Source organism: Pongo abelii, chromosome 22 (genome assembly GCF_028885655.2).
Source record: "Pongo abelii isolate AG06213 chromosome 22, NHGRI_mPonAbe1-v2.0_pri, whole genome shotgun sequence".
NCBI lineage: Eukaryota > Metazoa > Chordata > Mammalia > Primates > Hominidae > Pongo > Pongo abelii.
The window spans coordinates 29681529-29753617 of NC_072007.2; the positions used below are offsets into that span (position 1 = coordinate 29681529).

The window sequence follows — 72089 nt, forward strand, 5'->3', positions numbered from 1 at the left end:
ATCTGGTTAGCAGAACTGGCAGCCTGGCCCCCAGGCTTCAGGCTGTCCCCGGCTTAAAGGTGAGGCTTCACAGTGAACCTACCCCTTTCTGCCCAGGAGCCTATCTGCCTCCTGCTGCCATCAACCTGCCATCCATGGCACCCACGGTGTCCAGACTGTTTGTGCCTAGGGGCACCTGCAGGCCTATGCTCAGCTGCCCTCAGTCATCCCTTTGCCTCCCTCCCTTGCTCATTGGTGCCCAAAGTCTGGAAGGGGCTGAGGCAGCAGGGGACTGGCATGTCATTGCTGCCCCAAGCACATGCAAACCCAGTCAGGTCACAACAGTGCCTGGGCTCAGCCTCAACTTTGCACCAAAATTGGAGCATGCATTGGAAGCATGAGCTGCATCCAGGATGGAGGGACCCCCACTCCTTTAACTCAGAAGTGGTCATTGCTCCCATGTATTCCTAGCTTCCATTGAGTCTTGTGGAATGTGCAGTCCTGGCCATGCCTCTCCCACTGCAGCCAGCATCTTTGCAGCAGCCACTCCAGATGGTCTCCTATTACTATGAGATTAACACAGTTTAGTGTGTATTTGTATTTTAGTTTGATACCGTGGTTCTAAGTTTTATTATAGAAAGAGCAATAAGAAGTTTTACATTATGGTTTGAATGTCTGTGTGTCTTCCAAAATTCATGTTGACATTTAATTCCCGATGATGCAATGGTATTAAGAGGTGGGGCATTTAGGAGGTGATTATGTCATGAAGACTCCACCCTCATAAATGGATTAACGCCTTATATGAAGTCTCAAGGGGATGTATTTGCCACTTCTTTTCTTTCTACCATGTGAGGACATAGTGCCAGTCCCCTTTGGAGGATGCAATGTTAAAGGTGCCATCCTGGAAACAGAGAAAGCAGCTTTCACCAAACACTGAACCTGCTGGTGACTTGACTTTGGACTTCCCAGTCTTCACAACTTTGAAAAATAAGTTCCTGTTGTTTATAAATTACTTAATCTCAGATATTTTATTATTGTAGCACAATGAATTAAGATAGTTTACAATAACTTTATGAGTCCTGAGACAATAGGAAGAATGCAATGGCAGCAAAAAATAACTCTGAAAGCGTTAAGGCTTTAATTGTTTACTGCAATGGTATGAGAATGAATCTAAACCAGAAAAAGCACCAACTCCCCCTGTTACATATCCCTCCATAGAGACTCAGAGTCACTTTAATCAGTGTGGATGGGGGTGGGAGGATTATTTCACTATAGAGGGAATTCAGAACAAATGCTATGGCAGTTTTATGATGCTGTGCTTGGGGAAACGATGGGAAAGGGTTAGGATTAGAAAAGCACTGAGTACTGAATCAGTAAAGAAATGTGTGCTCAGCTGGGCATGGTGGCTCACGCCTGTAATCCCAGCACTTTGGGAGGCCGAGGCAGGTGGATCACCTGAGGCCAAGAGTTCGAGACCAGCCTGACCAACATGGTGAAACCCCATCTCTACTAAAAATACAAAAATTAGCCAGGTGAGGTGGTGCGCACCTGTAATCCCAGCTACTGGGGAGGCTAAGGCAGGAAAATTGCTTGAACCCTGGAGGTGGAGGTTGCAGTGAGCTGAGACTGTGCCACTGCACTCCAGCCTGGGTGACAGAATGAGTCTCCATCTCAAAAAAAAAAAAAAAAAAGAAATGTGTGTTCAAGGTTTTCCCTCATCTTCTCTGTCCCCACTTCACCCTCCATAAGGAGTTCTTAGCAGAAGCACTTGAAGAGGGCCATACAAATGGCCTCATATGAAGATACCTAGAAATAGAGACACCTAGGCTAGGAATGTTGATGCTTACAAGGGCATGGCTTACCAGGGGGCCTGAGTTTTTTATTGCCACACTCTCTGGAGACTGCAATGTAGTGGCTGTGCACTAGCTAGTTTGGAGAGGTCGTTTTTCTCCTGAGGCTTGTCAGGTAAGGCCTTTGTGATTGCTTATGGTTAGGCCTGGAAAAATCACACAGTTTCTTAACTAGGAGCCAGGACTCTTCAAGAGTAGACATGACTAAAAGAGCAGCAAATACATGTCCTTGGTTCAAGAAGCTATTAGGTAAAAAAAAAAAAAAACAAAACAGAAATTATAACACCTCTTAACAGTATTTTTGCATGGCACTCATCTGGATGAGAGAGAATTAAGATACATCAGTCACCTTATAAATCTTTTCTCACTTAAATCTTACAGTAGTCAGTGAGACTGATGTCATTAGACACACTTTATAGAAAAATAGCGTTCTGAGAAATTTTTTAAAATGCATGAATTTCACAGTGCTTTTACTGGACAAAGAAAAAGTAGAAGATATATTCCATGTAATTGTTACTAAATATTCAAAAGACTCAGTGTGTTACCTGACTTCCATTTCCCTTAATTTGTTTTTAATACATGTAAATCAGTTTTATATAACTAATTTTGAAAACTGGATTGAGTTTCAAATTTTCATGTGATCACATTTATCACTTTTTGTGCAAATTTTTTTTTTGTGAATTGTCTAAGACATTATTTCCAACTACAAACAGATAAATTAGTTGCATTGTTTAATTTTTTACTATTACTTTATATTTTAAATAATCTTAAAGATTTGTTTTCAAAAATATGATTATAATAAAGTTTAAATTAATAAATGTTATACGGTAGTTATCTACTAACCAACAACAATACTAATATTATCCAAATATGATTTAATGTGCAGTTCATTTCTTACTTTATGCTGGCTGTAAGATTATTTCGGCCTACTAAAATCTATTTTGTAGTATCTACTATATCATATATTATGTTTCTACTTGTGCATGGGTCTATTTCTAATCATTTTATAATTAAATATAAAGATAAGGAATGAATACCTGTATGCAAAATTATTGATACAAATTGTTTCCACGTTTTCAAAAAAGAATGTAATAGCTTGAGAAATTTAAGTAAAATGGGTATGTTTTATATGTAAAGATTGCTTTGCTAATATTTGAGAGAAAATATAGAAAATTTATGAGTAGATACAGAATGGTGGTTTCACAGTTATTTGAAACATTATTCTCCAGACTTTTCTGGGTTTTTTTCAATATAAAGGACTTTTTAATAAAATCTTAGTATTCACTTTCCCTTAGTGTCATAATGGAAAATTATTTGGCTATTTACTAATAAAGAGGTTTTAGACAAAAATAATTGCATTACTGGATTGAACTGAAGAGTGATTTGTATTAAATACATCCCTAGAATTGTCTTTCAACTGCCTGCAACTGCTTCTGTTAACTTCTGTTCCCAGCTTCATTTTATTATTGGGAATGACCTTAATAAGTAGGCAGGACCCAGAAACCATCTATAAGGTACTATTTTATGGGCACCAGGAAGGCCAACTACCCAAAATTTATACCCTGCAACTTGTTACGGTCTCTGAACTCAATTATTAAAGATTTATTTCTTTGTTGCTCAAACCCTTTTCAGTCTTCTGAAACACTGTCAGAGTGCAAATAGTCCTCAGATTGTGAAGTCTGAAACCATAGCATTTACTAAAAAACAAAGGCGAATATAAAAACACAAGTGGATTTAATCCACATCCACACAACACTTATTTGAATTATAAGAACTGAATGTAAATAACATAACCAATTTGTGATCAAGTCTGAAATCAAACCCAGGACTCATGACTCTCAGTCTAAAGCTGTTGTTTTATAATGAATCTATTTTTACTAGATAAATATAAAATAAAGACCAATTTGTTTTAAATTCATTTTGCCTTCTGCCAAATGCTATTGTAATAGGAAGGAAAAAGTCTGTCTCAAACATCAATTTGACTTCTCCACTATCTTCTCTTTACTCATAAAATACACACACGTGTGCACACACACACACACACAAAAGCAACAAAATAACCCTTTATCTACATTAATTAAAAGATCAAATTAAACCAATGGAGCAATTATTTGCTATATGTTATTTATCATTCACTTACTAAGTGACAGCAAATACATTTATTATTAACATTTGGTTCACATTTCAGTTCCTCCACTATTCAGTCCTAATTTTCTATATTTACATTTATTTAGTAATTTTATATAACAAAAATAAATTCTAGCTTATATAACAAAAATTCTTATATATGCTTAGTTGCCTATAAGTAAACTTCAAAGTGAAATAAAATTCTTTCAATTTCCAGAGCCATTTCTCTTTTCTTACTTTAGGCTGGCTGTAAGATTATTTCAGCCTCTGAGTATGGCTGTCTACCATAATTCATGATGATATACCTCTCCCCACTCTCATTCAAAGAAGTCTGTCCCATGTCTATTGCTTACATGATATTAACCACTGATATTTAATCTTTCTTCTGTATTAATTATATAAATATTGTCAAATATATGCTATTAAATAAAAATATATATTTTAGAATCTGGTATTTAAGAATTTTTTACAGCTTTTTTTTCCTACAACTAACTTAAATATCCTGTGTGATGGCTGACACAGTAAGCCTTTATTTATTATGGCAGATAGAGGCCTTCAATTACATTCCTCATGCTACTCACTCTAAAGGTGACAAAGAGGTTATATCTTTCAGGCCAAATTCATTTGAATAAAGATTTGGTTCAAGGACACGGGTTCTGAGGCAACAAGCTGGACACTAGAGAAAGAAGTGACGGCACAAAGGTTGTGTTATTGCTGAAGCATGTTTGAATCCTGCTCCATGCCTTCCTTTTTACTTGTTCCATCAGTTCTAGCTGCTGACTCAATTCTCTCCTCCATGATGTACTTTGTGTTTATCGGTAATTCAAAATGTATCACATTGTATCATAATTTATGGCTTATCTATTCTGTTAAAAACTTAATCCATTAAGTAAAGAGTTTTATTGATTCATCTATTTTCAGTGCCCAGGAAGATGCTTAGCATATAGCATAGGCCCAATACATATATTGAACGAAAGAATTTTAAAAATGAAATTATGTTGTTAATTTTTGTATAATGAGAAATGATTAGATTGAATAAAAGACCTACGTGGAAAACACATCTAAGGATTAGCAAATGTGAGCGTGTCAAATTATTCCTAGAACATGAAGGTATATGTGGAAATTGCCTAATTATCTATTAAAAATACAAGTCAAATAAAAATTAAAAAGCTCTTTCATTGCCTTTTTAAAAGTAGAAATGTTTAGGTGAAATTCTATGCCAAAAGTCAATAGTAATAAAGATAGATGGCCAAATTAACATATAAACATTTAACATTTATATATGTGTACATATATGTGTGTGTGTGTGTGTGTGTGTCAGCTGTATAAAGGAAAATAAGCTTTAGTAGATTACCCCAGTTTGCAGTTTTTAGTGACTTCTTCATGCTAACTGAATGTAACAGTACATTTGAATGTGTCGTATTATTAACGGTCCTAGAAAAAAACATAATGGCTTTAAAAAGTTAATAGTGTGAAGAAAGTAGTACCAATCACACACATAATATATCAGATAATGTTTTTTGAAAATGAGGTTTTTAAATTAAAGTCAAGAATATGAATTAAAAATATAAATAAATCCAAAATGGAATAAATAGGCCTTTCAAGGACATAATTCTATATGTTTAAATATGATTTTAAAAATTTTTATTCATGTGCCGTTTCTTCATTTTTTTTTTGCTCACTCAGCTTTCTAGTTTGATTGTTGTTAATATTTTGATAAGAAACAGTGAACTGAGGATAATCTTTCTTAAAAGTAAATATGATTCTACTTCTGCTCCAATAAGAATGCTCAAGTATGAAAAGCACATCTAAATCCTTTAGGGGAACTCATTCAATGTGAAATTGAATAGATGTTCTGATAACCAACAAAACACATCCTCTCAGAAACTAAATTCACTATATACAAACTTGAACCTCTTCTCCAAATCTTATCTCTGTCAATGGCAACAGCATTTATCTGATATCATATAGACACTATTCTGGAGAATTTTTTCTTCCTTCCTTTCTTCTTTGTACTCTTGCATATGTGAGCCTCAGTTTCCATATGTGAAAAAAATAAGATATTGGAAATAAGGCACCACACAAAACCAACTACCACACTGATGTGGTTGATGATAACAAAGGTTAGTCCTCAAAATCAATCATGTTCACTATCACCAACACTACATCTATTTGCAACTTTATGTTCCACACATGTCTATTGCACAATCCCACATTTGCCAAGGTTATTTTAATTTCCTCTCTGGATTTTAATAACTATTTTTAAAATAAACTTTTGTATCTGCCTTTTTCACTTTCATTTTATGTCAACTTTAAAAAATAGTATGTTCCCTGAAAAATTTATACATGTCAGAAGCCTAGCTGGCAAAATCTAAATTTATGGTCTTGACATTAAAAACCTTACATTAATTCACTCTACCATATCTATATTACTGAATCTTTCTTTATTCACAAATTTATTTATGCCTTTTTTTTTTTTTTTTTTTTTTTTTGGAGACGGAGTCTCACTCTGTGACCAGGCTGGAGTGCAGTGGCGTGATCTTGGCTCACTGCAACCTCCGACTCCTGGGTTCAAGCGATTATCCTGCCTTGGCCTCCCAAGTAGCTGGGACTACAGGTGGGCCACCATGCCCAGAAAATTTTTCTGTATTTTTAGTAGAGACGGGGTTTCACCATGTTGGCCAGGATGGTTTCGATCTCTTGACCTCGTGATCCACCCACCTCGGCCTCCCAAAGTGCTGGGATTACAGGCATGAGCCACCGCACCCGGCCTATTTATGCCATATTTTAACTAGAACTTAAATTAGCCTGAGATTCTCAAAGCACAATATAATTTACATCGAAGGTATAAAAGTAAATATTACAACTACTTCGGAAAGAAATTTACCAATAATTAGTCAAATTGAAGATTTGAATAGCTACATTTTACCTAAAAAACTCTTAGGAGTACACTTACTGGAAATTTTGGCTTCTGTGTACAATGATCAGGGTACCTGGCTATCCATTGGAGCATTGTGTGTGATAGAGAAAACATTAAATGCATGCATACATACTATTACAAGTAGGAGTATGCATCACTGTTGTAATAAATATAATGCAATATTATTTTTGAGAAATGCTTTGGAGCTGCAGGAAAAATGGTGTAGAAAGAGTCATCCACTCTATGAGTCTAGATTTAGGGTTGTTGCAATGATCAGAAAAACCGACACAGTTTGACAGAATGGATAAGAGGAAGCAGAAACCGGATGGTCCTGATGGTAGTATGAGGGTTGAAGAGTCCATTACAGTGAACCACAAGTAAATTTTCTGAGCACTAAGGAAAGCACTAGTCATGCAGATGTACCAAGAGTAGTTAGGGTACCTTGAATCACATGAAAAAAGTATAATAAATTGCCAATTTTTAGACACCCAAGGATTTTCTTTTCTAACCCTACAACCTGTCATGGCAATACTATTACTTCTACCCAATACCCCTGAATTTGAAGGGAGAGATTTCATTGCAAAAGAGTTCCACCTATCCAGCTTAAGAAAATAAACCTGAGAATGCCTGATTTCTAATAGGCATCATGTCTAAAATATTTTCCATGATATTATCATGGAAAATATCTGTTGATCTATAGTGATATGTTATATGTAGTTAATATCATATGAATGACAACATAATATATGCTATGATGATATTTTATGCAATGATAATCACCAAATTTACATATAGTAATAATATCACAAATTGTTAACATTTATTAGGGGCTTATTTTGTGCCAGACACTGTTCTGTTCTCATTTGTTATAATCAATACACTTAATTATCAAAACAACCATAACATAAGGGTATTCTGAAAATTACCATTTTACAGAGGAGGTAAGAGAGGTCAGAGAAGTTGAACAATTTTTCTAGGGTCATACAACAGGTAGGTGGTAGAGTTAACTAGTATTATCAAGTCTGTCTGCCTCTAGACCACAGATTTTAAATATAATTTAAATTAATTTCTATATAATTGTATTCTTAGAAATTATATCTCAGAAGCATATTTTTATGTAATATGTGTTTTATGTCACTTAAGTCTAAAATAATGATATTGGAGTGTGTTTTGAAAACAGAGAATGAAGAGGCAGAGATTAGAAGGAACAGCAAATTAATGGAGAAGACAGGAAGGAATGTCATCAAAAGAGTTTAATCCCATCAATATCCCCAAAGAAGAATTGGATGCCAGTACTCTTTTTGCTTCTAGCTTTCTACTCACATCAAGTTTTTTCCCTGAGTTAATGAGATATACGTTTGGCCCTTGAACAACATGAGTTTGAACTGTACAGATCCACTTATATATGGATTTTCTTATGCCTGTTGCTCCCCTAAGATAGCAAGACCTACCATTCTTCTTTCTACTCCTCCTCAGCCTACTAAATATGAAGATGACAAAGATGAAGACTCTCATTATGATCCACTTCCACTTAATGAATACTAAAAATATTTCCTCATTCTTATGATTTTAATAACTTTTCTTTAGCTTACTTTCTTGTAAGGATACAGTATATAATACATATAATATGCAAAATAAATGTTAATCAATTGTTTATATTTATTAGTAAGGATTTTCATCAATAGTAAGCTATTAGAAGTTAGGCTTTTGAGGAGTCAAAAGTTATACATGCATTTTCGATAGTGTTAAGGGGCTCCCTTAACTCTTGCATTGTTCAAGGGTCAACTGTACTTCAATTTTACAGAATATTTGAGACAGAAGAGAAGACCAGTGTTTGATGTAGTTCTTGAATTCGAGATATTTGATTTTCCAAAGTCTTATATATAATTTAATTATTTTCAAAAGCCTTATGATATTGATCATTTATGATTTTGTTTTACTGTTAGCTTAAACATGAATGAATTGTTTATTCTACCTAGAAAAAGTATACTTTCAAGCCCATTCTGTCACTCCATGTATTAAACATATAGTTTATATGTGGCTGTGGAAATGAGCATTTTTTATCTCATGTCAAAATCCTACCTATATATTGTTCCTAGGTAGTTCAGATGTACCAAAAAGCCTTAGCCAGTTCTCACCTTTCATTGGTAAATGTTTTCTTTGGTTTTGTTCTTGTTTATTTACTTCCTACTCTGAGCATGTAAACCTAGCAATATAATCTATTTGCTTGTGTTTGTTCATCCCATTAAACTGCCTTTTAAGGGCAAGGAGCAAATAAAACCTGTAAATCTCAAACTACTTACTGCAATGTCAGGAACCTGCGAATGCATGGTAAACATGAGTGGATGACAAATAGTGGTGTCAGGAGCCATGAATAAAGACAAGGAGAGTGGGAACCTAGTACCACACAACTCCCAAGCAACTTGCCTTACCCTGAAAGGCAAGTTAAAGCCAGGAAATCAAGTTTTCTGTTGATTTGCTCTATAGCATTGTCATTTGTACAATGTAGAGGGCATACTGCTTAGTATCGATTTTACTCTGATGATTGGTTAACAAGCATAGTTATGCCTAAATGACTGATGAGACAAGTGACCAACCAAGGTGGCAGTAAGACAAAGAAATGTACTACTGTAAAGATGAAATAATTAGAATGAAATATACTGCCCAGGCTTTGCCAGTATTAACTTGCTGAGTCAACTTTAAATACGTCTTTTCTTAATAGAGGGAAAAAATGAATTGCATAGGGATATCAACATACCTTTCCAGAATATCTAATTTGTTCTCGAATTTGGTTTCAAAATAATTCTGCTAATTATTCCTATATGCTAAAATTGATATGGTTTGTCTTATATTGATTGCATGGCCATCATTGTATTATTGAAAGTTCTGCTTTATCTGAAAAATAAAAGTTTAGGGACAAAATAGTTTCTGCTATTAACAGCAGAACACTTATGCTTTTGTCCCAAAGTGATATTTGAGTCTTTAAGACATTTTTATACCATACAAGTGTCACTCACTCTGGTGACAGCACGCAAGTGTTAGAGTTTCCAATCCCAATAACAAATAATTTTCAATCATCTAGGGGTCTGCATACCAATCTGTCCTTGATTACATCCCCATATAACTGGAAACACATGTAAAAGTTTTGTGAAATACCACATTCTTTTGACTGGCAATTTTAATTTGATCTTGTGCCATAATTAAACATTACTTCCTATATGGGCCCAACCTAAACTCGACAAAGAAAAAAGCCCAGATGTAGCATAATTGGTTGACTAAATACGTTAAATGGATAGAAAACAATGATTAAAGAAATGAATGTCCCAAGAAATAGGTTATCAGTAATATTTAGGCCAAAATGGAAGTTTCATATTAGTAGTAGTCTCCACATTTTCTGAATTTCATTTTCAAACCCACTCAAAATTCAAGTTAATGTTGTTTATCATTTCACTCTACTATGCCTCTAGTCATTTATTAATTTTAACCTGAAGTCTTTTATTTAGCTTATGACACAACTACTGAAATGATTTCTAGGGGAGTTCAATGATTATTTTGAAAAGGGCATAAGACGAGTTCAAATAAGGCTAAGGCTGAAATTTTTCACACATTTTTATTGTCCGGAGTTAAAAAATTAATTGGATTTAACAAAGGCCCTTGACTTTGAAGAAAAGCTAAAGAGTGGAGGCACTAATGTTTGCTAAATGTAGTGTCCATTGCTCAGAAAATCAGATGATGTGCCTTGCTAGAAAGTGCAACTAGCTACACACTAAAAAGAATGTGAAAATCAGAAGATATATTTTACAAATTATAACAATATACTGGATGTGAACGGGAGAGACAGTTACTGAACACACATATAACAACGCGGATCCTGTAACACATGGTGTGTATCCAAAAAAAGCCAAAAAACCTGTACAACGTATTGTAAAACTTACGTACACAAAACCAAAGATTTTCTTTTTTACCTACTTCAAATGCCGTCCCAGCCTTAGAGTCCTGCTCTTTATAAAAATAAAATAAAGAAAAAGAAAAAAATTATAATAATAACTGGTCTCTTTTCACTAGGTGTTCAGGGAATGGGCAAACATGAGTGTCCAGTAATTCATTTGACAAATGAATATTTTTAATTATTGTGTACCTAGCAATGTGCAGAAGACACGAAACAGAATCATGGTGAGGAGAAAGAAACAAGTAGGATAAGGCATACAAAGTGTGAGAAAAGCTAAATGTTACAGTAAATTTTAATTTTACTAAATCCATGCATGCTGGACTATCTTTTGGGGTGAGTACTGACGTGTGTGCCTCTTTTTGTCAAAGAGGGAGTAATGATAAAAGAATAGAGATGTGTTCAGTCATATTAATAATTCTTGTTTTCCCAACTTATTAATTTACCTTCATTATTCCTGCTTATTATTTGGGAGTGGTTGGAAGACATTTTAATTTTCAGAATGAGATAGGATAAACATTAACACAAATCAATATGGTATAATTATTGTGTGTGTCAGGCAATCCAATATTTCTGAAATACGTTCAAACTCAGAGGGCAATGGGAAAATGCAACAGCAAGGAGAATAAGTCAAGAATATTGACTTGTGTCACCTCTCTTTATTGACAGCTCATTGATTTGCTATTCATGTGTATGTGCGTGTGTGTGTGTGTGCGTGTGTGTGTAATATATTAGGAAACCAGCTAGAAATATTAGTAAAAGCTATGGAAAAGTACAAACTTTTCACTTCTTTTCAACAAAAACAATGACATATTTTGGTTTTATCTCATTATATGCATCCACTGATTTTAACCATAATATTATGGGACAGTTGTGGATCAGTAGAGAAGAAGAGAGGATCTATTGTTAACATGTTGGAAAGGCTGAAAGCCCATCTCCTCTATTCAGGAGTCACTAATATGATGAAAACCAAATATAAAAGTGTGTCTCAAATGAGAACATTATCTATTGAGTATTTTTCAAAACATTTGAGGGTATTTATATAAGGGAAACAAATTTAGAAAGCACTAGCCTATAGACACACACACACACAAGGACACACACATGCATGTGAGCCCACGTGCGTGCACACACACACACACACACACACAAACCTATAAAAATTTATGAAAAGTTAACAACAAAATATTTTAAGTATGATAAAATTCTGTTTTGCATTTTTATCCTTGTAAAATAGATAGTATTGCCAGTTACTTGCTACTTTCCCACTGCTTGGAGGTTTTGAATCAGGGCATTTAAGTATGTTTGGGATTTAGGAACATAAATATATATTCACAATCATGAAAGCATAGTAAAATATAACCTTATAAGATAACATATGTGGGAAACTGAAGAAGCTGGTGATGTTTGAGTTATGTACATTTTATATTTCTACATAGTTTGATTCAGCTGAGTGTAGTTTTCTGTGTTCACCTAGTCTTTCTTGCAAATTAAATCATACATAAGCAAGCAAAGAATTCCCATTACATTCAGTGTTTTCTGTAATATAACAGTCATGTAGGAACAAATTTGCAGTTTCAAAAAAAGTATTTTAGCAGAACTGATTGTATTTGTCTATCTTGACTCTTTCCATGTGGCCTCAAGGCTGTGCTGTTTCTAAAGTAATTCTCATAGTACATTTGTTGCTTGCTGTTGAAATTATCTTATTTATATCCCTTTTATGAGAGATACAGATTATTGGTAATAGAAACAGAATGAGAGAGGGATATGGATTGGGAATAATTGCTACAAACATTTCATTATTTGTTTATGGAGCACCAGTGCAAGCAGTGTTAAGTCTTCCCTACCACTACAATACAATTTAGAACACTAGATTATAATAATAAGTGGTAAATGCATATTCCACTTTTTGGAAATATGCAATTAATCTGGAATTCAGATACACACAAACTTACTCTCTGTCTCTCTCTCTCTCTCTCTCTCTCACACACACACACACACACACACACACACACCATAAATCAATATCTTTCCTAAAAGTGATCTCTATCAGGTAAGTCCCTGGGTAGTCCAAGAAGTCTCCTTGGGCTTGACATCCACAATGATGAATCTCCAGTTTCATGTCAGTTGTAGCAATGTTCATGAAAAGGTTTAGGAAGTTTGCTGTCAGGCAGTGGGATCACTTCCAGCCTGTGCAAGACTTCAATGCTAAACCAAGTTAAAAACAAACAAAAAATAAACAGGTAAGAAAATAAGAATGAATAAAGTAAGAAAAAATAGCAAAGCTAGAATTTGTATTGCTGTAAGTCAGATATCTCAAACAGTAGTCTAGGGACTTCTAGGATTCACCAAGTTCAAAACTATTTGCATAATAATACTAAGCCATTATTTACTTTTGCATTCTCATTCTCTCAAAAGAGAAAAGTAGAATTTCTGGAGGCTACATGAATTTTGACATCAAAAAAGATTAAAATACAGTAAATTTGATAATCCAGTTGTTTTTTATTGTCAGACTTTTGAAAAAAGGAAAATGACTCTACACTTTTACTAACATTTATATTTAAATATACTTATTTTCATATATTTTATTTATATTAACATGTAATGGGTACATTATTGTTAAATTAACATAGAAATATTTTACAAAATTATTTTAATTTTCAATATGGTAAACATTGATGCATATAGCCACTTAAAATGTATTTGGAGTCTCAATAATGTTGAATAATTTAAAGTTATCTTGATCAAGAAGTTTAAGAAGTGTCACAGTTAATTTAAAAAAATATTATAGCAAATAAAGTAGTTGAAAAAAACTGCGAAATTAAATGTCTAAAACTGATTTGCATTATGTCTGTATTAATGTCATGAGATAGCAATAATCTGCAGAATACTGTAGGAATTTTTTATTTAAAATTTTTCCCATTTGTTTATTCACACTTAAAATGCATGATAAGTGAATCCATAATAAATGATAAAATCAAGTAGAAATATTGCTGTTGCAAATATGTTAAGCTCAATTGTTTGTAGGTTTATAAACAATTTGAACTATCAAATTAAGAAACATCATCCATTTAAATGAACCTTCATGAAAGTAAGACATATATAAATCCAAAAGTAATAATATGGAGAGAACCCATTCTGAAAAATAAAACACGTAAGTTAAGAAAATATTGGTTGTTTAATAACAAAAATGGCCTCTACCCTGAAGTACAGACTAACAACCAACCATTTGATTACTCCCTTTGATGTTTACTTTGCAATTTTAACTGGACTTGAGCAACATTAAACTTTTTACCTTGGAACAAACCTATATGTCCTAAAGTTACACTGATTTAAATTTTATGGAGAGAAAAAATATAGAAACTGACTGAGAAGACCTAGACATGGGAGTTACTAGACAAAGACTTTAAATTAGTTATTAAATATGTTCAAAGAACTAAAGGCTAAAAAATAGAAACATGAGAATAATCTCCCACCAAATAAAGAACAGCAACAGAGAGAAATTATTTTACAAAAATAAATTTCAATACTGGGGTTTTAAAAAAAATTAAAATTTATAAAAACTATGCTAGAATTTCTTAATAACTAATTTGAGTTGGTGAAAATAAGATTCAGCAAACTTGAAGACAAATTAAAATTAGCCTTCTGGGGAGCAGAAATACATCTGAATGAAGAAAATTAAACATAGAAACAGTGACATGAGGAATATCACAAAGCATCAAGCACTTCATCAAGAAAGTAATGGAATAAAAGAGGGACAAAAATGTCATAAGATATATAGCAAAAGAGAAAAGTAGCATGCATAAATCCTATCTTATTAAAAATTGAATTAACTGAATGATTTTCAAATTTCAATTAAAAGTCATGGTTTGTAATATTGAGCTTTACAAAGTGATCCAATTATATGCTCTCTATAACAAATGCACTTTAGATTCAAGCATAAATAGGTTGAAAGTAAAAGTATGGAAAATATATACTATGAAAATCAAAACCAAAAGAGAATTGAGGTGGCTATAACAATATCAGACTAAATAGACTTTAGAAGAAAAAGTTACTAGAGATAACATGTAGAGGAATATATTATAATAATAACATAAAGAGGAATATATTATAATAATAAAAGTGTCAATCCCTCAGGAAGATATAAGAAAATTATACACATATAAGCATCTAAGAACAAAACCTCAAAATAAGTAAAACAGAAATGAATAAAATTGAGTGGAGAAATAGACAATTCAACAACAATAACTGGAAACTTTAATATCCCACTTTCAATAATGAATAGAACAAATAGCCGAATGTCAAGAAAAAGAGGACTTATAAGGACATTATAAGCCTACTAGTCATTATACACATCTGTAGAGAACTTCACCCAAAAACAGGAGAATACACATTCATCTCTAATACACATTCCTCTCACTTTCAATAATGAATAGAACAAATAGCAGAATGTCAAGAAAGAGAGGGCTTAAACAACACCATAAGCCTACTAGTTATAATACACATCTGTAGCGACCTCCACCCAACAACAGGAGAATACACATTCCTCCCTAATGCATACGGAATAAACAGGCAATAAAACATACTCAGCAAATCTAAAAAGATTTAAATCATACAAAGTATGTTGTCCAGCCAGAAAAGACTAAAATTAAATATCAATAACAGAGGAAACTTGGGAAAGTCACACATAGGTGAAAATTAAACAGGAAACTACTAAGTAACCAACTGATCAAAAATAAATTACAAGGGCATTTAGAAAATATTTTGACAGGAAGGAAAATGAAAACACAACATGAAAAACTCATAAGATGTATGGAAATTAGCGCTAAAAGGGAAGTGTATAGCTATAAATGCACACATTAAAAAACAGGAATTATTTTAAATTAATGAGACCTCCAATTTAAGAAACTATTAAAAGAAGAACAAACTGAATCCAGAAGAAAGAAAAGGAGGTACATGTTAACAATTAGCTCTATTTTAGTCCATAAAATAGAGAATAGAAATACAATTTAAAAATGAATGAATAGCCAGGAGTGCTGGCACACACCTGAAATCCAAGCTAATCAGGAGGCTGAGGAAGAAGAATTGCTTGAACTCGGGAGGTGGAGGTTACCGTGAGCCGAGATTGTGCCACTGCACTCCACCCTGGGTGACACAGTGAGACTCCACCTCAAAAAAATAAAATAAATTAAAATAAGATAAATCAATAAATACTTAAAAATCAATGAAACAATATTTATTCTTCAGAAAGATTTTAAAAATTGACAATCTTTTAGAAAGATTTGAATAAGAAAAAAATAGACTCAAATTACTGACGTCAAGAAATAAAAGGGTGACGCTACTACTTACCTGAAAAAAAAACAAAAAAGGATTGTAAGAGAATACTATGAGCACATCCATGCCAACAAATTAGATAACCTAGATGAAATAGGCAAACTCCTAGAAAGGCACAAACCATCAGGACTGACTTAAGAAGAAATAGAAAAATCTAAATAAACCTATAACAAGTCTATATCCACAAATAAAAACTTAGCAATGCTGAATTCTATTAAATGTTTAAAGAATAATTATAATGGCCAGGCACGGTGGCCCACGCCTGTAATTGCAGCACTTTGGGAGGCTGAGGCGGGCAGATCACGAGGTCAGGAGATTGAGACCATCCCAGCTAATGTGGTGAAACCCTGTCTCTACTAAAAATACAAAAAAATTAGTTGGGCGTGGTGGCGGGCACCTGTTGTCCCATCTACTCGGGAGACTGAGGCAGGAGAATGGCGTGAACCTGGGAGGCGGAACTGGCAGTGAGCCGAGACTGCCCCACTGCACTCCAGCCTGGGTGACACAGCAAGAGTCCTTCTCAAAAAAAAAAAAAAAGAATATTTATAATCCTTTACTAATTTTACCAAAAATGGAATAAGACAGAACATGTCCTAACTTTATCTATGAGGCTGGTCTTACCCTAATACTGAAAATAGACAAAAGCATTACAAAAAAAGAACACCAGTATCCTTTATAACTAAACACACAAAGATTCTGAGAAAAATGCAAGGTAACTGAAACCAACAGCACATAAAAAAGATCATATACCATGGCCAAGTGTGTTTTATCCTAAAAAACAAGATTGGTTCAACATACAAAAACAAAACAAAATAAAACAAAAATGAACAAAAAACAGTGTTGTAGGGTATGTTACTAGAATAAAAAGAAAAATACCCATAGCCATTTCAATGACCAAATCCAACAACCTTTTATAATTTAAAAAACAGTCAGAAGACTAGGACTAGAGAGGAACATCCTCATTCTAAAATTGGCATTTGTTAAAACCCCACAGTTATTATCATACTTTATCATAAAATATTAAAAATCTTCCACCAAAGATCAGGAAATGGATAAGGATCTTCATTGTTGCCACTACTATTCAAATTTTACTGGAAGTTCTGGCCAGGCTGATTAGGCAATAAATAAATAAATAAATCTAGGTAAGAGAGGATGTAGCAAAATTATCTCCATTGAGGGAGACATGATATTCTCTGTAAAAAACCATGAGGAACACAGAATAAAAATACTATTAGAGCTGATAAGGAGTTCAGTAATGTTGCAGGATAAAAGATCAACATACAGAAATCAATTGCATTTTTATATGCTAGTAATTAACAATCCAAAAATGAACTTAAGAGAACAATATCATTTATAATACTATCAAAACAATTAAAATATATAAGAATATTTAAATAGATAAGTGCAAGAATTGCACACTGAAAGTTACAAAGATGGTAGTATTTCCTCAATTGATATACAGATTAAACACTACCCCTATATAAATCCAAGTGGCTTCTTTTCAAAACTTGAAAAGCTGATGCTAAAATTTATATGGAAATGCATAAGAGTAAGAATAGCAAACACGATTTTGAAAAAGCAGAATATAATTAAAGAATCCATACTTTCTAATTTCACAACTTGTTACAAAAATACAGTAAACAAAATTTTGTGATAGCAGCATAAAGATAGACAAGTTGAGCAGTGTAACAGAAAGGAAAATCAAGAAATAAACCTACTTTTTATGAGCAATTGTTTTTGACAAAGGTATAAAGAGATTACAGTGAGGAAAAACCTTTTTTAAAAGATGGTGCTGGGACAACTGTATATCCACATGTAAAGCACTGAAGTTGGACATCATACTCCACATTATATGCAAAAAAGAATAACTCAAAATGTATTAAAGACCCAAATATAAGAGCTTAAACTATAAAACTCTTAGTAAGGCTGAGTGTGGTGGCTCAGACCTGTAATCCCAGCACTTTGGGAGGCTGAGATGGGAGAATCATGAGGTCAAGAGATCAAGACCATACTGGCCAACATGGTGAAACCCCATTTCTACTAAAAATACAAAAGATTAATTGGGCATGGTGGCACGCACCTGTTTTCCCAGCTACTTGGGAGGCTGAGGCAGGAGAATCACTTGAACCTGGGAGGTGGAGGTTGCAGTGAGCTGAGATCATGCCACTGCACTCCAGCCTGGTGACAGAGCAAGACTCCGTCTGAAAAAACAAACAAACAAACAAACAAAACTCTTAGTAAATAATATGGACACAACTCTTTGTAATCTTGAATTATGCAGCAGCAATTTCTTAGATATGACATGGAACATAGAAGCAACAAAAGAGAAAATAGATAAAGTGGACTCCATCAAATTTTAAAACTTTGTACTCTGAGGAATCTATCAAGAAAATGCAAAAACAACCAACAACATTGGAAAAAAATTGGTAAATAATATACAAGATAAAGGTCTAATATTTTGAATATGCAAAGAACTCTTACAAGTCAATTAAAAGACAACCCAATAAAATTATGCAAAGGATTTGAATAGACATTTGTTCAAAAAATATATACAAATGCTTAATAAGCAAATGAAATGATGCTCAAAATTATTAGCCATTAAAGAAATACAAATCAAAATCTCTACGTGATACCACTTCACCTCATTAGTGTGACTATTATTTTAAAAAAAGGCAGATATATCAAATCCTGGCAAGGTTGTAGAGAATTTGGAACTATCGTACCTTGTTGGTGTGAAATGTAAAATAGTGTCGTCTCTTTGGAATATATTTTCCCAATTCTGCACAATTATACATTATTACAGTATGATTCAGTCTTTCCAATTCTAAATATATAGCCAATTGAAAACATATATTCACACAAAAGTCTTTATATTAGTTTGTTCTCACACTGCTATAAAGAAATACCCAAGGCTGGGTAATTTATAAAGGAAAGAAGCTGAATTGACTCACAGTTCTGCATGGCTGGGGAGGCCTCAGGAAACTTACAATCATGTGCAAGACAGAGGAGAAGCAGCCACCTTCTTCATAGGGCCCCTTATAAAACCATCGGATCTCCTGAGAACTCACTATCAAGAGAACAGCATGAGGGAAACCACCCCCATGATTCAATTATCTCCACCTGTTCCACAATCAACACGTGGGGATTATGGGGTTTACAAGTCAAGATGAGATTTTGGTGGGGACACAGAGCCAAACTATATCAGTCTTATATTTGGATATTCATAGCGGCATAATTTATAATAGCTAAAATGTATAAACAAACAAATGTCCATCCACTGATAAATGAATGAATGAAATACAACATTTCCACACAATGGAATATTTTCATCTAGCAAACGTAATAAAGAACTGATTCATGCTAAAATATGAAGGCAAGTTGAAAACATTATACTGAGTAAAAGAGACCAGCACAAAAGGTTAAATATTGTGTGATTCTATTTATATGAAGGTATCAAAACAGTCAAATCCACCAATTCAGAAAATAGGTTGCCAGGTTTGTGGGTAAACAGGGAGTTACTGCTGATGGGTACACGTTGTCTCTTTGGGGTCATGGAAATATTCTGAAATAAAGTATTGTTGGTATTTGCACGATTTTATTAGTACATAAAAACCACTGAATTGCACACTTTAAAAGGATAAAATTTATGTCATGTGACATATCTCAATTAAAAGCATCATACGTGGAAAGCTGGATTTGGCCCAAAGGCAGTAGTTTGTTAACTCTTTCATCTCCTTATGTGAACCATAAAAAAGGATCTAAATTACTAACCTATTGTAACTAGGTAAATTCCACAAGCGCAATGACAAAGATACTAGAAATGTCCTCGTTTCCAAGGTCTTTATTTTGAATCATCACTTGTTTAGATAGAATCAGTCAGTTCTTCCTTCTACTTGGTTTGAGTTGTCACATGTGGATTCGCTTTTTGTTATATTAGAGTCACTCAAGGAAGCGTTATTGCCAGGGTTTATTAAATTTTGAGAAAATTTTTCAAATTTTATTAATATATGAACTGTTAAGTCAAAAATGACTTGGCATCTTAAAAGCTTCACAATTAAGCCGATACTGAAGATATTTTACCACATCGATTCTCTCAATGTTTCCAAATTTTGGGGTTAGACTTTTTATAAGTGAACTTGATTTTATCCATTGGCTCTTTGAAAAATCAAAAGCCTTGGTTTAGTTGATTGAAGATTTTTTCCTCCAAAATTTTGTTTGGAAGATTTATTGCCAATACGTGAATGCATTATCTTCTTGCTACCCCTGTGATCTGCCCACACCCAAAATTCGACTGATTGTTTCATCAGTGTTTCTAACTGGAAACTATTTGGCTCTTCTTTAATGGTAGATGATCACAATTTGTCTCATCGTCTACTCTAATCTCCTTAGGAGACCTAGATTTAGTCCTCTGATAAGATGCTATGAAATAAAAGAAAGAAAACTCTAATCTACAGACCTTACCTTAGTCTGCTCTGATATTGAATGTTACTTTAGAGAAATCTGAAAGTAGCACTTTTTATTCATGAGAAATTTATTTCTTAATATTACTGATTCACATCAATTTCCTTGAGAGCATATAGGAAACAGAAATGATCAGTAACATTTATTGAATGCACAAACTATTTTTTGAAACTAAGTAAAATATTTTAGTATTGTTAGACAATTTCTGATTTCAAAAATATTAAAAAACATATCTTGGATTTAATAAAAAGCAGTTTAATATACTAGCTATTATATGCAAGCTATTCATTATGCCACTCGATCAATAATACTACTCTGAAATAATGATCTCGGGTATACCAATAAGGAAACTGGAGATCGTATGGAGAAAGACAAATGAGAAAAATTACAATAAAGATATGAAACATGAGCCGCTAAAAGCCAAAACAGATGATGACAGACCTTCCTAGAGAGAGAGAAAGTAACTTTCCCTCTCTGGGTGGTCTGCCCAAAAGTGAATACAATCATGGGCTAAAGGAAGTAAATGATTGATCATAGATGGCACAAACAAATGGAAAAGTATTTCATGTGCATGGATTAGAAGAGTCAATAATGTTAAAATGGCCATATTGCCCAAAGCAATCTAGAGATTTAATGCTATTCCTATCAAACTACCAATGACATTTTTTGCAAAGTTAGAAAAAAAAACTATTCTAAATTCTTATGGAGTCAAAAAATAGCCCTAATAGCCAAAGCAATCCTAAGCCAAAAGAACAAAGCCAGAGGCATCACATTACCTGATTTGAAACTATACTATCAGTCTATAGTAATAAAAACAATATGGTACTGGTACAAAAATAGACACATATACCAATGAAGCAGAATAGAGAACTCAGAAATAAAGCTGCACACCTACAGCCATGTGATCTTCAATAAACTTGATAAAAATAAGCAATGGGAAAAGGACACCCTATTCAATAAACAGTGCTGGGATAACTAGCTAGTCATGTTTAGAAGAATGAAACTGGACACAGGATGGTTTGAAGATTTCAAAGTAAGACTTTAAATTATAAGAAACCTAGAAGAAAACCTAGGAAACAGAATTCTGGACATCAGCCTTGAGAAAGAATGTATTACTAAGTACTCAAAAGTAATTGCAAGAAAAACAAAAATTGAAGAATGGGTCCTAATTAAACTAAAGAGCTTCTGCACAACAAAAGAAGTTATCAACAATGTAAACAGGCAACCTACAGAATGAGAGAAAATTTTTGCAAGCTATGCATGTGACAAGGGTCTAATATCCAGAATCTATCAGGAACTTAAACGAATCAACTAATAACCCTACTAAAAAAATTGGCAAAAGGCATGAACACACACTTCACAAAAGAAGACATACACAGGGCTAACAAACATGAAAAAATGCTATCATCACTAATCAGAGAAACGCAAATCAAAACCACAATGAGATACTATCTCACACCAGTCAGAATGGCTGTTACTAAAAAGCCAAAAAGCAACAGATGTTGGTGAGGCTGAAGAGAAATGGGAATGCTCATACACCGTTTGTGGGAATGTAAATGAGTTCAGACACTTTGGAAAGAAGTTTGGACATTTCTCAAAGAACTGAAAACAGCTATCATCAAACCAGCAATCCCATTACTTGGTATATATCCAAAAGAAAATATCCTATCAGAAAAACACATGCCCTTTTATGGTCATTGCAGCACTCTTCACAATAGCAAAGACATGGAAACAACCTACGTGCCCATCAATTGTGGATTGGATAAGGAAAATGTGGTACCTATACAGCATGGAATACTATGCAGCCATAAAAAAGAACAAATTCATGTTTCTTGCAGCAACATGGATGTAGCTGCAGGACATATTCTAAGTGAATTAATGCAGGTACAGAAAACCATGTACCACATGTTTTCACTTACATGTGGGAGCTGAACACTGGGTACTCATGCACATAAAGATGGCAATAATAGACACTGGAGACTACTGGGAAGGAAAGAGGGAAGGAAGCAAGGGTTGAAAAACTATTAGATATTATGCTCACTACCTGAATGCTAGCAACTGTGAAGACTAGAAGAAATATTGAGAAGTTATCCTGGACGCTGATACCATCTCAGAAGAAAATATATTTCTGGATAATTGATGTCCCTTGAGACTCAGGAAAGGAAAGTTTATGGATATATTTATGTAAAAGAAAAACTAAATTTAGGTAATTTTAGTGACATTAGTCCTAGTAATAATGAGAGTAGTTTCCTGCAAATGAATTCACTTTCAATGATGTAATATGATTCTGAATTGTTCAGAGAATGAACAAAAGGTTCTAAACTCACTTTTAGATAAATATTACTTCCAGCCAAGAGGACACTTACAGTTTTATTTCTTGTTATTTATGCAAAACTAGGTATGATATATGCGCTGTTTCAAACTGTATATCTTTGATCTGATATTATACCCTTTTGTCTTCCATCTGTCAGAGACATATACCACAAGGTTTGATTTGCTGTAAAAATGCTGTTTGTTTTACTTAGTTTGACTTTACACCAATTTGGAGTATTAATAAGTTTGTTTTAGTTCAAAAGATCCTGCATTAAGTGTTGATAAGGCAAAGGAAAACATTGATCTATCAACAGGACCAGTAAAATCTGAAAGAAAAGTCTAGCTTCGCAAATATAAAAACATATATAGCAAGAAATAAATGTAAGGAGATTGTTGAATTAGTGAATCCAGCATAATCAGTTTTAAGTATTCTGTGAAGTACTCAAAATCGAAGTGACAAGGAATAAAATTACGGCCTTTGTTATCATTAAGCCATTTAAAGTCTCAGGAAATTACAAGGTGACAGTTTAGCAGAAAGTGACAGAGCATGGACTTCGAAAGCAGGTAAGACCAGATATGGACACTGCAATTCATGTCTGGAAATACCTTTGGTAAGTAGCTTGGCTTTTAAAATCATCAATTTAATTTATTTAACCGCTACAGCAAAGGCGATAATATTATACATCATTTAAAGATTTTTGTAAAAATTAAATGAGACAACAATGTAAAGTGTGTAGGCTGTCACACAGCTTTTAGTATATATTAGCTATTCTATTATTTGCACAGGTTTCTATTATTTGTATTTTAATTTTGTATGACAGGTCATATTACCAACATCAAAAATATGTTAAGGTTTTCCTTTTTTTTTTTCAGTCAAGGGCAAGTTCTTTTTATTTTTATTTATTTATTTATTTGAGACGGAGTCTTGCTCTGTCCCCCAGGCTGGAGTGCAGTGGCGCGATCCAGGCTCACTGCAAGCTCCGCCTCCCGGGTTCACGCCATTCTCCTGCCTCAGCCTCCCGAGTACCTGGGACTACAGGCGCCCACCACCACGCCCGGCTAATTTTTTTGTATTTTTAGTAGAGACGGGGTTTCACTGTGTTAGCCGGGATGGTCTTGATCTCCTGACCTCGTCATCCGCCCGCCTCGGCCTCCCAAAGTGCTGGGACTACAGGAGTGAGCCACCGCACCCAGCCAGTCAAGGGCAAGTTCTATGACAAAATAAAGAACAATCATTGCATTATTTTTTAAAAAACAATTTGAGTTCTGAAATTTTTAATGCCCGTTTTAGGATATTTCTTCACTGCAATAGCATCATCCAGTTCTCTGTACTGCAGAGAGTATGTATTGCAACTTTCTACGCAAATTGCATCCACATTTACATATCGAATGCACAGATTTGATCATGCAACTTCACTCCTCAAAAAAGGGAAAAAGGAACCCTAGTTTCTTAATGTATAAAACTTGAAGTTTAATGCCTTTAGAATCAAATTTAATTATCTTCCCAACTTGGCCCCAATCTAACTTGCCTTCGATTTTCTTATATCACTCCCGCCCCCATTCCTGTAACATATGGATAGTCGAATTTTAGTGGGACGATTTGGAAAGATTTAATTGCTTTAATATAAAGATTGCAGGCAAAATACTCAAAAGTACAGCCCAACAATACATATCTCTGTAATATGTGTATCATATTTTGAAAGCTACAGAAATAGCAATTTAATGTTACAAAAAGATGTTTTTATCCTTTTACTTCACAGCTATTATCTTTTAAAATTGTAAAAAATCAATACCCTAAGTCATAATTACATGGTTCTTACTACAACTTGTGATTCTTCTAAATTTATAAATTAAGACTAAATTGTGACTTAAACATAATGGATTTAATGTTTGTAAAATATACAAATTTTTAAAAATATACATTAATATTTAAACCTATTAAAGTTAATACTAAACATTAACTTTATTATCTAAAATAAAATCAATTCTATTATATTTATCTTTTAAAAAGTGGGTAATTCATTAATTTTGTTCACTAAAGAGAGCAAATTAATGGCATCCTCTACTTTAAAATGGCAATCTTAGTTTGATATTGATGTAACAACCTCTCACTGCAGTATCTCCTATAAATTATTAAAATCACTAGTGACTTTAATACTATTTACCTATTTATTTAAATTATTAGAGGCCTGGACACAATGCACACTCCTGAAATTCTGAAAAATATTAACATATGTGACACAATTATATTTATTCATACAAAAGCTCCTATAAGTAAGACAGCATTATAAAAAGGAATATCCAAATTTTGGTTCAATTAATGTTAAAATAAAACAAAAACAACGAAACTTAACTTGCTGGAAAAAAAAGAAAACTAAAATTAAATATCAGAATTTCGATAAAACTCCAGCTTTTATGCAGAAATAGACTGAAATGAGCGATGTGTAAAAGATTAAGGGATGGGAGCAAGTAGGGATTTGGTGCTAACCTCCAGGATTTGCATAAACAGATGGGTTTCATACTATGGGAACATGCTGTGGACCCTTCAGGGCACCCCTAGAGTAGACTGTGTGCTGAACAGAATGGGAGTGCTCTAGACAGGGTTCCTAGAGATGACAGTTATGCAAGGTAGAGAGAAGAACCTCTTCTTGTGAATAATTTTTGCTAGCACAATACGTTAGGAAGGAAACTTGTGAGTGCAGAGGTGAGATATATCACAGCTATGCCTTTGAGATTTATAAATATAAATTATGTACATATGTATACTTCGACTAAGTGGATAGAATAATGACTATGTCAAGTAATTTTAACATAAATATATTTACTTTAATAATAAATGCCCATCCTTTGCATTAATTAAAGATCTCTAACTCATCTGTATCAAAAGTAAGATGCTAATATTTGAATTAGGCCTCATTCTAATAACTTAAAATTTCATTTGTATGTGCATATATGCAAGTATATAAATATATTCCTAAGTGCATACTAAATATCTAATTGTTTCAATCACACATAGCTTTTCTCTTTTTCCAATATCAAAATGTTGATATGTGTTTGCTTTGCAAAAGAAAATACCCAGAGGTATATAGTATTGTAAAAAATCAGTGAAAAAATATTGAGATAAGCTTTATGAATAATCTATTTTATAGAAGTTATTTCTTCCAGAAGTAAGACATTTTTTAATCACAGAAAACCTCCGAGTTAAGTATGTAAGCACTAGAGTAAGTTATGAATAAATAAAGTGGCACTATCTATAAACAGATATTTCATTCTTAAGGAGGAAATTTCTGAAATCTCAAAAACACATTGTTTGTATCCTTATGAAATAGGCTTAGAAGTAAAAGATAGCCTAACAATTTTTTTTTATTATTTTTAAAGCTATGAATGCATTTTTCTTCCTTACATTGTATATTCATAGTTTAGTATTTGCTCGAAGTACTTCATCAAAGATTGGAATTGGCAGGGTAAGGGAAAAGAATGCCCCCTATGATACCCCATCAGAGGTAGAAGAAAGAGAGTGGTTAGGTTAAAAAAAAATTTTTTTCTTGGTAGATACCAACACAACCATCCTGTTATTATTATCTGTTGAATTGATGACAATTTTCAAGTGGCACTTAACACAGACACAAAAGTCATCTATAGCCTTCTCTGGTGTTTACAGGTACTGTGGAGTCACCAGGGACTTCATAACTGTGCTTGAGGCTATTACTCCTTTCATTAGGCTTTCCTTTTTTTTATTATGTTTGGGCTTTGACTGAGTTTTCACGGAAGGTCAAAGTATAACTTTCATGCCGGAAAGCCTGCTTTTTTGAGTACAAAGAAAGTGTCAGCTAAAATAAAACATCTTCCACTAACAAACCCATTTCTACCTTCAAGTTTAGCAAGACTTTTACAATGAAACTAGAGATAGATAAATTCCCTAGCTGGGAGAAGAAATATGCAGGAACGAGTTAGTTGTTACTCTATTTACAATAATATAATAATAGAATAATTGGTGAAAATATTTTAAGCACACTGTCATTCATATAAATCACAATGTGAAGAATTTTTCACTCTGTTCTCACCATAATTTTGGTTATTTTCCTTTTAAAAATAGTAAACTTTATTGCAACATATTGTTCATTCCCCAATTGGGTCAAGCCTGGCACTTTCCAAGCAAGGCTGGTGCAGTTTAGCCAATGAAGCAAGAGCACCATCTTTACTCTTCAAATTGAGGAAACAGTACAAAACTAAGTCCACAAGAAGCAAAGGAAAGAAAAAAGTTAAAATGACCAACACAATTCCTGTGAATTTCCATATGTCCTTAACTTTTAAACTTCCCACAGTCCTCATAGGTGGGTGGTTTCCCCTACTCTTTTTTTTTATGTTATGCTGCCTCCAAATTTAAATATGCTTTCAGCTAGGACCAAGATGGGCCTTGACACATGCAGTGTGAAAAAAACCCTCAATGTCCATACTTCCAAGGGTGTTAGGTCCTAGTTCTAAATGAGACTGGTCATTAAAGTTGTTTGTAAATGAGAAAATGTGGAAACAAAGTATAGCCTGATAAAATGGGCCAGAAACACTTTTAAATTGACTCAGATCACCAAAGCTCACCAAAGCTAAGGTTTAGGGATAGGTTGCTATCCTCGTGGAGAATTACCATGTGAAATTCTGATGGTGAAATTACCATGTGAAATAGGAAGGACTAGGGCAGAGACACCATTGAGCCAAGTGAAGACCATCAGTTTCAGTTAGATAGAGAAGTTCAACCCTGATCATCACAGAAACTTCTCAGGTGGCTAAATGTCTCTCAAAGACATATGAGCAATAGTGTGGGGGATGGTAACAACAACGAAAACAACTGCAACAACAGTAGGAACAACCATAAACAGTTCACATTACTCAAACTTCTGGAGATACAGAGAAAACACAAAATTGAAATAAAAAAGACCTAAGCTGAAGTCTTGCTCCATCTATTACTAGCAAGGCAATATGGATCAAAAGTTTGTAAGTTATAATAATTACACATTATTGTGGCCCATGAGCTAGAATTTGCTGACCTGTGTTCTATAAATTAGTAAACAAATGAAAAACTCTTATTAGGAGAAGTTGTAAAGGCAAAATGGAATCTTCCTCAAATAGTTCCAATGCCCCTGTATCTTACTGCCTTCTTCACATTTCTATTTGTATATACAATAGACATATCAATCATAATATTCCCAAATTAGAGCTCCAGAGCTCCCCACCTTCCAACCCACTTCTTTGATAGTCTTTGTCAACTCAATTTCTGGTAACTCCACATTTCTAGTTACTTAGGCAAGAATTCGGAAGTCTACTATGCCTTCAAAAAGTATGTCTTTAAAATTATTTAAGTTAATAGCAGATAGTTTTCACTTGAAAATGAAAAATTGCAAGGTGTCCTAAGAACTAGGATGAGAATTGGCTGTCAGATCTGCCTCATTTTAATGGCCCAAGCAAATCACAAGCTGCACACTAAGAAATGATGAGGAGAAAATACACCTTCCTCTTTTCATAGGAGGGTCTACATAGTCTCATGACAAAAGGAGTGGATACAGGAAAAGTTGAATAGGTAAGGATGAAAATGAAATTTACCAAAGGATAATTTAACCTCCCCCTCTCATGCTTATATTTATTCATGAAACAAAAAATACTGTCTACTCTGTGCTAGATTTGTGTATAGGTAGTGGCAAAATATTTTTTGTTCCTTTTTAATGACATTTTTAAGTGGAAGAGTTAAATAATTGAACAATTTAGAAATCATGTAAGAAATATATAGTTTGTGATACGTACTATGAGTAGATAAGCAGCATGCTCTGATTTTTTTAGAAAATTTTATTTTGCTTAGCCAGGTAGGTGATTAAGTTGAGATATGAAGGATGAAGGGAGAACACATAAGAAAAACTCAAGCAAAAATCATTTAAAGAAGATCAGTGCAAGTACATGTATACATGTATATTGTAGGGGTGTGTGTGTGTGTGTGCGCGCGCGTGTGTGTCTGTGTGTCTTGCATATGTGTGAGATGGGAAAAACATGAACCATGGCACCAGAAGTACTAAATTTAAATCCTGCTCTTTGTTTAAGTTCTTGGTGCTGCGATTACAAGTACTTCATACAATTACAACAAAAGCAAACACTGACAAACGGGATCTAATCAAACTAAAGAGCTTCTGCATAGCAAAACAAACTATCAACAGACTAAACAGGCAAGCTACAGAATGTTAGGAAATTTTTGCAAACTATGCATCTGACAAATGTCTAATATCCAGCATCTATAAGGAGCTTAAACAAATTTACAAGAAAAAAAAACCCATAAAAAAGTGGCCAAAGGGCATGAACAAACACTTTTAAAAAGAAGACATACATGTGGCCAACAAACATGAAAAATAACTCAATATCACTGTCATCAAAAAAATGCAAATCAAAGCCACAATAAGTTAGCATTTCATGCCACTCAGAATTATTATTATTACTATTATTTTGAGATGGAGTCTCGGTCTGTCGCCCAGGCTGGAGTGCAGTGCCCCAATCTCGGCTCACTGCAAGCTCCACCTCCCGAATTCACACCATTCTCCTACCTCAGCCTCCCGAGTAGCTGGGACTACAGGCGTTTGCCACCACGCCCAGCTAATTTTTTGTATTTTTAGTAGACATGGGGTTTCACCGTGTTAGCTAGGATGGTCTCGATCTCCTGACCTCATGATCCGCCCGCCTCGGCCTCCCAAAGTGCTGGGATTACAGGCATGAGCCACTGTGCCCAGCCAGGAATGGTTATTATAAAAAAAATAAAATAAAAGGGTGCTGGTGAGGTTGCAGAGAAAAAGGAATACTTGCACACTATTGCTGGAAGTGTAAATTCATTCAACCATTGTGGAAGACAGTGTGATGATTCCTCAAAGACCTAAAGACAGAAATACCATTAGACCCAGCAATCCCATTACTGAGTATATACCCAAAGGAATATGAACCCTTCTATTATAAAGACACATGGACACATATGTTAATTGCAGCACTATTCACAATAACAAAGATATGGAATAAATTTAAATGATAGACTGGATAAAGAAAATGTGGTACATATACAACATGGAATACTATGCAGCTATGAAAAAGAATGATATAATGTCTGTGCAGGAATATGGATGGAGCTGGAGGCCATTATCCTTAGCAAACTAACGCAGTATTTGGTTAGGAAACCAAATACTGCATCTTCTTACTTATAAGAGGGAGCTAAATGATGAGAACACATGGACACATAGAGAGGAGCAACAGATGCTGGGGCCTACTGAAGGTTGGAATGAGGGAGAGAATCAGGAAAAATAAATAATGGGTACTAGGCTTAATACCTAGGTGATGAAATAATCTGTACAACAAAACTTCGTGACACGAGTTTACCTGTATAACACACCTGCACATGTACCCCTGAACCTAAAATAAAAGTTTTTTAAAAGGAATATAATAATACTGAGTATAGAGTCCTACTTGGATATTGAAGGATAATACTGAAGGATCACTTTTGAATGATCATAGACATAAACATTCAGAATACTACTCTATACATTATAAAAATTATTTAGATCAACTGCTTGAGATCAATGTGCTCATCATCTCTGTTTTATATTTCAGAAAATAAAGATTTGTAAAAGCTAACCATTCGACCACAGAAACAAGACTAAGATAGCTGAAACTGGAATTTGTTCCTGGGCTGTATGCTTAGCTACTGTAGTCTGTATCATTGTATATTACTTTAGAACATTTAAAAACCAGTTTGTATTTGTGTTATGTCACACAAATAAAAGACAAATTTAAAAAGAGACACATTATTTTTCTACGTTTTTTTCCCTCACATTTGAAATATCTTCCGTGGACAACCTCCAATTTCATATCTCTAGTCAAAGAACTATGTGGCGCTATGAAATTTACATAGCAGTTCAGGGTACCACACTCTTTTATTTTACTCTAAATTTAATCTAAAAAAGTTTCTCCAAGAATTCCACCCTCAGTTTTTTTTTTTTGCTCTAATTGTTTTTCCCTGGCAATTCCATCTATTCTAACATTAAATTAATTAAATGCTATTCTGATCCCTTCTACAACTGTACTTCTAGTATCAGTTTATTCACTGCATTGATAGTTCCATCTTGAAGGTCTAAAGTCATTTCAACAAGACCAACAGAGTGATAATTACTCTTTTCACTACCAAAACTTGTTCTTAATTCCCAACTTTGTATCCAGTTAAAAATATTAGTGCTGATCTGGCCGGGCGTGATGGCTTATGCCTATAATCCCAGCACTGGGAGGGGGAGGCCAGTGGATCACGAGGTCAGGAGTTCAAGACCAGCCTGGCCATGATGATGAAACAGCGTCTCTATTAAACACTACAAAAAAATTAGCCAGGTGCGGTGGCAGGTGCCTGTAATCCCAGCTACTTGGGAGGCTGAGGCAGGAGAATCACTTGAACCCGGGCGGCAAAGGTTGCAGTGAGCTGAGATCACGCCACTGCACCACTCCAGCCTGGGCGACAGAGTGAGACTCTGTCTCAAAAAAAAAAAAAAAAAAAAATTTAGTGCTGATCGAATCCAATTTCAGAGTTATCATCAACTTGCAATTTTCCTTTCAATATATATTGCCATTTTTGGACTAATAATTTCTTATTGATGCCAATAGAAATATTGATTTTGTATTTATTTTCTTGAAAATTTATTAAAATTGCCATATAAGGTTTTTCTTTATTTTTCCCCCACTCTCATTTTTTCCACCAATGGCCCCTCACCACCTAAAACACAGAAGTGATTTTATTTCTATGTTTAATGATTGTGTCAGACGAAATAAGTCCCCACAAAATTCAAATGCTGAAATGCGAACCCTCAATGTGATGGTCGTAGGAGAAAGGGTCTTTAGGAGATGATTAGATAATGAAGATGGAGCCTTCATGAACATGATTATTGCCCATACAAAAGGGACCCCAGAGTTCTCTAGACCTCTTTCTTCTACGTGAGGATACAACAATTATATAGCTAGATATGAACCAAAAAGTGAGCCCTCACCAGAATCAAGCCATGCTGACATTTAAAATATCCAGTTTTCAGAATTGTGAAAAATAAATTTATGTTATTTATAAGCCACCCCGTCTATGATATTTTGTTATAGCGATAGGACTAAGATGATGTTTTTCAATGATATTCACTTTTTAATGCTCACTGATTAACAAACAAATAAGCAAAGAAAACAAGCTTAACATATGATATATGATTCTCTATATTTTTCTGAAGTTTCACACAATGTTTCTTCTAGTATGGTAAGATTAAAACCATTTGCTATTAATGGTTCCAGTGAATTTCCTTAGACTCATCAAATTCCTTTAAAGTAATCACTTATACATGATGTTATAAAATCAACTTTTCAAACAGTGAGTGTGTATTTGTATACTTAATTTTATTTACTGGCCATCACAATTCTTATATTTATAATATATCTTTTATAAATTTTTTTTCCTAATAATCATGTTTAAATCCTTCAGTACAGTCCACAAAACACCTACCTGTTTACATTTCAAGGCATGTTTTGTTGTTTGTTTGTTTGTTTTTGATTTGTATGAATATTTTCTCAATTTTAAATTTATTTAAATTTAGTGTTACGGCATTAACTAAATAATATTTTATTGAAACTCTGAATGGATATAGTAATATTGACACATGTAGAATGATATATTTAGTTATCACTGTGCAGATATAAATATTCCTGTGTGTGTGTATTAGTCTGTCACAGTGAACCACTTTGTTTTATGTACAAGACAGTAGTCTAATGGCAAATGTTTGTTCTGGTACAAGTCCTTTGCTGGACAATTTTACTTCAACTTTAATATATCAGTATGACTATTCATAATATGCAGCAATTTTACAAATGTGCTTGAGTAGGCAGCAATAATTGCTGCAATATGTTGAGAATTAAATTAACTGAAGATAACAAAAGTAGCAGGAAGTAATTAAGAAACTGGAACAAGAATGAATGGAGATGTTTTTAAAGTACCTTATAAAATGTTTAGTAGCCAGTTCATTTCTGAGAGAAAAACATATTATAATTAAGAGATTATTCTGTTCCAGATATATTGAATATTTGTTGCCTTTACTAATTATTTTGGTGTTAACAAACATATAAAAATAATTAGTTGGAACAAATATATCTCTGGTATGCCTGCGAAATTCTGGTTCTAGGGAGGAATAATTAATAATTAACAAATTCAATAAATATTTTTATTTTTTATCTACTACATGTAAATAAATAGACTAAATTATTTGAGGAATTAAAGACTGGCAATACTTGACCTAAGGAATAATGCTATTTACTAGGGAAGATAAAAGGCACTTAAGCTCGATGAAAATGACAAAGTAGGATGTTAAATGATACCAAGATATCAAGAGAAGATTAAAGAAGGGTATTTCACGGAAAGAAAATAGGAACATGGCATTATGATTAAAAAAAAAAAAAAAAGCAATGTGTTCACAGATACCACATTCTTTTTCTTCCTTGGTACCCAACACAAGTAAAATATACTCCAGCCTCCGTGGCAGTTGGATGTGTCCATATTACCGAGTTTTAGCCTGGGGACCTTTCCAGCCCCTTGCATAAAACTTCCCTTCTACTCCTCTCCATGGTCTTTCTGGAATCGAAAGATTCTGAAGCCACAGAAAATAGTGGAACTCTATTATGGAAGGATCTTGATTGCATGATGCCTCTGTTTAGTAAACATGGTGTGATACATACCCAGTATAGTTATATGAGTCAGAAATAAACTGTGTTAAAACACTAATATTGGAAAGGTAATTTGTTACAGTATCAGCTGATTTCTAACAAAGGAAATGTATTCAATTTCACACAAATTCATACAGATCATCGGTAAGATGAAGGAGTAAGTGAGAAGTAAAAATGGAAAAATGGGAAAGTAAAAATGGGAAAGCAGACTGAAAGCTGATATAAAGAGAACCATATTCAGGAAAAAAGAATTTTAAAATTTATTTTCCAGACAATAAGATAATGTCAGACAAGTTAGGATGAAACATGATGAATAGATCTTGTGTAACCAAGAATACTCTGGCAGCAAAATAAAGGATGGAGGATATAGAGAAGATAACAGGAACAAGAAATAAGCAAGTAGTCCATGTTTAGAAGAACTAAATTACTTTAATTCCACAAAATAGAAGTGTAGGTTTAAGATAGGGTTAGAGATAAAGTTAACAGGCTTTTTAAAAGGTATTTGATAAGTCAGACAAAGCCTGAGCACCCAAGAGTTGGTCAATGATTCAAGGAGGAGCTTAGAAAAAGATAATGAGAAAGCTTAACAGAATAAACCCCCAGCAGGGTTGAATCTGGTTTTGCTCAGGGAAGGCCTGACAAAGATATTGACCTTTGATTCTCCCAGGCTCACAGTAAATTTTCAGTACTGTGTCAGGATTATTTTATTTATGCCAGTTACTTATGTGTGATGAGTAGGTAACATGGCCAGAATCTCAAGTGTGCAGTGACTGAGAGACTGGCCAAAGTGAGATCATCATGCATGGTGCAAGCCTCATAGTAAAAAATTGCATTTTCTTGTGGGAAACTGGAATCTGGATAGTTCCAAGAAACTGAATTCTTATTATCTTGAGTCTAGTGTGAGTGAAAATCTTTGAATATCGGTATCACTTGTCATTAAAAATATATCATGTAACTGGTGCCTTTTATAAATCTTTTTATCATATCTTGGGAAATCTACATAGCAAAAAGAATAAACAACAAATCTGTAGAAAGATGATGTTTGTAGAGAATAATGGAGAGTTTACATTGTCTTTTTATTTATTTATTATTTTCTTTTAACTTTTAAGTTCAGGGGTACATGTGCAGGTTTGTCATATAGGTAAACTTGAATCATAGGGGTTTGTTGTACAGATTATTTCATCACACAGTGATATGGTTTGGCTCTGTGTCCCCACCCAAATTTCATCTTGAATTGTAATTCCCATGTGTTAAGGGAGGGACCTGTAATCCCCATATCTTGAGGGAGAGAGGTGATTGGATCATAGGAGTGTTTTCCCCCATGCTGTTCTTGTGACAATGAGTGAGTTCTCATGAGAAATGATGGTTTTATAAACATCTGTCATTTCCCCTGCTTACACTTCTCTCTCCTGCCACCACGTGAAGAAGGTTCTTGCTTGCTCTTCACCTTCCACTGTGATTGTAAGTTTCCTGAGGCCTCCCCAGCCATGTGGAACTGTGAGTCAATTAAACATCTTTCTTTTATAAATTATCCAGTCTTGGGTATTTCTTTATATTAAATATCAGTGTGAAAACAGACTGTTACACCCAGGTATTAAGCCTAGTACCCATTGGTTATTTTTCCTTATCCTTTCCCTCCTCCCGTCCTTTGCCCTCCACCCTCCAATAGACACCAGTGTGTTTTTTGTTTGTTCGTTTGTTTGTTTTTGAGACGGAGTCTCCCTCTACTGCCTAGGCTGGAGTGCAGTAGTGAAATCTCAGCTCACTGCAACTTTTGCCTACTGGGTTCAAGCGATTCTCCTGCCTTAGCCTCCCAAGTAGCTAGGACTACAGGTGCATGTCACCACGCCTGGCTAGTTTTTTGTATTTTTAGTAAAGACAGGGTTTCACCATATTGGCCAGGCTGGTCCCAATCTCCTGACCTCGTGATCCACTCGCCTTGGCCTCCCAAAGTGCTGGGATTACAGGCGCAGTCTCAGCTCAGAAACTGTGGCCTTTAAAAATATGTAACTTTTTTTTTCTGTGAAGTTTCCTCCGAAACAAGAAATTTCTTGTCCCTCTTTATATATACACCTGAAACATTTATCTTCTCATTTGTAGCAGGTCCTTTCTCCACATATGAATCTATATTTGCCTTTAATTGCACTCTGCCTATGGACACTTTGGTCTAAGCATAGGAATTATGCAAGAGTATCACTTTTCAAAATACATAAAAACAAATAAGCTATCCTCCCCTTGGTCTGGCACCTTTTCTACCTCCCTGCTAATCCTCTCATGTGCACTTCTAGAAAGACTGTTTTATGCTTGCCTCCTTTACCTCCGCAGATACAGTAACTTTTCAATGCATTGTTCTTGGCCTTTTTATTCTCTGTAAACTGGTCTTGCAAATATATCTGATATGGTTTGGCTCTGTGTCCCCATCCAAATCTCATGTTGAATTGTATCTCCCAATGTTGGTGGAGGGATCTGGTGGGAAGTAATTGCATTATGAGGGCAGATTTCGCCATGCTGTTCTCACTATAGTGATTTCAGTCTCATGAGATCTGATGGTTTAAAACCGTGTGGAACTCCCCCCTCGTTCTCTCTCTCTGCTGCCACCATGTGAAGAACATGCTTGCTGCGGGGAGCGGTGGCTCACGCCTGTAATCCCAGCACTTTGGGAGGCCGAGGCGGGCGGATCACGAGGTCAGGAGATCGAGACCATCCTGGCTAACACGGTGAAACTCCGTCTCTACTAAAAATACAAAAAATTAGCCAGGCGTGGTGGCGGGCGCCTATAGTCCCAGCTACTCAGGAGGCTAAGGCAGGAGAATGGCGTGAACCCGGGAGGCAGAGCTTGCAGTGAGCCGAGATGGCGCCACTGCACTCCAGCCTGGGCGACAGAGCGAGACTCCGTCTCAAAAAAATAATAATAATAAAAAAAAGAATGTGCTTGCTTCCCCTCCGCCTTCCACCATGATTGTAAGTTTCCTGAGGCCTCTCAGTCATGCTTCCTGTTAAGCCTGTGGAACTGTGAGTCAATTAAACTTCTTTCTTCATAAATTACTCAGTTTCAGATAGTTCTTTATAGCAGTGTGAAAACAGACTAATACAAGATCCGATATCATACAAATTTCAAAAACGGAAATTTTCCTGTCATACAATTGTACTTTGCTGATAATATTTAACACTATAAGTTGTTTTTTAAACTTTGTTTAAATCTCTATCTTTTTTTCCAGGTTTCCTACCCTTTCCCCTTCACTTACCATGTGTGTGTTTTTAAATTGAAGTTAAAAGTAGAAAAGATAAATTTTGCCTTTTAATTGAAATATTTTGTTTGTTGACATATGTTGTTTTCTTTCTTATATTTGAGTTTATGTAGACCACTTTTCTTTACTGTTTGTGTCAACTCTTTTGTTTTTTCTTTACTATATTACCTCCTTTGGGATTAACCAAGTTTTTTTAATTCCAATTTTTCCTATGTTACTATCAATATACATTTTTTAACTACTCTATTATCCCAGCAACATGAATCTTTGACATATTATACCCACATATAAACAAGAAAATTTACAACTTGTCAGATAATATTATGACCTTAAAACAGTTTACTCCTCTCACCATTTATGTGATTTTAAAAATTAATTTTATTTCTCTATATATTTAACACTTACGGGTGCTCACCTGGTTCTTTTCTTCTTAAGTAAATATTAATTTACTTGTATTGTTCCCATCTCTATTGTTCTTTATTTCTGTCTACATACTTATGCTTCCCTCCAGGATCATGTTCCTTCTGCCTAAAGTGGCACATTAATATTTTTTAAAAACATGTCTACTAGGACATTTTTCGCCTTGTATTACACCATGCTATAAATTTTATAAAGAGGGAGGGCCCTTTCCTCTTTTAGGGAGAGGCCAACATTTAACGTATTTCAGGAAAACATTAGAAATTAAACAGGACAAGTATTTTTAAAAAATTTTTTATTATACTTTAATAGCGTACATGTGCACAACATGCAGGTTTGTGCACCATGTTGGTGTGCTGCACCCATTAACTCGTCATTTACATTAGGTATATCTCCTAATGCTGGACATGTACTTGTTGATGGCTTACTTTTATTTCCTTAATTTTCTTTGCTTTTATGAAACAACCAACAGCTTTCCTCTTATCCTACTCATAACAACTCTCCATTTACTAGTATCCACTCACAGAGATCAAAACTTGACATATCGACATTATATTTTTGGCCTTGGTATTACTTAGGGAATGTTTTGGCCCACTTTGGATTGCTACCAAATAGAGTGGTGATTAAGTTTTAGCACATGTTGGATCTTGACAGTGGCCCAGTGTAGAGGTGGTGACCTACTTCCCAGCAGGCCAGACTTGAAGTCCAGATGAATGACTGTGGTAGATGATGGCTATGTGGAGTATAAGAAGCAAACGTTCTTAGTATACTTCTCTTGGAGAGAAAATTGTGCAGAGAAAATACATTCTCCTGATCCTTTCAGAAAAATTCTACCTCTGAAGGGAGTGGAGGTTGGAAAGTGAAGAGGTTGAAGTCTTCCCAAGTTGAGTGCTGTTTTTTTCTATGGGTAAATGTCTTTCTCTTACAGTAAAATATATACAAAAGTTAGATAACACCTATCAGTAATACCTTAGATTATTTCTGCAATGTAGGCTGCAAAGCATTAAAGGGTCAAGCAGTTTTCACATTTTAAACAATTTTACTTTTAATTAACAAAAATGGTTTTACTTATTTACAGTGTAGCATGTGATGCTTCAATAAATTGATGCACTATGGAATGACCATATCAGGCTAACAAATTTAGCATATTTATTATCTCACATATTTACCATTTTTTTTCTGCAGTGAGGAAACTTTAAAATCTCCTCTCAGCAACTTTGAAATATATAATACATAAATATCAACTCTAGTCACTTCACTGTGCAATAGATCACCAGAAGTTATTCCTTTCATTTAACTGAAATTTGTCTTTTGAACAAAATTTTCCCTTTTCCCATCCCTGTCCTCCCCATCCCTCAGGCTCTGGTAACCACAAATCTACTCTCTGCATTTATGAATTCAAATTTTTAATTCTGCATATAAGTGAGATCATGTGATAATTGTTTTTCTGTGTTTGGCTTATTTTACTCAGCATAATATCCTCCAGATTTGCTTATTTTGTTGCAAACCTTAAAAGCTTAATAATATTGCATGCTCTCTCTGTCTCTCTGTGTTTGTGTGTGTGTGTGTATCTATGTGTTTCTGTGTGTATCACATTTTTAAAATGTATTTATCTGCTGATGGATACTTATGTTTCTTCCAAATATTACCTACTGTGAATAGTACTGGAGTGAATATAGGAGTGCAAACATCTCTTCACCATACTCATTTCAATTTATTTGAATATACCCAAAAACAGGATTGCTGGATTAGATGATAATTCTATTTTTCTTTTTTTGTGGAACTTCCATAATATTTTTCCAAAGTATTTTTCAAAATGTAGACAGTTATATATACCAAAATATATGCATATATGAGTAGATATATACAGCATTGTGAAAAAGAGAACAAATATGGAGTGGGATCTATCTTACTTAATGTTACAAAAAAAAGAGAAGAAGGATTTTTCTGAGGAAATAATGCCTGTTCCTATTTTACGTAGTAAATAAAAGTTCTTCAGGAGAAAACAACTGAAAAAGAGTAAGTATAAAGCAGTTATGCCCAAAGAAATAAAAATACAAAATAGCCTGTGTTATTCCATTTGTGTCACTATAAACAAATACTGAGGCTGGAAAATTTATAAAGAAAAGCCATTTAATTGGCTCGTATTCTGCAGGCTTCTACAAGAATAGTGCTGGCATCTGCTCAGCTTTGGATGAGGGTGTCAGGGAGCTTATAATCATGATAGAAAGTGAAGAGAGAGCCACGGTCTCACGTGGAAAGAGGGGGAGTAAGAGAGAGAGCGGGGAGGTGCTACACTCTTTTAAACAATGAGATCTCATGTGAACTCCGAGGGAGAACTCCCTCATTATTGTGAGGACAGCGTCAAGACTCACGAGTGATGTATCCACATGACGCACACACCTCCCACCAGGTCCCATCTTTAACACTGGGGATGACTTTTCAATATGAGGTTTGGAGGGGATAAATATCCAAACCATATCGTAGCCCTACATGAAGTTTGGCATGCTCTCTGTATCTCTGGGCAGGTATGCCTTTCTCTCTGTCAGAGTATCATTTTCTATTTCCATTCTCAACTCAGAAAGTGTGGACTTTAAAAATACATATAATTTTTTTTCTGTGAAGTTTCCCCTGAAACAAGAAGTTTCTTGTCCCTCTTTATATATACACCTGAAGCATTTATCTTCTCATTTCTAGCAGATCCTTTCTCCATATATGAATCTATATTTGCCTTTAATTTCACTCTGCCTATGGACACTTTGGTCTAAGCATAGGAATTATGCAAGAGTATCACTTTTCAAAATACATAAAAACAAATAAGCTATCCTCCCCTTGGTCTGGCACCTTTTCTACCTCCCTGCTAATCCTCTCATGCGCACTTCTAGAAAGACTGTTTTATGCTTGCCTCCTTTACCTCTGCAGATACAGTAACTTTTCAGTGCACTGTTTTTGGCCTTTTTATTCTCTGTAAACTGTTCTTGCAAATATATCTGATATGGTTTGGCTCTGTGTCCCCATCCAAATCTCATGTTGAATTGTATCTCCCAATGTTGGTGGAGGGATCTGGTGGGAAGTGATTGCATTATGAGGGCAGATTGCATTATGAGGGCAGATTTCGCCATGCTGTTCTCACTATAGTGATTTCAATCTCATGAGATCTGATGGTTTAAAACTGTGTGGAACTCCCCCGCGTTCTCTCTCTCTCCTGCCACCATGTGAAGAATGTGCTTGCCTCCCCTCCGCCTTCTACCATGATTGTAAGTTTCCTGATGCCTCTCAGTCATGCTTCCTGTTAAGCTTGTGGAACGGTGAGCCAATTAAACCTCTTTCTTCATAAATTACTCAGTTTCAGGTAGTTCTTTATAGCAGTAATACTCTGGGGCATACCTAAGTCTATATATATAACTAACATGCTAGAACAGGTCTAGAATTGCTTTGGTAGATAAATGAATAAATTAATATAGGGTGAACATTTGCCTTTTTTTTGGTGAACTTTATATTTTGGGCATATACAACATTGCAATACAATTTACTAAAGAAACAAGTCATGGTAGATATTCACTTTACTAACTTTACCTGTAATTCAACAACAAACCTATGATATTTTCTTTGTCAATCAAATAAACCCACCCCAAATTGAGTTATTTGAAGGAGAATGAATCATGCAGATGAATGGTGTGTCATATGTGTCATGAGATAAATCTCATTTTCAGAGATAACACTGGCAATGAATCTAGGGCAGTCTCTAAAATCCATTGTCTGTTGGCAGTGCTAGCTTTGAGTTCTTAAGGTAGTGGAGGTTAAATCTCCTCTGGACCACGAATTCTTTGCACTATGATAAAAGGATAAAGTAAATCCTAATTTGGGGAGACTATTTTGATGATATCTATTCAAATTTACGTCTTTTAACTCAACAAGTACACACCTATTTGATTGTGTTATAGATTTTCTTGCTCAATAGCCACAAATAAGAATAATTTTTGTTTATTGTTTAGCAGGATTCTAAAAACAGCACATTGGTGAAACAGTGGTAACTATATATTCATAATACAGAAAAATACTGTGGGTCTCACAATCTGCTATCAAGGGTGTGTATTCATCTGGAGTCTCAAATGGCAAAATAACTCATTTCCAAGCTCATGTAGGCTGTTGGTAGAATTTGTTTTCTTGAAGCTCTATGGCTGAGGGCTCTGGATCCATGAAGGTTGTCAAACGGAGGCCACCTTTAGTGCTTAGCCATTTATTTTTTCTGCCACGTAACCTTTTTCATAAGCAGACCCTCACCAAAACATCTCAGTTTGCTTCTTAAAGATCAACAGGACAATGAGAGCTAGCAGAACAGTTTTACACAGTGTAATGTAATCACAGATGTGACATTGCTTTATGTGTGTCATATTCTGTGGGTTAGAAGCAAGTCACAAGTCTAGCTCACATTCTAAAGAAGGGGATTACACAAAGGCTTTAACACCAAGAGATTGAAAACCTTAGGGTCTGCCTGCCACAATAGAAAGAATCAAATATTAAGAGAGAAAAATATGTTCCATTTGCATATAGCACAGAGTGCCTAAAGAAAATACAGAAATGTGGATGGTGATATATATAACTTAGTAAGTAAAAATCTGTAGCAATTGCATTGCATTTTCAAGGGAGTCTTATACAACAAAAAAACATTTGATGATTAAGTACTAATGAAGTAGTATTCCTTGACTCTGTAGATGACTCTGTGCCAATAATAAAATATTCCTTTCTGTAGGCTAATTTATTACTTATTTTCATAATAAAACCTATTCTGTGTAATCAAATTGAAGACACATATTTTTGAACTAGTGATATGAGTGGATATGGTGACATTTTTATGGAGGTTACCATGCCTTATATAATTTAACTGAGGATATAATCTTATTATTTGCATTACAACACCAATCTCAGTCCAATAATTATGGAGTGGCATTATTTGTACACCTCCAGATTGTCATTGTTTAACCCCTCTGATGAAGTAATCAAGTGTCTGGTTTTCAACATTGTTTAAAATACTCTTAATGTCTCTAGATAGTGGAAATTAGGTTAAGCTGAAGCATCTTAAAGCTTCATAACACCAAACAGATAAATGAACTATGATCAGGAGGTAGTGGTTCATTTCCACCCTATTTCCTCTTACCTTTCATGAACTCCATTCAAACATATGCATGTTGCTGAGACATAGTATGGTGCTTAATATCACTGGGGAAGGAAATAGAAAAATAATAACTACATTGCATTGAAATATGTGCAAGTAATAGTGTTCTAATAAAGGCGTAATATATTTTGTTGAATATAGAAAAACTTAGTAGTGTAAAACATTTTCCAAATTTTATGTCTATTGTATTTGTAAGATTTAAACTGATGCTCCTTAGACTGTGAAACAAATACTGCCTTTCAAAAATCACTGAAATAATTAGATTGTTTTCAGATGAATTTTCTGTTGCTCATAGAATTAAAAAATAGTCCAATAGAATAAGAACTTCCAGCTGAAAAAGAATAAAGGCATTGCCTATTGGAGTAACATATATACAGCTGTCTCTTGAGTAAAATACTGGAAAATAAAGATGCAAGTACCTTAACAACATAATACCCAACATTTTCTAGCACATTATAAAATGTAGTCTACAATTACGTGTATTATTATTTATCTCCTGCAATAATGTAAGCTGTGTAAATGTAGAAATTTCTGTCTATATTGTTCTCTGATATAAAACTACTGTTTAGAGTAGTGTTGAATACAGGGTGTATATATATATATATATATATATATATATGTAACTTTTCCTAAAATTTCTAGATAGTTGCAAACTTTACAGTTTTAATGTTTGTTTTTTAAAAAGCATAATTTACAAAGCATACATGTATGCCCTTCCTTCCTTCCCTTTCTTCCTTCCTTTCCTTCCTTCCTCCCTCCCTGCTCGCTTGCTTTCTGTTTTTCTCTCTTTCTTTTCATTTTCTTTCCTTCCTTCCTTCCCTCCCCCCTCCCTCCCTTCATTCCTTCTCTCTCTCTCTCTCTCTCTCTCTCCTTTTATTTATTTATTTATTTTTTTTGTGAGACAGGGTCTCATTCTGTCACCCAGGCTAGAGTGCAGTGGTGCCATCTTGGCTCACTGTAACCTCCACCTCCCAGGCTCAAGCAATTCTCACACCTCAGCCTCCTGAGTAGCCTCCTGAGTAGCTGGAGCTAGAGGCGTGTGTCATCACGCTGGCTAATTCTTGTAATTTCGGCTGGTCTCGAACTGCTGGGCTCAAGCAATCCACCTGCCTCTGCCTCCCAAAGTGCTGGGATAACATGTGTGAACCATCGTGCCCAGCCCAGCATGTATTCTTTTTAAATACAGCCCAGGTTTTTCCATTTACGGTTGTTTGATGTTATGACTTGTTCAAATAATCAAGTTATTCTTAAATTTTGTTTTCTTTTTCATCTAAGCAAAAGTTTATGGATGTTATATCAACTATATTTCATGTGGGGCATGCTTCACTACTATATATATATTTATTGGTAATTGGGCGACAGAGCAAGACTCCGTCACAAAAAAAAAAATCTAAATCTTTAGTAGTGTAATTTAAAAACAAGAATTTTATTTCCACACCAGCTTGAAGTCTGTGGTTTTAAAATAATTTCTTTTTAAGGTGTGCTTTACCTCAAAACTTGGAGGGTCTGTCTTTTATCTCAAACAAAACTACATGGAGAAAAGGTACTGAAGAAAGACAAATGCATTAGATAAATATTTTGCCGTATAGTTGTCAGTAAACCAACTTAGAATTATCCTGCAGGGATTACATAAATAAATAAATACATAAATAAACAAACAAAATGAACACCTTTATGAACACTCCGACTGAGTGGAATATGTCTATGTTCTTATAACTGCTTTAGTTCTAAAAGCCGGAGACACAGGAATCATTAAGAGGGGTTGAGTCAAGATGGCGGCCTAGAAGCAGCTCCTGCGCGCTGCTCTCACAGGGAGGAGACAAAGGGCTGGTGAACACTGACCCTACAAGCTGATGTCTAAGAAACCACGTCGGACTCCATCAAGGCAGCAAGCCGACACAGAGAGCAGAGAGGAGTGCAGCTGGGCAGCAGCCTGTCTGGGATAAATGCGGAGCCAGGAGAAGCTCCCCAACACAGGAAAGGGTGAGTAAGACGCCCCTGAGGATTCACACTTTCCGCGGGAACCTGTGTAAGGTACCGAATGGAAGACCCCCACCACCGCCCCCTTCCCCCCGCCGGCCTCCCTGCACCCTCCCACCAGCTTCTAAACTGAGGCAGAGAGCCACCGAAAATGTTGCAGAGGCAGCTCTCAAGTCCAAGGGGACCTCCACAAGCCTTGGACCCTGGAACAGAGGCACCAGTGCCATCTCCCCAGTAGAGACTGCAGTCACAGTGCCCAGGAGCAGCAGGATTGTTCCCTTCCCTCCAGCCGCCAGCCGCCCCACCACCCTACACATGCACAGGGTTCAGCGCCAGCTTCCAGCCCAGGAGCTCCACGTATGCCTGAACTTAGCTGCTGGGCGCAACCACTTGTTCCAGGAAACACCCCTCAGAGAGCATACAGTGAGGTAGTCAGGCAACACCCGCTAGAGCTTCCAGCCCAGCTTTCCTGCCCCTGAGTGAATTCATCCGCCAGGTGCAGTCTCTTGTTGTCCCAGGAAACCCCTAAATATCAGGAGGGGGTGACTCCGACCAACCCCACCTCTCCTAGCCAAGCAAGCCACGCCTGCTAGAGCTTCCAGCCTAAGGGCCTTAACTCTCCCTGAAATCTGCTGAGCAGCACAGCCTCCTATTGCCCTGGGAAATACCCAGAGGGTAGGGTGAACAGCTCCACCCATCCCCGCCTTTAGCAGACGAATGGACCACACTCACTAGAGCTTCCAGCCCAGCAATCTTGCTTCTGCCTGAATTCTATTTGCATGCGCAACCCTGTGTTCTCCTGGGAAGCACACGGACAGCAGATTAGGTGACCCCAACCCACAACACCCCTGCAGATCCCAGCCAACCAGGACTTGTTGGCTTGGGCAGTACCCAGACAGAGAGGAGCCCTAACTTTCAGATCACTGAGAGGTGAGGTGCCCAGCTTTGCAGGCTGGTTGAGGAGCAGGCATGTGTCTCCCTCCCAGCATCCAATGGGTAAGGATATGACTTGTCTGCCAACCAGCCTCTGCCTTAGTGAAACCCGTGGGCCAGAAAACCTGGCAGAATAAACCTAGGCACAGAGTCAGTAATCGGAGGAGGTTCCTTCAAGGCCCAGAAGCGAATTACATGAGGGAGTCATCACTCTCTTCCCCTGCACCACAGAACGTTACTGACCAACTGCAGAGGAAGAGCCTCTCTGCTGCCTGACATCCCCATGTCTTTGGCTTGTGTTCTCATTCCTTTGACATTTTTATTTTTATTTTTTATTTTTATTATTATACTTTTAAGTTCTGGGATACATGTGCAGAACGTGCAGGTTTGTTACATGGGTATACACTTGCCATGGTGGTTTGCTGCACCCATCAACCCGTCATCTACATTAGGTATTTGGCCTAATGCTATCCGTCCCTAGCCCCCCGCCCCCAAACAGGCCCCAGTGTGTAATGTTCCTCTCCCTGTGTCCACATATTCTCATTGTTCAACTCCCACTTATGAGTGAGAACATGCCATGTTTCATTTTCTGTTCCCACGTTAGTTTGTTGAGAATGATAGTTTCCAGCTTCATCCATGTCCCTGCAAAGGACATGAACTCACCCTTCTTTATGGCTGTATAGTATTCCATGGTGTATATGTCCCACATTTTCTTTAACCAGTCTATCATTGATGGGCATTTGGATTGGTTCCAAGTCTTTGCTTTTGTGAACAGAGCTGCAATAAACATATGTGTACATGTGTCTTTACAATAAAATGATTTAAAATCCTTTGGGTAAATACCTAGTAAGGGGATTGTGAGTCAAATGGTATTTCTGTTTCTAGATCCTTGAGGAATTGCCACACTGTCTTCCACAATGGTTGAACTAATTTACACTCCCACCAGCAGTGTAAAAGTGTTATTTCTCCATATCCTCTCCAGCATCTGTTGTTTTCTGACTTTTTAATGATTGCCATTCTAATTGGCATGAGATAGTATGTCATTGTGCTTTTATTTTGTATTTCTCTAATGACCAGTGATGATGAGCTTTTTTTCATCTGTTTGTTGTCCACATAAATGTCTTCTTTTGAGAAGTGTCTGTTCATATCCTTCGCCCACTTTTTGATGGTGTTGTTTGTTTCTTCTTGTAAATTTGTTTAAGTTCTTTGCAGATTCCAGATACTAGCCCTTTGTCAGATGGATAGATTGCAAAAATTTTCTCCTATTCTGTGGGTTGCCTATTCACTCTGATGATAGTTTCTTTTGCTGTGCAGAAACTCTTTAGCTTAATTAGATCCCATTTGTCAATTTTGGCTTTTGATGCCATTGCGTTTGGTGTTTTAGTCATGAAGTCTTTGCCCATGCCTATGTCCTGAATGGCATTGCCTAGGTTTTCTTCTAGGGTTTTTATGTTTTTAGGTCTTACATGTAAGTCTTTAATCTATCATGAGTTAATTTTTGTATAAGGCATAAGGAAGAGGTTCAGTTTCCGTTTTCTGCATAATGGCTAGCCAGTTTTCCCAACACCATTTATTAAACAGGGAATCCTTTCCCCATTGCTTGTTTTTGTCAGGTTTGTCAAAGATCAGATGGTTGTAGATGTGGGACGTTATTTCTGAGGCCTCTGTTCTGTTCCATTGGTCTATATATCTGTTTTGGTGCCAGTACCATGCTGTTGTGGTTACTGTAGCCTTGGAGTATAGTTTGAAGCCATGATCAAATTGGCTTCATCCCTGGCATGCAGGGCTGGTTCAACATATGCAAATCAATAAATGTAATTCATCACACAAACGGAACCAATGACAAAAACCACATGATTATCTAAATAGGTGCAGAAAAGGCCTTCAACAAAATTCAACAGCCCTTCATGCTAAAAACTTTCAATAAACTAGGTATTGATAGACTGTATCTCAAAATAATAAGAGCTATTTATAACAAATCCACAGCCAATATCATACTGAATGGGCAAAAGCTGGAAGCATTCTCTTTGAAAACCGGCACAAGACAAGGATGCCCTCTCTCACCACTCCTATTCAACATATTATTGGAAGTTCTGGCCAGGGCAATCAGGCAAGAGAAAGAAATAAAGGGTGTTCAAATAGGAAGAGAGGAAGTCAAATTGTCTCTATTTGCAGATGACATGATTGTGTATTTAGAACACCCCATCGCCTCAGCCCCAAATCTCCTTAAGCTGATAAGCAACTTCAGCAATGTCTCAGGATACAAAATCAATGTGCAAAAATCACAAGCATTCCTATACACCAATAATAGACAAACAGAGAGCTAAATCATGAGTGAACTCCCATTCACAATTGCTACAAAGAGAATAAAATACCTAGGAATACAACTCACAAGGGATGTGAAGGACTTCTTCAAGGAGAGCTACAAACCACTGCTCAAGAAAATAAGAGAGGACACAAACAAATGGAAAAACGTTCCATGCTTATGGATAGGAAGAATCAATATTGTGAAAATGGCCATACTGCCCAAAGTAACTTATAGATTCAATGCTATCCCCATCAAGCTACCATTGACTTTCTTCATAGAATTAGAAAAAAAAACTACTTTAAATTTATTATGGAACCAAAAAAGAGCCTGTATGTCCAAGACAATCCTAAGCAAAAAGAACAAAGCTGGAGGCATCCCTTGACAATTTTAATTGCAGAGCATAAATATTTAATTTTAATGAAATCTAAATAATCGATTGTGTTTTTCATGGAGCATGCTTTTGGAGTAGTTTCTAAAAAGTCACTGTCACGCCACAACCGATAGAGTTTCTCTGTGCTATCCTCTAGGAGTTTTATTGTCTTGTGTTTTACATTTAGGTGTATGAAAGATACATCTAGAGGTAATTTTTGTGAAAGGTGTATTGTCTGTGTCCAGATTAATATTTTTGTCTGTGAAGGTCTAGTTGTTCCATCACCATTTATTGAAAAGATTACACTTTCTTTTTTTTTCTTTTTTATTTTTTTATTTTATTATTATTATTGTTATTATACTTTAGGTTTTATGGTACATGTGCGCAATGTGCAGGTAAGTTACATATGTATACATGTGCCATGCTGGTGCGCTGCACCCACTAACTCGTCATCTAGCATTAGGTTTCTCTCCCAGTGCTATCCCTCCACCCTCCCTCCACCCCACAACAGTCAACGAAGTATGATGTGCCCCTTCCTGTGTCCATGTGTTCTCATTGTTCAGTTCCCACCTATGAGTGAGAATATGCGGTGTTTGGTTTTTTGTTCTTGCGATAGTTTACTGAGAATGATGATTTCCAATTTCATCCATGTCCCTACAAAGGACAGGAACTCATCATTTTTTATGGCTGCATAGTATTCCATGGTGTATATGTGCCACATTTTCTTAATCCAGTCTATCATTGTTGGACATTTGGGTTGGTTCCAAGTCTTTGCTATTGTGAATAATGCCACAATAAACATACGTGTGCATGTGTCTTTATAGCAGCATGATTTATAGTCCTTTGGGTATGTACCCAGTAATGGGATGGCTGGGTCAAATGGAATTTCTAGTTCTAGATCCCTGAGGAATCGCCACACTGACTTCCACAAGGGTTGAACTAGTTTACAGTCCCACCAACAGTGTAAAAGTGTTCCTATTTCTCCACATCCTCTCCAGCACCTGTTGTTTCCTGACTTTTTAATGATTGCCATTCTAACTGGTGTGAGATGGTATCTCATTGTGGTTTTGATTTGCATTTCTCTGATGGCCAGTGATGGTGAACATTTTTTCATGTGTTTTTTGGCTGCATAAATGTCTTCTTTTGAGAAGTGTCTGTTCATGTCCTTTGCCCACTTTTTGATGGGGTTTTTTGTTTTTTTCTTGTAAATTTGTTTGAGTTCATTGTAGATTCTGGATATTAGCCCTTTGTCAGATGAGTAGGTTGTGAAAATTTTCTCCCATTTTGTAGGTTGCCTGTTCACTCTGATGGTAGTTTCCTTTGCTGTGCAGAAGCTCTTTAGTTTAATTAGATCCCATTTGTCAATTTTGGCTTTTGTTGCCATTGCTTTTGGTGTTTTAGACATGAAGTCCTTGCCCATGCCTATGTCCTGAATAAAGAGAGAAGAATCAAATAGTTGCAATAAAAAATGACAAAGGAGATATCACCACCGATCCCACAGAAATACAAACTACCATCAGAGAATATTACAAACACCTCTACGCAAATAAACTAGAAAATTTAGAAGAAATGGATAAATTCCTCAACACATACACCCTCCCAAGACTAAACCAGGAAGAAGTTGAATCTCTGAATAGACCAATAACAGGAGCTGAAATTGTGGCAATAATCAATAGCTTACCAACCAAAAAAAGTCCAGGACCAGATGGGTTCACAGCCGAATTCTACCAGAGGTACAAGGAGGAGCTGGTACCATTCCTTCTAAACTATTCCAATCAACAGAAAAAGAGGGAATCCTCCCTAACTCATTTTATGAGGCCAGCATCATCCTGATAACAAAGCCGGGCAGAGACACAACCAAAAAAGAGAATTTTAGACCAATATCCTTGATGAACATTGATGCAAAAATCCTCAATAAAATACTGGCAAACAGAATCCAGCAGCACATCAAAAAGCTTATCCACCATGATCAAGTGGGCTTCATCCCTTGGATGCAAGGCTGGTTCAATATACGCAAATCAATAAATGTAATCCAGCATATAAACAGAACCAAAGACAAAAACCACATGATTATCTCAATAGATGCAGAAAAGGCCTTTGACAAAATTCAACAACCCTTCATGCTAAAAACTCTCAATAAATTAGGTATTGATGGGACATATCTCAAAATAATAAGAGCTATCTATGACAAACCCACAGCCAATATCATACTGAATGGGCAAAAACTGGAAGCATTCCCTTTGAAAACTGGCACAAGACAGGGATGCCCTCTCTCACCACTTCTATTCAACATAGTGTTGGAAGTTCTGGCCAGGGCAATTAGTCAGGAGAAGGAAATCAAGGGTATTCAAGTAGGAAAAGAGGAAGTCAAATTGTCCCTGTTTGCAGACGACATGATAGTATATCTAGAAAACCCCATTGTCTCAGCCCAAAATCTCCTTAAGCTGATAAGCAACTTCAGCAAAGTCTCAGGATACAAAATCAATGTACAAAAATCACAAGCATTCTTATACATCAATAACAGACAAACAGAGAGCCAAATCATGAGTGAACTCCCATTCACAATTGCTTCAAAGAGAATAAAATACCTAGGAATCCAACTTACAAGGGATGTGAAGGACCTCTTCAAGGAGAACTACAAACTACTGCTCAAGGAAATAAAAGAGGATACAAACAAATGGAAGAACATTCCATGCTCATGGGTAGGAAGAATCAATATCGTGAAAATGGCCATCCTTCCCAAAGTAATTTACAGATTCAATGCCATCCCCATCAAGCTACCAATGACTTTCTTCACAGAATTGGAAAAAACTACTTTAAAGTTCATATGGAACCAAAAAAGAGCCCTCATTGCCAAGTCAATCCTAAGCCAAAAGAACAAAGCTGGAGGCATCACACTATCTGACTTCAAACTATACTACAAGGCTACAGTAACCAAAACAGCGTGGTACTGGTACCAAAACAGAGATATAGATCAATGGAACAGAACAGAGCTGTCAGAAATAATGCCACATATCTACAACTATCTGATCTTTGACAAACCTGACAAAAACAAGGAATGGGGAAAGGATTCCCTATTTAATAAATGGTGCTGGGAAAACTGGCTAGCCATATGGAGAAAGCTGAAACTGGATCCCTTCCTTACACCTTATACAAAAATCAATTCAAGATGGATTAAAGACTTAAATGTTAGACCTAAAACCATAAGATTACCCTTTCGTCACTTTTATTACTGTTGCTCCATTGTCAGAGATCAGTTGATGATATTTATATGGTTTAATTTCTGTGCTATTATGTTCCATTGATATATTTGTCCATTCTTTCACCAATTCCACACTGTTATGATTACTTTAGTTTAATAATTAATCTTAAAGTTAGGTAATGCCAGTCTTCCAACTTTGTTCTCCTTTAATAATCTGCCATCTAGTTTTCCTCTTTTGTCTCTCAATACAAGCTGAAGAATCAGTTTGTGATACCCACAAAGAGCCTGCTACAATTTCTATTGGGATGGCACTCAAATCAAGTTGAGAAGAACTGACATCTTAACAGTGTTGAGTTGTCCTATCCATTCACATGGAATAGCTCTCCTCTTATTTAGTTTTTCTGTAATGTATTTTATCAGAGTTATGTAGTTTTCTTCTTATAGATCTTGTACTTTTCTTTAAACTTATATATACATAAGTATTTATTTTGGGGAGGTACAAAAGTAAATCGTATTTTATTTTTATTCTTAAATTGCACTTGTTCATTTCCGGTAAATAGGAAAGCAGTTGGCTTTTGTATATTAATCATGTACCCTGCAACCTTGCTATAATCACTTATTAGTTTCAGGAGTCTTTTGACTATTCTTTTATATTTTCTGCATAGATAATAATGTTGTCTACATCTGAAGATAGTTTTCTTTCTTTCCAATCTGTAACTATATGTCTTGTCTTATCTTATCGGATTAGTGAGGGCAGCCAGTATGATGTTGGAAAGAAGCAGTATTGTCAATGCCTTGTTATTGACCTCAGCAGCAAGTCTGTGTGTATTTTTCAAAATTCTTTGTATCTGAATTTTGGAAGAAAAACTTTGAAGCTTCCACATAGGTTTTAGTCACTGAATAATGTTGTATTTTGTACTGCAATAAATTACATAGGTTACTAAAAGCTTGCAATTTATATCAAATCTAGTGATAGCTAACTTTTACATAGTGCTTACTATATGCCAAAAAGTCTTCTTAAAGATTCACATGTACTGATTCATTTAATATTGTGTTATTATTTTTCTGGTTATCAGCTAAGAAACCAGGAGCAGGGAGAGGTTTAATAAGTTGCACAGCCACTTTGCTACAGAGCCAGCTTGCAGAATCAGGGAGTCTGGAAACAAAGTCTATGTGCTTGACTATGAGATTATAGAATATCTCATCAAAATTTCTGCCTTCCAGTGTTTTGTAATGTATTCATAAAGTTAATATTTATGTAAAAATTAAAGGATTTTAATATGATTTTGTTAATAAATAACAATATTTAATGCTGTAAGAATTTCAATATGGATAAAACATACTTTATACCATTCAATAGAAAGATGTAGATTGGTCATTACATTTGAGGGAATGGAAAAAGAAGAAGAGAAAGTATTGATGAGCAGGCTCTATATTATGAACTAAGAAGAGTTAGATGGATGATGGGGTAAATCATTAGAAAACATGAATTGTTCAAATGGTGTAAGGATGAGATAATATTAACTGTATCATTGTTATTGAGATAAATAGAGATAAATATCCATATACTTTGGGATTCTGATTGGTATTAAAACACAAAATAAAAGACACAAAAAATGGTAAAAGTTTATCCCTCTGACTTCATTTTCAAATACTTTAATTTATGTGTATTAATTAAAATTATAAATATAATAGCAAAATTATAGAGAAAAATACTAGCAGCATATGTTACAAAAGGTTAATATCATTTATTTATACATAATTAAAATAAGCCAATAAAAATGAAGATCAACATAGCAATGGAAAAATAATCAAAACCTACCAACATTATGTATTGTCGAATTACATAGAATTTAAAAAGAAAATAAATTAAATTTACTTTTCAGTTAAATCTAAAGTTGTTTCTTAGAATATAGGAAAATAACTTTGTTATTTTACACTGTAACTAAAAGTATAAATATAAAGCAGTAATATCATGCAAGTTTCACAGAATTATCTGTTCAGATAAATAAATGCCTCCAGTGTAACCTAACAGATATTTAAGATTAAAGTTATTCAGAATTTTTGTTGAATATAGATGTTTAAAAATATACTTAGCATGTGTAAGATTTCCAAAGAGGGAGCATTCTTAAGAATTAGGTAAACACCTAAAATCATTAAATAATTCAAGTTCCTAGTTATGCATCCTAGAACAAGATACTTCAACTTTGTGCTTCAATTACAACTGCAAAATAAGTATATAGTAATTATATGAGTATGTAGTAATTCCCATTTCAAAGATTTGTTGTAAGAATTATGTTTTAATATGTATAAAGTTTTTAGGACAATGGTTAGCACTTGTTACCTATTCAAGAATTACCTGTTATTTTATGGCATAGTTGTTACATTTAAAAAGGATTAGTATTGTAATTAGTAATTTTAGGAAGTCAGAACAGTCAACATAGAGTGAGATGAACGGAGTAAGTCTTTTTGTGTTTCAGTTTGTCCACATACACAACAAAGTTTTTTCCTACAAATCATATATGAATTTGTCCTTTCCTACTTAAACTTCCGTTAACTTCCAGGCTGCAATCCAAGCCCCTTCCCTTGGCCTCCTCCAAATAGTATCAATATTTCAGTATCACTTTATCTCCTATCATTTATTTCTCCTTACCTTGGCAATATCCATAGGACATTTCTCATGTTCCCCAGATTTATCACATTCTTTAAAACTGTATGCTTCTCCAATACTATTTATTCTATTTGTAATACTTTCTAGATCATATTCTCCACTTAAAAGTCTATTTACCCCTAAAGACATAGATTTTATGCCATCTCTTCTGAGAAGTCACATTCTGCTTCCATTCAGGTTAAATCTCTTCTCCCATAGATTGTGAACACCATAAGAACCTGTGATGGCCTGATTTGCATTTTCACTTTGTGTCTACATTATCCTTTGAACATAATGAAAAATAAACATTTGTTGAAGGAAACAGTAGTTCACAGAGCTTTTGATGGACAAATATATACACTATTTTTGTAAAACAGAGCATTTGAAGTAACAACTGAAGCTACCTAAGCTAAAGGTTCTTTCCAAACTAAACAGACCTGATGAGCTTAGCAAGAGAGAGAGGACAGGAGACTACATCTGCCTGCTTGATATGTGTACTTTACAAATAGTTATATTTCACTGTCATAAAATTCCACTTAAGTGTATATAATCACATTTTACAGATGTAGAAGTTGAATCTTATGCCTTATTCCAAAACACAGAATTCTCCAATCTTGATTTGTTTTAAAATGTTTGATTTTTAAATTTTATTTTCTTATTTTTTCATAATACAATAAAATTATGATCAGTAATATAATTTCTAAGTGAATAATATTAAAATTAAAACTGATTCATTTAGCCGGGCGTGGTGGCTCACGCCTTTAATCCTGGCACTTTGGGAGGCTGAGGCCAGTGGATTGCCTGACCTCAGGAGTTTGAGACCAGCCTGGGCAACACGGTGAAACCCCATGTCTACTAAAAATACAAAAAATTAGCTGGGCATGGTAGTGCGTGCCTGTAATTCCAGCTACTCGGGAGGCTGAGGCATAAGAATTGCTTGGACCTGGGAGGTGGAGCTTGCAGTGAGCCGAGATCACGCCACTGCACTCCAGCCTGGGCGACAGAGTGAGACTCTGTCTCAAAAAAAAAAAAAAAAAAAAAAAAAAATTGATTCATTTAACAAGATAGGTAGCTTAAGAATTTTATAATTTAAATAAACATCTTTGTGGTATGACAATTAAAATAACTTAATATATTTATCGTTCAGGTAATCAGGTAATGTAACTATGAAATTTTTAGTCTAACATTCTTCAGTATTCTTTAGTTTTTTTGGAGATTTTATTACCATACTACAGCTATCTATGCAATAAGAAAAAGATGGAGAAAGGTTAAATTTCTTTACAAGGTTATTGATGTGGAGATTTAAAACTTTGATGGACAAAAGTACACACAATTTTTGTAATACAGAACATTTGAAATAATAACTGAGGCCACTCCTATATTGTAATACATTTTCCTCCCCTATGGCCCTCAAAGTAACAATATTAATAACTAAATTTATCTTCCATTTGAATGTGGAATATAGACATTACCTCCAGGGTAATGTGCTTCATGACAGTGTTAAGAGAACAAAGATGATACAACATTGCATAACCAAAAACAGGTCAGAATTTGTTTAAGTGTGAAGAGATTAAATGATAGCTAAAAGAGATTCAATGATAGCTAAAGAAAAACCAGTTAGGTACCAAACATAGTAATCCAGAATTGAATTATTTTGTGAAATGAAAATATCCTTGTAGAATGCTTGAGATCATAGTGCAATAAAGCAAAATCGTAAACTTCTCAGTCCATTATGTAATAAATGTGAATAATTGCTAATCCCTAGAATATAAAATTTTGGGGATATGTTTCATGACACATGTGGAAGGTTTGTTTTTTTAACTGCAATACTCAAATAAGTTTGCAAGATATAAGTGCAATAAATAATATTTAGTGAAAGAAGATATGGTGTAACTGTGTGAAATTTTAAGCATATGACAAAGGTAATTTTTGTGATCCTGATTAGGAACTATACTGAAGCTGCTAAATAATAACATGATCACACAGAAAATTACAAATATGAGACAATAAAGTGGAAATGATGTATTAGTTTTCAGATTCTACTATAAATAACCCTTATGCTTTATTTGTATAATAATAAATCCCAAGACAGCAAAGCTGTGAGGATTATAAAAAAAAAATCCGTGATAGAGAGCCCAGCATGGATCCAAAAGCATCTGAACTGGACCTTTTTAAATATATAAAATATAGGTTGTTATTTCTTTTGACAAGAGCATATTGGTGTCATAATAAATAAGATCAAGGTTAGAAATCAGTATGGGCTCCCAGCTGAATGACTTTCACTGTTAATATTTTCAGAATGAGAACAGTTGGTGCCTGAGCTTAAATAGTGTGTTTCTTTCTTGCCATTGCTTGAAGTGTCATAAATAGCTGTAGTGGCAAACAGCACAAAGGAAGCTGAGAGGAAGCTGTTAACGCTTCATTATTGGAGGGGGTGGTAAAAAGGGAGTAAGGGAGTGGCACTTTATATTTCAGCCTAGTGAAATTAATCTAACAGATTTTAAACAAACTAAAATATATTCTGCTTAATATATTAATAGAATTAATATATCAAATAGTTTTATACAATAATAAGCTTTTACTGTATCACTAAAGGGAAAAATCAATCCTAACATTAAAGAAAATAAAGACATTCTGCACATTGCTCCACACCTATAGAAAACTTGGAAAAATTATGCATAGGATTGCTAATGAAGGGCCACAAAAATGAAATGAGATTTTTGACTCTTTTTGAAATAATTCAGATTTTCAGTCTGTATTAAAATATGGAAATTCTGACACAAAATACAATGAACACTGAGAGACAGTTATATTGAGAATTTTCAAGGAACTACTTCTTAATGTATAGCATGTTATGATTTCAAAATCATGATTCTTTTTATTCATAATGAATGGTTTAAGCCTTCATTTTCTTTCCAGATTCTGTTTAGAAAGCTTAAATTAGATAGAAACATTGAAACCTGAAGAACAGTTATACTTTCTAGGAGTAGATACTTTTGTACCATTAAAGTCTTTGAGTTTGTGGCTCTTCAAGAAAGTGGAAGATCTCTTCACGTGCTACAAAGCCTATTTTTGTGTCTGTTTTTTCTGTTTCCTTTGACATTCTTTTAAAATACAATGTAAGACATACATTTAATATATGGAAACTTGATCACTTACATAAATGAAATTACAACTTTAATACATATTAAAATGCCATACAGAGTGTATTTAAATTTTGTTTCTGCCATGGGAGTGTATAGAGCAAGTTTTCATTAATTTAATAAGGTCCAGGAACAACTCTGTAAGTGGAATTGACCTTTTTTCAGTATTGCCGTATCAATAATTGAATAGAATTACACTTAAAAATATAAAAATGCTTAGGCACACTCATAACCAAATGATCATAATCTGGATGCTTTGTTTAAATTATGTGATGAATGGGAGAAATTGTAGTATTTCTGTCAGACACATTTCAAAAAGTGTAATTGCTGGAACAAAGGAAATGTAAATATTTTAAGGCTGACACTGCCAAATTAATCACCAAACGTTTATACTGATGTAGGGCAGGTGAGCCCCAAAGTGGAGCTTAACCCGTGAAGGTTCTTGGGTTTGCCCCATAAAGAATTCAAGGGTGAGCCAGTGGTAAAAGAAAACAGCTTTATTGAAGCAGCAGTGTTAAGCTTCAGGGGTGTTACAGCTCTGGCCGTGTTACCGCTCCATGACTGCTCCTGCCGACTAGGGCTACCCCATAGGCAGTTTGCTGCAAGTGGCAGTCTAGGGCAACTTTGCAGTCATATTTGTACCTGCTTTTAATTACATGTAGAATAAGAGGCAGTTTATGCAGAAATCGCTAGGGAAAGGGTGATAAACTTCAGGTCATGGGACCATTGCCATGGAAAGGAGCAGTAACTCCTGGGCATTGCTATGGCAATGGTAAACTGATGTGGCACACTGGTGGGTGTGTCTTATAGAAAGCTGCTTACAACCTGGCACTGTTTTAGCTAGTCCTCAATTTGGTCCAGTGTTTGAGTCCTACCTCCCACCTCATTACAACCTTACAACTGAAACAATCATACATGAAAATACTGATTCTTTCCTTCGTGACCAGTTCTGTATTTTATGGGAGCCCGTCATATTCCCAAAAGACACAATCCTGAATACTGTAATTCCCTATGTTGAAATTCCAAAAGACCAAAATTCTGAAAATATCATGTTAGAAAAATTAATAAGAATTATTTAAAATATCTTTATTTTCATTTTTAAAAGGGATTTATTTAGGAAACATATAAAACATGACAGAACTCTTCATAGGCCATTTTACACAATAAAATAGGCAATAATTACTTTTTATGTTTTGTAAGCATACTCAATTATACAAATGAAAGTCACATGCCTATAAGTTATGAGCAGACAAATCATATTAATAAAGAAATAGGTCAAAAAGCAAATTATATAAATGTATATAACTATGGTTGGTAATCATGTGCACCCAGCTATATTCAGATGACTGCTCTGAAATGTGATAAACAAGGTAAAGGTCTTTTGATGGCATCATCAATAACCATGATGGGTCACAATCACATATGCCATCATCCGAAGAGTCTAGATCTTGAGAATTTTTATCTTTCAAAAATGCACATGTACAAAAAGGATGTATCTTCATTTATTGAGAATGTTTCAACATTTTTATGTACACACCCACAATGCTTACACACAAAGTCAATATTATGATAAGACACTTTTCCAGAGTCAAATTTGTGAAAATTGCATAAAGCGAGTTAAAACTCTCTGAAAGCCTCTACATAATTTATACCTCCAGTATTGGAAATGATGCAAAGATGAAATACATAGCATTGTGAATTGCTAAAAAAATTAAAAATAAATAAAAACAGGTTCATGCTTGCAATTTCCAATGCTTTGGGAGGCCAAGGGAGGAAGATCATTTGAGCCCAGGAGTTAGGGACCAGCCTAGGCAACACAACAAGACCTTGTCTCTAAAACAATAAAAATAATGAAAAATTAGCCAGGTGTGGTAGTGTGTGCCTGTAGTTCCAGCTACTTGGGAGGCTGAGGTGGGAAGATTGCTTGAACATAGGAGGTTAAGGCTACAGTGGGAATTGATGGTGGTGCCACTGCACTCCAGTCTGGGTGAGAGAATGAAATCCTGTCTCAGAAAACAGACAAACGAAAATGCTAATAATTTAAAATGGAAAAAATACTTAAAAACTGCAAAGAAAATTCTACATATGAAAAGAAGTGTATTACAGGGAAAGATCACGGGCAATTACACAAAGTCCCTAAGACCTGACCAACTTTCATGATGACCAACTCTATTTTGAAGTTCTGAGTCATGATGAATAGCTGCTTTTATTTTTTAGTCTTTTAGAACAGTGCTCTCCTTACAGAATACATTTACATTCATTTTCTAGTTGGCATTGCTCTTTTAAAATTCTATTATGATTTTATATACACCAACATACACATTCTCTTTGAAGTATTTCCATGGCTCTGTGTTGTTTGATGACACACAGAAATCCATTCTGCTTTGCACTCATATAGAGCACAGGTTTGACAGAAACAATGCTGGTGATTGGATAGCAATGCCATTGCATAAGTGTCTTCTTATTTTGCCAAGCACATAATTATTTTCAAACCAGTCAGTAAGCTGGGTGGCTTCTTCAGGCAAATGAAGCTTTGAAAGTTCCTAGAATGTCATCTGCTGGAAGGAATTCCAATGCAGGCAAATGACACAGTTTTAAGCTAAGGTTTTCATTGTTGTGATATTTGTATGGCTCATCCACCCATCTACATTTTCTGCCAAATGCATTGGGCCGAATGGAAAAAAAAAATGTTATTGGTAACACTTTGAAATCCATTTTTAAAATCCTTGACCACGCCCAATTCCAAATCTGTCAGGATGGTGTGGGATTCAATTGAAATCCATTTTCTTCTGTAAAGTCCACCAGATCTTCAAATAAGCATTTATAAAGTGCTTCATTTGTTCCAGTCATTAATACATAAACAAGCTAATAAGTTATAGATCTGTGAATCCAACAGGGGCATGACTTGTATATAGTTGATTAAAAAAAACAGTGGGGACAGTTTAGAAAGTGCCATCCATTAGCCCGAGTGAAGCATTTGCCAGTTTTTCTATGTTAGGTACTAAAACTCTATCTTTGACCAGGCACGATGGCTCCCGCCTGTGATCCCAGCACTTTGGAAGGCCGAGGCGGGCGGATCACCTGAGGTCAGGATTTCCAGACCAACCAGGTCAACATGGCGAAACCCTGTCTCTACTAAAAATACAAAAATTAGCCGGCGCGGTGCTGCGCGCCTGTAATCCCAGCTGCTGGGGAGGCTGAGGCAGAAGAACCGCTTGAACACGGAAGGCGGAGGTTGCAGTGAGCCGAAATCAAGCCACTACACTCCAGCCTGGGTGACAAAGCAAGACTCTGTCTCAAACAAACAAACAAAAAACAAACAAACCTCTTTCTTTTTCAACAGTCAAATCTCTAATCAAGAATAGTTCACTGTTCCTGTGTTAGTATGCTAAGGGTACTGGTCTCCAGCTCCATCCATGTGCCTGCAAAGGACAAGATCTCATTCTTTTATGGATACATAGTGTTCCATGGTGCATATGTACCACATTTTCCTTTGATGATAACACATGGACACATAGATGAGAACAACACACACCAGGGCCTTTCAGAAGCTGGAGGGTGGGAGGAAGGACAGGATCAGGAAAAATAACTAGTGGGTACTAGGCTTACTATCTGGATGATGAAATAATCTGTACAACAGGCCCTCATGACACACCTTTACCTATGTAACAAATGTGGACTTGTACCCCTGAACTTAGAAGTTAAAAAAAAGAATAGTTCACGGCTATGCAAAGTGGCTCATGCCTTTTATCCCAACACTGGGAGGCTGAGGTGGGAGAATTCCTTGAGTCCAGGAGTCTCAGACCACACTGGGCAACATGGCAAAACCCCAACTCCACAAAATACTAAAATATTAGCCATGCATGGTGGCTCGCGCCTGTAGTCTCAGCTAATTGGGAGTCTGAGGTGGGAGGATCACTTGATTCTGAGAGGCCAAAGCTGCTGTGAGATGTGATCACGCCACTGTGCTATAGCCTGTTCAACAGAGCGAGACTCTGCCTCAAAGAAAGAATAGTTCTTCATTTAATGTGTTTTGTCACTGAAGGAACCTCAATATCTGAAAGTGTCTTCAGTTCACAAGGTCACTGAGCTTGTTAAATTCTTTTTATTCTCTGACAAAGAGCGTTTTTGGAAGGCAAGCATGATGCTATGTTAAGAGGCAGAAGGTGTACACAATTGAATAATCTGGCAGGGGAGATTTCTTGTATTTTTCTCCGGTGTTTTTACTTTTATGATCTTCAAAGCACTCGGCACTTGTATTGAAGAGTGGCTGTGGTCTACACAGTTTGTAAGTAATTTGTTGTCCATCTGAAAGTCTGGTTATTACTTGGCCATTGCATTAAGCAATTTTCTGCTTTTTCAGTACCAATAATAATCAGCTTTTAGACTTTTATCTTTCATCATTAAGTAGCTTCGTATACTTACTTATCACAGCCTTTTTGTGAGGGAACAATTTCACAGTTCTCTTCTATTGTGTGGTAAGGAATACAGTAAGAAGAAATGGTACTTAATTTCCTCCAATGCCAAGTATGTATTAATCAGGGTGTACCAGAGAGACGGAATGAATAGGATATGTATATAGATATATGAAAGAAGAATCCACAAGTTGGACACCCTAGGATGCTGGTAGTGTGGCTCTGCATAAAATCCTTGAGACCCGAGGGGCTACTGGCGTTAAGTCCTAGAGTCCAAAGACCAAGCCTGGAGTTCTGACGTGCAGGCAGGAAAAGGAAAGTCTGTGCCAGCTCTCAGACAGAGATGTGTTCACCTTCTATATTTGTTCTCCCGGGGCCCCCCGCTGATTGGATTTTTCCCACCCAATCCACTCAGACTCACCCACTAATCTCCTCTGGAAACATCCTCACAGACACTCAAAATAATACTTTAACAGGTTTTTAGGTATTCCTCAAGCCAGTCACGTTGACTCCTAAAATCAAATCCACCCCTTGTCAATTTGGCAGCTATATGCATCTCCTTAAAACATACTTAATTCCCAAATAAAGACAATAACAAAGGAATCGTCTGTCTAACATGATGCAACTATCCTGTGATTGTGATTTTCAGAATTTCAGACCTTAGGAATTTTAGAGCTTTGGAATTTTAAACTTTAGAGCTTTAAACTTTAGGGATTTTAATCTTAAAATATTTCAGCATTCAAGTTTGTGACATTTGGAATTGTGTCCTTTAGAATTATGACTCAAACCTAGATTTTATAGACTTTTTATAGGTCAGAATTTTATTTTTGTCAAAAATAATGAAAAGTCATATCACAATATTGTTTTAATTTACATTTAGAAAAACGTAGCATCCTTGAAATTTTAGACAATTTTTTAAAACTGTGAAATGCCTATTTATATATTTTGCCTATATTTCCTTTGGTTGTTTGTTATTATAGATAATAGGAGGGAGCCATTGTATTTTAATAATATTAACACATTTGTTTTATGAATCACAAGAGGACTTCATTAGTAATTTATTTGGTTTTTACTTTTTTAAGTGAAAAAAATCATTATTTTGTAGTCTGCTATCCTCTGCATCTTCAAAAAATAAACAAACTATTTTATCATAAAGTTAGATCTAGTTTATTCACTTTCTACAAAAAAAATTGACAAAATGTCAACCTAGCAATGAAAAGGTTTTGAAGAAAAAATAACAAAGAAACTGTATGTGAATTTGATGTTTTAAAAGCCCGTACTTTTTAGCTTAACAATTTTTGTGGCAGTTTCATCATAAGCCATACTTTTTTGGCTGATAAGTTAGAAAATCACACAGATGATAGCATATTTCAATAGCATATAAGATACACTCACCCTACTTTACTGAAGTGACGCAAGCTGTCATTCTATGTATTTTTCCTGATAACTTCTTAAAGAATGTTATGTTTTTTCCCCCACGGTACATACCAGGATTTATTTTGCACAGAATACTGAAAAAAATGTTTTCAGCTCTGTTCAATGTTTATTTTTTGTGTAGGCAGTTCTTGGCATTTACAGTCTGATTTTTAAGGTGGGATTGAGTTTTAAAAGTACATGGAAAGGCTTGAAAGACTAAAAACAGATATCTGTGAATTCTAAATCCTAAAATATGAGTCATTAATTCAAAGTCATGAAAATGCTATACATGGAAATTTTTGATAAAAACTTTAGTGGAAACAGATACACAATCAGGTAAAATGATCCAATATTTGGTGGTAAAACATCTCCTACATGTAATAGCATCACACATTAAGTATGATAATGTTTATATATGTGCATTAAGGGGTATATTGAGTTGAGGCATAAATCAGAAACCAAATCTCCCAGACAAAATATATCTCAATCTAATACCTGACCTTATATTGGTGACTAGGCATTTCTGTCTCACCAAGAAATGTGGATGTTGCAGATTCAGTCACGAGCTCAAAGGTGGTCTTTCTTGGAACCTTTGTTACTTGGCTCTTTGAGTGTCCTCAAGCTGTCTCTAAATATAAGTTTAAGTTTCAGGCTGAAGTCCCACACAGTTAGACTACAACACTGTATCTTATTTTTTTAGTTTGTTGAAATATAGATTTTGCTGATTTTTAAAAAGTCTGCGTGCAGAAAGAAAACATGGCAACAATTCCAAGCTTGAGTTCTGGACACATCTAATGCTCTATTTATACATGTATACAGTTCAAGATAATCCTATCAATCCAAGAATTGTTCTTATATTAAAACAAACTTCAGAAAAGCAATAATATATGTTTAGAAAACAAATGCACTACATCCTTTAAAACCAGAAGAGTTAGTAACAAAATAATATGTATCTATGAAAGGAGAAGCAGACAAACGTTTTAAATAAAGAAGAGGCACAATATTCATTTTGAAGGACAAATGAGACTATGACATTGAGGCAGTAAATTAAATTTCTTTGCTGTTAATTATTTAAATTTTAGAATGTGTTATGTGAAGTTATGTGGATTATGCTAGCTGCTTTCATCACGGCACTCTTTCTGTGGCTGTACAAATCTAAAGTTTCATACCTATATATTTATGACTCTGAATGTATACCTTTCCAAATATTCCCTTTTAAAAAACTTTTTTTTACCATCATTGTAAGAGACACTTGAAAGAAATGAACGTGATGAGAGCCAGGTAAGGAGCAGTAAACTACAAATAAAAACAAAATAAAGCTTTATGGATCCTATTGCCAATGTTAGGTCAGTAGTTTTCTAACTCATGCCAGATGACCTTCAGTTGTGTCTTGGGTACTCTCATTATTTTTTATGACTTCACTGTGGTGTTTACTCAACCAGGAGTAGTCGCTACAAGCTAAACCATTTTGAAATTTCTAAGTAAAAGTTATAGAGTGATGAAAATTTGGGGGTTTTCTTCCCAACTTTTGATTATAAGTGGTATGTATGATTTGTGGAAAATTCAGACCCATCTTATTTTGATGTGGTTATCATTTTTCTGTGGATGTCTGATGGATTGTAGAACAATTCATAATAAGATGCATGTATGTGCATGAAGGTCATTCAGAAATTTCCACAAGGCACTAGGTAATAAGCAGTGCTTTCTCTATAATCCCTTTCCATAGATCCAGTCTTCCAAATGGATAGAGCCTAGGGGATATCAAGTTCAGTATGGACCCAGAAGCCACTGTTAAGCTAACAAGGAAACTTAGAATAGAGGTGAATATTTGACAGTGTCGGCAAAATATTCTCCAGGTGTTGAAATCTTCATGAGCCATCTCATGCTGATTTCCTGTAACCTGCACACCACAGTTCTATAAATTGCAGACTATAAAATTAGAAGAATTGGAAGGGTCTCAGGTCACCTATTTTTGTGGCAATTTTATGTCAAAGTGTTTGTCAGTTCAAGGAGGAATTACTTAGCCAAATTTTCTCATTTTGAGTTACACACTTCACCTGACTCTTCTGTGGAGGACTAGAAGTCTGCAATTAGCATTTAAGTTGATAAGTTCTAAAATATGTAATGTATTTTCCACATCTTTGTATTTGAGGATGTCCTAAGAAATGCAGTTTTCAGAACATTGCAACCAAATGAATTGTGCATTTATTGATGTTCAAAGTTACATAAAATTATGTATAATTAAGTTTGGATATTTTACATGTCTTCGAGAAGAGAAAATTCCTACTAAATGGTATGTTTAATTTATTGTTTTCCAAGTTGATAAAATAAATGAATAAATAATATCAAGAAGAGTGAATAACAAAACTCAACAGAAACATTCTGTTGTATTCACAATGACTACATGTTAACTTTTCTTTTTTATATCATTATGGACTCATGACTTTTTAGAATTACTGTATGTCATTGAACTCAGCCAATACTCCCCTTTTCATGTTCATGTCTCTCAGCTTATCCAGTGAGAGCCCATTTTAGATTGGCTTCTTTGTCCTTTTGATGCAGTTCCATTAAGTCTTGGAAGCTGCTTTCTTTCTGATACAACAAAATGTTCAAAAATCAATTTGTCTCAACCCCAGACATAAAATCAGCCATTTTTTTCAAGGAGAACCAGTTTCTTTTAATAGAACTTGTATTAGAGATATAAATCTGAGATCTAAGGTAGTTTGTGATAAAAATATTAGTATACTTTCCATTTCAGTGACACATATACAGAAAGTATATGTTTATACTTTCTAAAATTTTATTTAAATGTGAATTTATAGATAAATCAATATTACTTTTTGTGATTTTCACTGTGATTGTAGGAAAGTTGTTTTATTGAATTAATTTTTTCTTAACACTGAAATTCTAAATTCTTAATAAAATATAATTACTTGTTTGCACTAGCAGATTTTACAAGTAAATTGTTGCAAAATAACAATCCATTATTAATAATACTATACAATTACTGAATTTCAAAATATTCTAGTGGTTTATTTAGTTTATAGAGTTTATGCTGTTAAATATCTGAAGTCAAATTTTTCTAGAATCGCTTATACTTTCTCAGTCTTTGTGGCTATTTAAATATTTATTGATGAATCTTGTTAGTTATTTTAGATTAGGTCAATTGTTTCAATTTGATTTTCATATGAGAGTTCTGGCATTCTACATCTCACATTTCTAAATTTTTAGAGGGTTGAGGTTTTTCTTCTGACAATTTTTATTTACTAGAAGACAGAAAAGTTGGTTCAAACCTGAGAAAAGAGAAAAGAACATTTTAAATAGGCCATTCTCCAACATTTTAAGATTCCATTTGGTTTATCTTAATACTAAATACAATGACATACTACTATAAGTACCCCTTTGTAATCATGCTTTCTGGAAGAATAAACAAATTTTGTCTACTACTGTAGACAATTTCATGTAATATCAGAATCCATACATTTAATTATTGACAATTATTGTTCTGATTGCCTAACATATGAGTAAAACATATATTTTTAAACATTATGATACACTGATCATGTTTTAAAAATCTCATTATATATTTCCAAATATAGTATTCGAATTTTAAAAGGCATTTAATTAAAAAATTGGAATAGCTTTTCTAGGTTGAAAAAAGCACTGGCATTCTAAATTTAGTCTTAAACAAAGAAAATACAGATTTATCCTTTGCTCCACCTTCGCCATAATTCCCCTGCAAACTATCTAGAAACTGGAATTTAACATTCAAAGAAATTGTAAACCCGTAAATCTAGAGCCAAGCTTCATGTAAATTCCTTACTATGTATCACATTCTTATTATCCAGTTTGTTTTTTGAGCTTAACACTACAAAAAAGGAATTATTGGTTGGAAATATGTTTAATCATATGTATCTTATATTTTTATAACCAGATATAAACACTTATTCTGTATTTCTGATTAAACTGCAATGCATAATTGAAATTTAGATTTAAAAACACAACAACTTTTACTGCAATATCACCACAAAACTTGAAATGCTTAGATATAAATCTAACAACATATGTACATATGTACATGATTTATGTGAGAAAAACTGCAAAACTCTGATGAAGGAAATTAAAGAAGAACTAAATAAATAAAGAGTCTATGTTCATGGATAGAAATACTCAATATTGGGATGGCTGGGGCGAATGGAATTTCCAGTTCTAGATCCCTGAGGAATCGCCACACTGACTTCCACAAGGGTTGAACTAGTTTACAATCCCACCAAGAGTGTAAAAGTGTTCCTATTTCTCCACATCCTCTCCAGCACCTGTTGTTTCCTGACTTTTTAATGATTGCCATTCTAATACCCAAAGGACTATAAATCATGCTGCTATAAAGACACATGCACACGTATGTTTATTGCCGCATTATTCACAACAGCAAAGACTTGGAACCAACCCAAATGTCCAACAATGATAGACTGGATTAAGAAAATGTAGCACATATACACCATGGAATACTATGCAGCCATAAAAAATGATGAGTTCATGTCCTTTGTAGGGACATGGATGAAATTGGAAATCATCATTCTCAGTAAACTATCGCAAGAACAAAAAACCAAACACCGCATATTCTCACTCATAGGTGGGAATTGAACAATGGGAACACATGGACACAGGAAGGGGAACATCACACTTCGGGGACTGTTGTGGGGTGGGGGGAGGGGGGAGGAATAGCATTGAGAGATATACCTAATGCTAGATGACGAGTTGGTGGGTGCAGCGCACCAGCATGGCACATGTATACATATGTAACTTACCTGCACATTGCGCACATGTACCATAAAACCTAAAGTATAATAATAATAATAATAATAATAATAAAAGAAAAAAAAAAAAAGAAATACTCAATATTGTCAAGATGTCAGTTCTTCCCAACTTGATCTACAGATTCAGTGCAATCTTAAACAAGATCTCAGAAAGTAATTTTGTGGATACAAGCAAATTCATTCTAAAGTTTATATAAAAAGGCAAAAACCCAAAATTGCCAATGCAATGTTGAATTAGAACAAAGTAGGAAGATTGATACTACCCAGATTCAAGGTTAATTATAGAACTACAGAAGTTAATACTGTGTGGTATTGGTGAAAGAATACTCAGAGCAATGAACTATTTAGACAGTCCTCAAAACAAACATATAAATCTAGTCAACTTATCTTTGGCAAAGGGGCAAATGCAGTCTAATAGAGCAATGATAATCTTGAAACAAATAGTGCTGGAACAATTGAACATCAGCATGTAAAACATGAATGTAGACACAGATTTAATACTTTTCACAAAATTTAACTCAAAATGCAGCCATTTTGAAGACAGCTTGGTGGTTTATAATGACTAAAATCCAGAACACTGGCAAGACAAAATGTTAGTGAGGATGTGGAACATCGACTTTTATTTATTCCTTCTGGAAATGAACAATGGTACAGGCACTTTAGAAGACAGTTTGGCGGTTTCTTACAAAGCTAAGCATACTCTTTCCATATGATCCAGCAATCTCACTCTTTAGTATTTACAAAATAAGTTGAAAGTTTATGTCTACACAAAAATCTACATGCTGGATATTTATAGCAACTTTATTTATAATTGCCAAAACTTGAATATAACCCAGATGTCCTTTTGTAAGTGAATGAATAAATAAACTGTGGCACATCCAGACAATGAAATATTATTTGGCACTAAAGTGAAATAAGCTATCAAGTCATAAGAAGACATGGGAGAAACTCAAATGCATATTCCTAGGTGAAAGAAGCCAATCTAAAAATGCTGTATACGGTATGACTCCAACTACGTGACATGCTGGATAAAGCAAAGCTATGAAGACAGTCAAAAAAAGATCAATGGTTGCCAGGGGTGGAGGGGATGGAATGAAGAAGTGAAGCACAATGAAAATATTTTGTAAAATACCCTAATGATAGACACACATAATTACACACTTGCCCCAAACCGTATAAAATGTGCAATACCAAGAGTGAACCTAATATATCTATGAACTTTAGGTGATTATAATGCGTCACTGTAGATTCATCAGTTTTAACAAATGTACCACTCTGATAGAGGATGTTCATAATGGGAGAAGCTGTCCATGAGTGAGGGCGGGAGTATACTGGAAATCTTTGTTCCTTTCTCTGAATTTTGCTGTGAACCTAAAACTGCTCTAAAAAAGAATAAACTCTTAAAAACATTAGCCCATACTCAATATATATATTTTGTATATATATTTACTGTATCATATATTGTATACTTCTGTATTTTTAAGGATACATTTATGCAACATCCATCACAAAGCAATAGATTCATCAAAAAATATTCATTTCTCTGTTTGAAGCCTGGTTTAATCATGAATATTATCAATGAGTACTTGTCACTTAAAAACAATTTTTTAAAATCAATATAAGTGTTCCTCAATTAGTCTTGGCGTTCAGAGTATTCTTCACTTGAAGGATAAAAAAACTGGATAAATTTTAATTGTGGCTTTGAAAAACTTTACTTACAAATTTATTGCAGCTTGGTGAATTTTATTGTCATTTGTTGCATCCTTTCTTTGTGAATCTTGACTATATCAGTCACTATATTTCTGATATTTGTACTGCAGTAGTGAAAGCTTAAAGCATTATGATGTTTTTCTTATAAAATATAGTTTACTATTTAAATCTTAAATATTCCTCCTATATATCTGATGTATTTTCTTAGAATTAAAAAAAAATTCTGTTAATTTCTGTTTTTTTTAAATTCGTATTTCCTCATATTTGTACATATTCTTTTATCATTTATTATATTTTATCTACTAAACCTTATCCAGCTTGATTCACCCAGCATTTGTGGTTCAGATCTGGTCAAACAGAAGTGCTTTGAATCCAATATGACTGTAATTTACTGGAATTGTACACCCTGAGTCAGGATTTAGAGCTCAGTATTCTTATCTTGACTGTTTTTGAATCCAGTGAAAACATCAAGGGTTCTCTCCTGGTGCTTTCAGTGAAAGGTTCACTTTTATAACTCCCTATTATTATAGAAGATTGTTAAAGCTCATACTGAATTGGAAATGTTCTAATATCCTATTGCAGTTTTAGTTGTTTTAATTAATAATAATGCATGCTACAATATCAAACAACAATATTTCAGTGACTTAATAGGTGGAGAGGCCAAAGGAAAACTTCCCCTTTGCCCTCTGGGCAGTCCCTAAAAATCAAGTGACGAAAGATGAAAGGGAAATAAGGAAGTACTTTAGAGGAGTAATAAAATATTTTTACGGGAATTCAGTCAGCTTGGAGAGCACACAGTGGCCTGGGACAAAGTCTGCTGGGCCCACAGAACAGATGATGGTTTGTGAAAAATGTCTCTCTGGGTGTGTTGAAAGACTTCAGTCTTTCTTCCTGTGATATGAGTTTTAATCTTCTCTGGTTAATAAATTTCAAAGAAGACCATTGTGTTCCTCCTCAGCAGGACTGGTTCCTTCATAAATCTTCATTCTGTGCTTTGGGAAAGACAGATAATTTAGTTAGGAGGAGAGAAAGGTCAGAGAGACCTTAACTTTGCTTCTTTAGTTCAGTTCTATTTTGGAGTTAAATAGTCTGGTTTAGTCCATAGGCAAACATTTAACACCTGTTCATACTCTCTGTCTTTGATAGGTCAGGAGGCTGTCTTAGTTTGTTTGACCTGCTTTGACAAAAATACCATATACTAAGTAGTTGATAAAAAACTGAAATTTACTTCTGAGTTGTAGATACTGGGAAGTCTAAGATCAAGGAAGATTAGGTTTCTGGTGAGGGTCTGCCGTCTGGCTCATATAGGGCGCCTTTTCTGTGTCCTCACATGGTGAAAGGATTAAATGAGCTCCCTCAAGTTTCTTTTATAAAGGCTCAAACACATTCATGATGGCCCTGCCTGTATGATCTACTTACCTGCTGAAGATCCCACCTCCTAATACTATCACCTAGCGGGTGAGGATTTCATCATACTAGTTTTTGGGGAGGATGTAAATATGCAGACCATAGCAAAGACTTTTCAAGTAATGGCTCAAATACTAGAACACATTTCATCATCTACCTTCACCATATCAAAGGAAAGGAAGGGAAGCAGAGAGATGTCAGGCTACTCAAGAGCATTTTATATTTAATTATATGTAAAAGTTACTTTTATATTTTAACTTGACTGGGCCATGTACTACTCAGATACTTTGCCAAACATTGTCATAGTGTTTCTGTAAACATGTTTTTGGATGAGAAAAACATTTAAATCTGTAGGCTGAGTAAAGCAAGTTACTCTCTGCAATATAGGTAGGCTTCCTTCACTCAGTTGAAGGCCTGAGTAGAACAAAATGGCTGACTCTCTTCAAACTGAGACATCAGCTAGTTTCCTGCTTTTAAACAGAACAGAAATGGTGGCTTTTCCTGTGTGTAAAGTCTGCTGGTTTTTGAGCTGGCTTTTGAACCATCAGTTCTCCTAGGTCTCTAACTTGTCGAGTCACCCAGAAGATCGTGGGATGTGTCAGCCTCCATAATCTTATGAGCAGTTTCCTTCTTTATAATCAGTTTCTCCCTATGTATATAGATATTTATTATAAGGAACTGGCTTATAATAAATATTAATATTTAAATAGTAAAATACTATATATGTATATGTGTGTGTGTATATATATATATACACACCACTGCCATATATATTTTATATATATAATTATATATTAATTATATTAATATATTTTTTATATATATATGGCAGTGAGTGTGTGTATTTGTGTATGTGTATTCTATTGGTTCTGTTTCTCTAGAGAACTATAATACAGTATGGATGTGTTGAACACAACCTTTCCCCCCATTATATTGACCAGAACCAGATTTATGGTCTTGTCTAAAAGAAAAGGTGGTGAGTAGTATAGTTTTTCATACATCCAGAAAGAAAATTTAAATGGCTTTATAATTAATAGTAATATTTCTGCCTCATTCTATCCCTCTACTGATCAGTTATGCAACTCATTTCATTCTTTGTCCGTTAAAGCACCATCAGTTTTTGCAAGGGAATCAAACCCGAGTCCCATTCCAACGTTGAATTCAGTTTGAAGTATAGGATCTCTAGTTGGTATGTAATTTTTTTATCAGACCCAGATA

The 72089-nt window shown here is 34.9% G+C and overlaps 1 long non-coding RNA gene across 1 annotated transcript; it reads right to left on the bottom strand.

The window, feature by feature from the left end:
* Positions 1-37782: 37782 nt before the first annotated feature.
* On the bottom strand, positions 37783-44245 carry LOC112130474 (uncharacterized). The gene is made up of 3 exons (XR_002912726.3): positions 44191-44245; positions 42503-42564; positions 37783-38077 (listed from the first exon to the last, which is right to left on the bottom strand). It is a non-coding gene; the product is annotated as an uncharacterized LOC112130474 (long non-coding RNA).
* Between the last annotated feature and the right edge of the window lie 27844 nt (positions 44246-72089).